Raw genomic sequence first — 72089 nt, 5'->3', positions numbered from 1 at the left:
AGGTTCCCATACACCTTCAAGGTGGTCAGTGGAGATGAGCGAACCTTGAGCATGCTCGAGATCATCCGAACCCGAACGTTCGGTATTTGATTAGCGGTGGCTGCTGAACTTGGATAAAGTTCTAAGGTTAACTGGAAAACATGGATACAGCCAATGACTATATCCATGTTTTCCACATAGCCTTAGGGCTTTATCCAACTTCAGCAGCCACCGCTAATCAAATGCTGAACATCAGGTTCGGGTGGACTTGAGCATGCTCCAGGTTCGCTCATCTCTAGTGGTCAGATATCTCTCCCGTCCATCTCCCGTCCTTCCCATACACAGGAACATTCGGCTTGGTCAAGTGTTCCTGGGTTCTCCATGGGGAGGGGTAACCTCCCAGAACAAAGGCATCTGGCAATGATTTTTCATCACGCCCCCAACCCCTAGCTCTACCGACATCATTTGTCAGTGGACGGTCAGGAGAGTCCTATACACCCGAGTAAAAGGTGTATGGGGACCTTACGACCAGATCTGTCATGGTCAAGGGCTTCTGTCTCATGAACCGTCAGTTTTCAGAGCAGCATCTAATCTTTTAAAAAAGCCAGCCTCAGAGATCGCTCCATGCCGACTATTAGTGGCGGCCCTCAGCTGTTAAAGGGGTTGTTCAACCCCAAAAAATTTCTGTCAAATCAACTGGTGCCATAAATTTGTAATTTATTTATATTATAACTATCCAGTGCTACAAAAAGGCCAGGTGCGGTTTGCAATTAAGCTCAATTCACTTCAATGGAACTGAGCAGTGAAACCCGCTCAAGCTGGAGACAAGAGTGGGGCTGTCTCTCAAGGAAAGTGGCCATGTTTTTGTAGCGCAGGATAACCCCTTTAAGTCTTCCAGTACTTATCAGCTGCTCTATTTCCTGCAGGAAGTGGTGTATCCTCTCCAGTCTGACACAGTGCTCTCTGCTGCCACCTCTGTCGGTGACAGGAACTGCCAGAGCAGTAGCAAATTCCCATAGAAAACCTCTCCTGCCAGTGGCGTAGCAACCATACAGGCAGGGTAGGCAGTTGCTATGGGGCCCCGTGCAGAAGGGGGGCCCCGGGGGAGAAGGTAAGAGTGTGTGTCCTTCTGCTTAACCCCTTATGTACTGCAGTTTGTAAGAGACCCAGTGTTTACTTACATGCTGCAACACAAAAAAAGGGTTAACAAGCAGAAGATAAGGAGATATGCTCTGATAACCCCTGACCTCTGTTCTCCAGCTGTGCCATCAAGTAGGAAAATAAGCAGAGTTCCCTGAAGAGGTCAGAGGTTATCAGTGCACAGGCAGTAAAGCAGATATAACCTTGTCTTCTGAACATTGGGTCACTTACACACTGCAGTACATAAGGTGTTAAGTAGAAGGCTTTCTTCTCTGCACCCATGTATTTAACCATAAGGGCACCTAATGGGCCCTTATAGGTAAAAACAGAGGGCTGTCATAACAAGCAGCCATTGGCTCTCTGCTCTGCCAGTCACTCTTGTGGCTGTAGCCAGGATTCTGCCACTGGCCACAAGAGATTTTATTTTTTGGCCACATCACAGAGCATATAATAGTGCTTTATGTTGTGTGTAAGGGAGAGGTGCACCTTAAATTTTTTTGCCCCGGGGGCCCCGTGGATCCTAGCTATGCCCCTGTCTCCTGCTCTCCAGACTGGAAAGAATACCACTTCATGCAGGACATACAGCAGCTGATAAGTACTGGACGACTTGAGATTTTTTTTTTTAAAGAGAGATAAATAAAAAAATCTCTGGCACCAGTTGATTTGAAAGAAAAATTACTCCTGAGGGTATAAACACACACGGCATATACGCTGCGTATTTACTGCTGCGATACGCAGCAGATTAGATCTAAATAACTGAACACAGTATCAAATCTGCTGTGTATCTGCTGTGTGTGTTCCTACCCTTACACTGTTGCTGGCCCCAAGAAGAGTATACTCTAGCTGGCATAGCATCAGGTGCCAGTGCTTTTGCAAAACTACAACTCCCAGCATGCCCGGACAGCCAACGGCTGTCCGGGCATGCTGGGAGTTGTAGTTTTGAAACAACTGAAGAGCGAAGAGTTGAAGTCCACTGCTTTATAGACTCGAGCACTTGTAAAACTCCGGTAAAAAGCAACTTTCATAAGTGATTCTTAATTCTGCCATTAGACGTCGGCTGCACAGTCCAGGTGAGACTCTTATCAACTTGTCACTCATTTTCCTGTCCTGCAGCAAGTGAATAAATATCTTGGGCTCCTCTGATGTGATTCAGTCAATAAGCCATTACCTTGCCGGGTAATCACAGGCTGCCAGCTGTCTCCATCATGGGCTGATAAAGGGACAGACCGCAGCGCAGGCTGACTGCCCAAATACCCGGGTCCAGGCTCACTTGTCAGACCAAGAACCACAGCTAACATATAGATTAACACTTAGCATTCCTATATACAGTATACAGTATCATATCTGGCCGAATGAAACCAATCCATCGGATCCTGGAGCATTCATCCTACAGCTATGGTATATACTACATGTTCATCCTGAGCCTGCTGGTGCACGCATCTAATTCTAGAGCTACAGTGTAGGGTCTGGGCTCATAAAGGAATCACGTGTAACAAACTCTCAGCTGTGGAAAGTAGTAGGTTTTATGCATCCGGCACATTGAAAAGAATGTCTCTATTAAAAGGGTTAGCAATTGAAACACAAAGGGGGAGATTTATCATAGATAGTGTAAAGTAAAACTGGCTCCGTTGCCCCTAACAACCAATCAGATTCCATCTTTCATTCCTCACAGACTCTTTGGAAAATGAAAGGTGGAATCTGATTGGTTGCCAGGGGCAACTGAGGCAGTTTCACTTTACACCATGGGAGAGAGTTATCAAACATGGTGTAAAGTGAAACTGGCTCAGTTGCCCCTAGCAACCAATCAGATTGACTGTTATCAGTCAAAAGCGTTCCTTGCTCTGGTATCTGCTCTGAAAATTCTGGAGACGGGTCCCTGGCGTGGACAAGGTATACCTCAGAGGACGGTTACCCCTCCTGAGGGTTTAGCACGGTATACAAGAGTACAACCTCTCTCATTACCAGAATCTGGAGCTTGGTTGTCTTAATTCCTCCACACCTCTACTGACAAGACCTCCCACCAGGAACTGACCACCCTTTTTATAGGGGAAACTAAGCTTTTCTGTGATTGGTGGGGAATACTAGTGATAGGAGAGAGACGAAAATTGAGGGAAAACACCTGCACCTATGATAGGACAATACAGTAACACATGACAACAGAACTGTTAAACCATTTCGCTCCTTAACCAGAACTCATACAAATGAAGATAAAATAATGGTCCTTTTACACAGGACGATTATCGTTTATTTTTGCACGATAACGGTCGAATTCAAACGATAATCGTACGTGTAAACGCTGCAAACGATCAAACGACGAGTGAGAAATCGTTCATTTTGATCTTTCAACATGTTCTTAAATCATCGTTGATCGTTCACAAAAAATTCGCAGATCGTTCAGTGTAAACATTCTTTCAACGATTTCCCCTATGTGTGAGATAGGCTTAAACGATCGCAAAACAATCGCATAGCGAATTTTCCGTACGATGTATCGTTCCGTCTAAACGCTGATCGTTATAAAAAAAACATTGTTCATTCAAAATCGTTAATCGTTCGATTGGGCGAATTATCGCACCGTGTAAAAGTACTATAATACAACAGAGAGTGACACCTAGTGGGGAACCACAAGTAAGCACCTTCATCCCCTTTAGTGTGATATCTGACAGAGGTACTTTACCCACGTGGTATGAGTGGACCACCCGTATCGGGAGACAACAAAAGTACAGGGAAAATCAGACACCAGACAGGCATTTCCTTCTACAGCGCCCACTACAGGGAAAATGTGTTATTGCATGACCTTCATTTCTATGAATGGTCATTCATCATGTGACATATGAGTGGCTCAAGTCTTCCAGGATGTCAGGCACTTCTTGTTGGCAGACCTCTGCCCTGTCTTGTATTTCGTGCAGGGGGGCAAATACTATAAAACAGTTTTTCTCAACCTACGGCTCTCCAGCTGTTGAAAAACTACAATGCTCAGACAACAGCTGGAGAGCCACAGGTTGAAAACACTGCTATAGACATAGTACAAGAAGACCTGCATAGTGTGAACAGTACCTACAGCCATTTTCTCTTTCCCTTCAGTAATTGACCTTCATACATATAAATAAACGTCAGCCCCCGCCACTGTTCCGAGCCGTGACAGAGAATTATTGAGGCCTCCCGTGCCTCGCGCCTATTTTTGGCGCCTTCGGATTCTACCTCGAAGATCAGCGTAGTAAGTAATTAGCTGGAGCGAGTCGGGCTGAAGCCTCGGCACTAATTTGCAGAGTTACATTGGCTCGTCCCTCCCGCCTTGATAAGTTATCCAAGCTTGCCGAGAAAAAGCCCGGCATTCAATGTTGATGAAAAAGGAAAAAACGCATTGAGTTTATTACTCAATGACAAACCCCAAGAGAGCAGACATTTCAGTGAATTAAAGCGAGAAATCCTCGCCGCTCACATCACACAATGTGCTCTGTATTATCCTTGCTAAATTATAAATCATGCATACAGGATATTGCTCAGGATGGTATGTGAAGTGCTGTTCCGGGATGAAGCAGAGGCACATTTGTCAGATGTAACAGAGACGAGTTTGTCACTTGAAATAGTAGGTAAACTAAAATAGAAAGTGCCACTAAATTCTAATCTACGTGCTGTGAAGCGTATTTCTAAATGCTGTTAAGGCGGCTCCAACAAGATGGCTGCCCCCGTAATAATGTACAAAAATTATAATTTTTTTTATATATATAAAATAGTTTCAGCACCTGGCCCTTATCTGTAAAAAAAAAAAATTTAGGCGACACATTCCCACTTCATTCTCAGCACTGGGGCTTAAACTAAGCTGAAACTTCTTGTGGTGTGTCTGTGGTGATAAGAGGAGTCTGCTGTAAAGGGATCTGTATAGCATTACAGCGTCATGTGACACCAGTAGATACAAGAGACAATAGCAGCTCCCTGTGGAATGACCTCTTCACGGGTCACAGAGAACACTCAGTAATGTTTCACATTCATCTCAAGGAGACAGACCTCTGTCAGAGACAGGAACTGTCCAGAGCAGCAGCAAATTCCCATAGAAAACATCTCCAGCTCTGGACAGTTCCTGTCTCGGACAGAGGTGGCAGCAGAGAGCACTGTGTCAGACTGGAAATAATACACCACTTTCTGCAAGACATACAGCAGCTGATAAGTATGGGAAGAGTTTTTTTTTAAATAGAAGTAATTTACAAATCTATAAAACTTTCTGACATCAGTTTATTTGAATGGTGCTTAGAACGGTTTACATGGAAGCGGGGGAGGATATCACTTTAACTCAGCTGCAAAACCCACACCCAAACTTTGAACAAGAGTGGTGCTGCCATAGGGTACAAACCCACTTGACGTATTTGCTGCGTGAATCAGTCTTAAAAATAAGCAGGCAAAACGCAGGTTGGCTTTATACGATTGTTCTGCGTTAAAATACGCAATTGCGTATTTTTGAAGCGTGAAGCTTGTTGTTAGCAAAGCATCAGTTGTTAACAACCTGTGCGAAAAATGCATGTAGCTTCATGCTTCAAAAATACGCAAATGCGTATTTTAACAACTGATGCTTTGCTAACAACAAGCTTCACGCTTCAAAAATACGCAATTGCGTATTTTAACGCAGAACAATCGTATAAAGCCAACCTGCGTTTTGCCTGCTTATTTTTAAGACTGATTCACGCAGCAAATACGTCAAGTGGGTTTGTACCCTAAGGGTATAAACCCACACACCGTATAAGCAGCGTATTTACTGCTGCGATACGCAGCAAATACGCAGCAAACACGCAGCAAAAACGCAGCAGATTATATCTAAATAACTGAACACAGCATCAAATCTGTACCAACAAATCTGCTGCGTATTTGTTGCGTATCTGCTGTGTATACGGTGTGTGGGTTTGTACCCTAAGGGTACAAACACACACTGCATATACGCTGCGTATTTACTGCTGCGATACGCAGCAGATACGCAGCAGATTAGATCTAAATAACTGAACACAGCATCAAATCTGCTGCGTATCTGCTGTGTGTGTTTGTACCCTAAGGGCACAAACACACGCAGCAGATACGCAGCAGATATGCAGCAGATTTGATACTGTGTTCAGTTATTTAGATCTAATCTGCTGCGTATCTGCTGCGTATCGCAGCAGTGAATACGCAGCGTATAAGCCGTGTGTGTTTGTACCATTAGGGTACAAACCCACACACCGTATACGCAGCAAATACGCAACAAATACGCAACAAATACGCAGCAAATACGCAGCAGTTTGATGGTGAAGATTTAATGCTGAGTTCAGTTATTTAGATCTAATCTGCTGCGTTTTTGTTGCGTATTTGTTGCGTTTTTGCTGCGTATTCGCTGCGTATCGCAGCAGTAAATACGCTGTGTATACGGTGTGTGGGTTTATACCCTTAGCCACTGCCTTCCAGAGACAGCACCACTCCAGTTCAGCTGTGGTTTGCAATTAAGCTTCAATCACTTCAATTGAACTGAGTTGCAAAACCTGCACCATGTGTGGTGCTGACTCTGGAAGGAAGTGGGCTTTTTTCTTTTTTTTTTTAACCCCTTTAAGAAACACATGGCTATTTCCTTGCAGAAACATCGCCTTCCCCACCCCCATAGGCCTTCTCTGGTATTGCAGTTCACCCCCTTGTTTTCCTAACCCTAAAGAGTTAACCACCAAGCTCATTGCCGCCACATCCCTATATGATAAATAACCGGATGCCTTATAATCCTTTTTTTTTTCTAAGATAGATGTTCACGCTGCCGGGTCACTTGGAAGGAACCTTATGTGAAATTGATAAATGCTTGAAGGAAGGAGGCAGCATAAGGATGTGTTTATCTTGAGGGGTCCTGTGCAGTGATTGCAGATTCCCGCTCTATCTGTGAATGACCCAGTTTTTCTTTATTCATCTTTTATTGCGCTGTTCCTAGACAGATGACAGAGCGCGCACAAAAGGTTTATCTTGTAGTCATGTGTAACACTCGGAAAACTAGGCCACATATGGATGGGAGATGCTATTCCGGAGCCACACAGCTGTTCCCAGCGCTCTTTTTTACCAGTCGCCGGCGTTAAAAAGCCGCTGGTTGACAAATACGCTGAATTAAACCCTCCATCCCGTAAGTCAGATGGACGCTATGTGATAAAACTACTACACAACTTTCATCTCGTCTCCGGAGAGATGCCGCTGTTCCCTGTGTTTTTTTTTTTTTTACATGGATAATCTTTATTACACGATTAAATATACAACTTACTCAATGGCATGGACTGGCGGGGGGAACCAGGCGGGTAACGTACGTGGCTTATAAACACAGCTTTAGAGGAAAGGACATAGTTCAACAATTCATCAGAGAGAAAGAGAAAGGGAGAAACTCAAGGAAGCCAGGAGCAAGCAAAGCGAGCATGGACGGGAGGCTGAGGGGATGGCTTTTGTACATGACAAGATGGTGAGGTTTATTTAGCTTCAATGTTGGAAAAATGGGGTGGTGTAATCTGTCCAATAGAGCGTTCACATTTAGGTTAGACCTTGGCCCTCCAACTGTTGCAAAACTACAATTCCCATCATGCCTGGACAGCCAAAGCTTTAGCTTTGGCTGTCCAGGCATGATGGGAGTTGTAGTTTTGCAACAGCTCGAGAGCCAATGTTCCTTATCCCTTGGTTAGACTTTATATTAGCAACCTAGTAAAATATATATGTATATATATATATATATATATATATATATATATATTAGAGAACAGTCACTGCATTACGAAAAAGCTGACCTCTTTGTGACCAATCGCATAGTACCACATGGTGACCATTTAAAGAGGTACTCTGGCGATAATCTTTTTCTTTCGAATCAACTGGTTTAAGAAAGTTATAAAGATTTGTAATTTACTTCTATTTAAAAATGTTCCCATACTTATCAGCTGCTGGATGTCCTCCAGGAAGTGGTGTATTCTTTCCAGTCTGCTGCCATCTCTGTCCATGTCAGGAACTGTCCAGAGCAGGAGAGGTTTTCTATGAGGATTTGCTACTGCTCCGGACAATTCCTGACATGGACAGAGGTGGCAGCAGAGAGCACTGTGTCAGACTGGAAAGAATACACCACGTTTTGCAGGACATACAGCAGCTGATAAGTACTGGAAGACTTGTGATTTTAAAATAGAAGTAAATTACAAATCTATATAACTTTTTGAAAAGGGTTGATTTGAAAGAAAAATATTTTTGCAGGAGTAAACCTTTAAGGATAGACTCCTAGATAATATGTCGATCTCCCTTCTGTAGGTGACATTTGCCAGCCCTGGGTAAACCTAGTGACTTTCTTTGACCCTGGACAGACTGTTCGGGCCAGAGATGTGGTGCCAGGATTTCTGAAATAGCTACACTTTCTGGCTTTTTCTAGTTCATGAGTGACCTAAGAAGTAAGGAACCATGTAATAGGGCCTTTTGTTGTTTTAGATGTACTAGAATGTTTGGGATGTACTGGAATGGGCTGTAAGTTCTGCTCCTACTATTTATAACAATATGCACCCACGAATAGAGCTGCAGCAGGCATTGGTTAAACTGCAAATAAAGGATGTTCACCACCTTGTGGACTCTGTTCCTCAAAATCTGCAGGCCATGACCACTGTAAAGGTGGACAATACCGTTATGAATAGGTGTTCATAATGCAGTGATTCTGTAGGGTCTTATTACAAGGGCCGATGGGGGCCCCGATGAATACTGGTAGATCCTCGCTCGTTTACTGGACCTATTACATGTCTTGATAATTGTTTAGCAAGGGCTGCACGGACATCGTTATCGATGTCCCTGCAGCCCTTGCTTAAACAGTAGACATTACCTATCCACGCTCCAGGGCTCCTCCCGTGAAGCGGGGATAGGTAATGTCTACTGTTTGTAGAATCGTCAGAATCGCTATAACACGCATCAATGGGTGGTCAGCGCCCAATGATTTTAGGTTTGGGCCTATGGCCCCGTTCACACTGAGAAAGAACGTTGGAATTCCTGCCATGCTCAGTGTGCTGCTTTGAGCGAATGAGATGGCGCGAGCTCCTCCGCTGCCGCCGCTCTCCTCTCCGGGGAGTGGCATGTCATTTCTTTGAGCGGAGAGTCGAGGAAGTGGACGCGCATGCACCCTCTCATTCGCTCAAAGCAGCACACTGAGCATGGCGGGATTCCGCGGCGGAGAGATGACTTTCTTGCTCAGTGTGAACGGGGCCTAAAGCAACAATCAGCCAGTGATCGTTTTATTGTCTGATAGTTGTATCTATTACACTGAGCGATAATTGGCCAAATCTGGCAGATTCGGCTGATTATTGCTCGTGTAATAGGGCCCTTAGTGTAAAGAGAGAGAGAAGGTAGATAGATAGATAGATAGATAGATAGATAGATAGATAGATAGATAGATAGATAGATAGATGGATAGGGGGAGATTTATCAAACGTGGTGTTCAGTGAAACTGGCTCAGTTGCCCCTAGCAACAAATCAGATTCCACCTTTCATTTTCCAAAGAGTCTGTGAGGAATGTAAAGTGGAATCTGATTGGTTGCTAGGGGCAACTGGGCCAATTTCACTTTACACCATGTTTGATAAATCTCCCCCATAATCTTTATTTAATTTAGATCTGGCCTATCCCACCTGGGCTTGCCTAGTACAGTAAATCTCAGGGGGTTCGGCCCTCCAGTCGATACCATTCTTGCATGTAGCTGAAATGGAATAAAATAATGAGGCCTGGAAATTCTCCAACGTCCGAGCACATGTAGAATTTTCCGCTTTCTGATCCCGTTGTCCACTCTTATATCTCCCCCGAACCCTAAATGTTTGTTCCGGAACATCCGCAAACATGTAAAATCCCAGAAGAAGATGCAGATCTCCTTGAGAACCTCCTTAGGATCCTTCCAAGAGCAGAGCTGAATATTTATCTTTTATTGCAAATCCAATACACCATGCTAAATGGCACTTGACCTTTCCATATTCTTGGAGCTTTCATGCTCTATCAAAATTCATAAATCACATTTCCAGAGCTGGCCTCTCTGTAAGTAAATGAGATGACACATTGATACCCGCACCATGTGCTCAGGACTGGGCTATGGACGGAGGGGGATGGGAAGGTTGGGGTGCTGCCTGAGAGAGTCCAATAGAGCGTTGAGCATAGTAATTGCACTAATATAACACAGATGAGAACAATCTGATCTCCAGTCATATTGAAGGAGCCTGTAATTTGGATTGGGGGGAGGGGGGGGCGGCTACTAAGAGGCTTATCAATTTGCAATTAGTGACACTTTAGAAATGAAGCGCCCTCTCTCTATAATTCAGGGGGCGAAATCTCCTGGGATTACTATAAAATATTCTACGATACGTGGAACACAAAGGAAGGTTGATATCTAGGTCATCATATATCACTGGCAGGATGGAAACGAAGATCTGAGTGGAACAGAGAAATAGGTTGCGTGCTCAATTAAAGGGACACTGTCATTATCACCTCTAGATGGAGATGTATATGGAGATATTCCCGTGGTATGGCTCCGCACATAAATTATTGAATTCATTCTAGTTCTATATAGTAAAAGAGTGTTCATTGTCAACACCGGCGACCTCAGGAGAGGGGGGGTTATTGCCTTCTTGTCTAATGCAACCTCCGCTAGTCAAGATTCTTCACCCTCTTTCCCCTTTCCCATCTATTCTACACTGTTTTATTGTTACAAATAAGACCACCATTTTTTATAAATTGGGGTCCCAGTAATTTATCCAATGATATAGCCTCAACTAATTTCCATTTTCATTGGCACAAAATGGTGCCATTGGATCCTCTTCCATTCAATAGGTGGTGACCAGAGGTGGGATGCTGATCTCTTAGAGATGTGTGCCATATCCAAAGTTACTGACTTTGGGGACCCCTATTGTTACTGAGAAGGGAGCTCGGAGGTATAACTTACTGTATATCCTACACTATTAGTCATTTTGCTTAGAAAAAAAATATCAGTCCCTGGAGTTGGGCTAAAGATTAAGTTTTTTGTCATAGCCCAACATTTACACAGTCCCAGCCGCCACCATGCTTCTGTTGTCTATTACATTTTCCAGTCCTGGCCCATAGGGTGCCTTCCAATCCAAACTCAATAGCACCTATTTAGGCCAGTTCCACCCATTCCCTACACTGCCAAATCGATTGGTACAGGGGTCATCCCAAGACCATAGTTTTTCAGAGAGATCCCAGAGATGTAAAGGCCACCCAACCCATTAACCACACACACACATTGTTATGTCTCTGCCAGGTCAGAACTGCCTGTAAAGTACGACCAAAACAGCACTTTTGGCCATGATTCTGTGTGATTCTTTTCTACCAGTCTGAACTGTGTCTCCTTTTTGTCAATCTCTGTTCTGTGTGGTCTGGATGTCAGAAGACCAGTCCAATCATACCCTGGACAAGGATTTAAACATCTCATAAGAAGTCCACTTGTGTTCTTGGACATTGCTTATGATAGTCTCTTGTAGCTTGAACTGGTGTTTCATATTGGATTGGAGTACTTGGTATTCTGACCTGTTTGCCTGTCCTTCTGACTTCTGTTTTTGCCTGCTGTTGTTGTACCATTCTGCTATCATTAAAGGGTACGTAGCCCAGTTGTTGCCGACCACCTAGGGTTGGGCTGGCAAGTAAGCAGGGACAGTCTTGAAGGCGGGGGGCAAGCACTGGGGCTTACACTGTTTGTCTGTCCCTGTCTTCCTCCTGGGTTCCCTTACACACATATTATTCTTGGTACAAGTGAAGATCACAGGATCCCCCTCTTTTTCCTAAAATTTTGGGGCCCTGGGGATAGGCCATCCACCAGACACTTATAGCATATTTAACCTTGTGCTAGATCCCCATTTTCCAGCGATGGAACCCCAAACTATAGCACAGTTTATGCATCCGTTCTGATGGTTCATATCACATTTGTCAAACGTAAAAAGTCAGCTCTAGAGCCATTGCCTTTAATTCAATATCAACCGTTCCCCCCGGTTGCTGCCGAACGCTAAGGCACCACCATTGTGAGACATTGAATTCTGCTCTTTCTGAATGCGTTAAACAAATAGGATTCAGATTTTATGAATACAAATTGCAAGTATTGACTCTATTAATATTCCTTGCAAAACACAAATGTGACATGCGGTAGGTTTCTTCGGCACAATAAGGTTTGCGAGAAAGTGTCCCTGCAGGGGGTGTCCCTCTTGCTGGGAAGCAATCTTTCACTGAATCCCACCCCACCGGCAGAAAACTGGCACCTCTACGCAACCACAACCTGTGATCCAGGCTCCGCTCGCGCGCTGCCAAACAATCAGAATAATGAGTCATTATTTTAATAAATAACATCATTTGTCAGGCTCTAAGAATCAGCTCTACATGCCGCACTAATCCCAAATGGAATTTCTATGTAAAAATGTTGATTAATTGGCCTCTGTAAACCTGTCTGTTGTTCTGACTCTCTTGTAATGCCGCCTGTCTCTTTCTGTTGCTCTCTCTCATGCGAGACATGAAAACCAAGAGAGAAAGCAACAGAGGGAACACAAAGCTGATCATCTGGGGAACACAATGGCTATTGTGCTTCCTGTGGCCATTTCTGTAATGTGTGTAGCTACCCAGGGGCCCAGGCAGTAACAGGGCTCGGAGTTTTCCTACTGTCTGTAAGGGCCCTATTACACGGGACGATTATCGCGTGAAAAATTGTTATATCGTTCGAATTAAAATGATAATTGTTCTGTGTAATTGCAGGCAACGATCGAAAAATTGTTTGTATGTTGTTGATCGTTGATTAAGGGGCCTATTTCACGGAGCAATAATCAGCTGAATCAGAGCGATAATCGGCCCAATACGGCCGATCATCACTCCATGGAAAAGAGAGAACGATCAGCCAATGATCGTGTCATCGGCTGATTGTTCATTTAGGTTCAAACCTAAAATCATCGTTCGCCAGCAGCGCATCGCTACAGTGGAATACCAGTGCGTGGCGGCAACCGACGATTTAAAAAGATCATACACTACCTGTCCAGGCTTCAGGTCTTCTTTTTCAGGTCCCGCGCCGCAACAGGTTCGGAGCGGGGCTGTCTGAACTTACAGACCGCTCAGCCAATCACTGGCCGGTACCGCTGCGGCCAGTGATTGGCTGAGCGGTCTGTCAGTTCAGACAGCCCAGCTCCGAAGGTGCTGCGGTGCGGGACCGAGAGAAGAAGACCTGCAGCCTGGACAGGTAATGTATGAAACAAGGGCTGCAAGGACATCGATAACGACGTCCCTGCAGCCCTTGCTAACGATCATCAGGGCCGTGAAATAGGCCCAGTAAACGAGCGCCAATCTAGCAGATCGGCGCTCGTTTACATAGTTGATCGGGCCCTGCTGGGCCCGTGGAATAGTACCCTAAGACCCTTAGATCTGAACCTAAAATTATTGTTAATCGTTCGCTAATCGTTCGCTGTAATTCCACATTCGTTCGCTCAAGTTCCGCATTTGTTCACTACTCGTTCAGTGCAATTGCACATTGTTCGTTTGCAATCATTTATCACTAGTTGATCATTAATCGCTAAAAAAACAGAAGCCGCAATATTGTGCTGGATCTGTCATGCAATAGACGCCAGTGGCATACCAATCTGGAAAGATCAATTTCGTGACAGATATCCTTTAAAGTGCAGGACTGATCTAATGAATTTCATGGCTCACAATTACTGGTGAATGGTGTTGAGTGGAGATGTGGAACTGTTTGGTTTTGGCAACATTCTCTGAACCCAAAGGCTCATCATTTGCCTTCCTATCTTCCTAACTGCATTCTTTAGGCCAGTGCTTCTCAAACTGTGAGGTGGGCCTCACCAGTGAGGCGCCCCCTAGTTGTTGGTGAGGCCCAGCTGGGGAGCCAGTTTTCACAAAAGTAACTGTGATATGCTTAGTCCTTTTGCTGTTAACAAAAATCTCCATTTTAGCAACATTATTAATTTATTTTGTAGTTTCTTTATTAGTATATAGAGCTTAAAGGTAGCTCTAGCATTATTTTCAGCTTTTAAATGAGGGGTGAGGCTCCAGTACAAAAAGTCTGAGAAGTACTGCTTTAGGCTCTGTTCACAAAACGTCAAAAAAGGAGCCTGTTTTTCTATTTAACCCCTAGACTACCCAGTACGTACAGTTACGTCATGGAAGTCTGTCCCCGGACGACCCTGGACGTAACTGTACGTCCTGGGTGTTTCTCCCGTAGCAGGTGGGGGCCGGCTGCAATCAGCAGCCGGCACCTCACCGTTCATGACACGCTGCAGCGATCGCGCTGCAGCGTGTCATTAACTCCTTAAACGCCGCAATCGCGGCGGGGCCGCAGTGTTTAAGTGTAAGTGACAGGGGGAGTCCCCTGTCACTTACCGATCGGGACCCCCGCAGTGTGACTGCAGGGGTCCCGATCGTTGAAACAGACCGCCGGAGGTCTCTTACCTTCCTCCGTGCGGTCCGATCTGCTTCACTAAGCCTGCACAGGCAGGCTCAATGAGCAGATCGCCGATAACACTGATCAATGGTATGCCTATGGCAATGGCCAGTGTAGAAATCACACTAATGTATGTAAAAGTCCCCCAAAGGGACTTCAAATGTGTAAAAAAAAAGTTAAAAACACTATTACACTACCCCAAAACCCCTCCCCCAATAGAAGTTTAAATCACCCGCCTTTCCCATTATATAAATAAAACATATAAAAATAAATAAATAAATAAACATATAATATACCGTAGCGTGCATAATTGTCCGATCTATTAAAATATAACAAGCGTCATTGTGAACGGCGAACGGCGTACACGAAAAGAGGGAAAAAATACGCGGATTACCGATTTAATGTTACATTATATATAAAAAAAATAAAATAAAAAGTGATAAAAACGTCCGATCTTCACAAATATGGTATTAATAAAAACTAGAGATCATGGCGGAAAAAATGACACCCCATACAGCCCCATAGGTGAAAAAATAAAACCGTTATAAGCATCACAATAGGCCCATTTTATTAATAATTAATTGCAAAAAAAAGGATTTCATTAAGAAAAAAATATAAAACATTAGAGAATCTGTGTAACCTGCATATGGTTGTGTTCGGACTGACCTATAGAGTAATGGTATCATGTCGCTGTTACCATATACTGCATTATGTAGACACAGGAACCCCCCAAACGTTACCATATTGCATTCTTTTTTACGATTTCACCTATTTATATCTTCATAAATAATATATTTGGGATTCCATCATACATGTTATGGTAAAATGAAAGACGCCATTACAAAGTACAACTATTCCTGTAACAAATAAGCCATTACATGGCTTGTAGATAGAAAACTGAGAGTGCTAGAGCTCTTAGAAGGGGAGGAGGGGAAAACGAAAACACTAAGATCAAAATTTGTGCGGTCCACTGGGTCATTTTGAGCCTGGTCCTCAAAGGGTTAAAAAGACGTCCATTATTGCCTTAATGTAATTGAATTGGGAAAGAATGATGGACATCCAATGTACATAGGAGGAGATTTATCAAACATGGTGTAAAGTGAAACTGGCTCAGTTGCCCCTAGCAACCAATCAGATTCCACCTTTCATTTTCCAAAGAGTCTGCGAGGAATGAAAGGTGGAATCTGATTGGTTGCTAGGGGCAACTGAGCCAGTTTCACTTTGCACCCTGTTTGATAAATCTCCCCCATAGTGTATAAAATAACGGACCTTGTCTGCGCAGACATAAAAATAATGATCATGACAATTATTTTTAGAAGTCTATTGCAAACAACAGGAGTTATTTTTATGTTTTTCACACACAGTTTTACTTTTTTCAAAATTTTTTCACCGTTTTTACTATAAAATTCAATGGACTTTTCAATTAAAGACACACCCAAATGAGTCCACCTGAACTAAGATAATGTACCAACAGCCATCACTGCACTGACAGCTTAAGGCTGCATTCACACGTTGAGTGATTTTCCCGCTCCGTGATTGTGGTCCAGCAGCTACCTCCGTGATCCGTGCAAAACAGTCCGTTTTGCATCCGTTTTGTTTCCGTGTTCGTTTTCTTCACAGATCTGTCTTACAGCATTTTAAATGACATTGATTACATCACATTCGTGTTTTTCACGGATGAACACGGATGTCACATCCGTGTACATCCGTGAAAAACATGGATCTCCTTTCCGTGCATCCGTTCCGAGTAATGACATGTCCTATTTTTCAACGGAACGGATCATGGATCCGTGAAATCACGGAACATCTGAATAGCCCCATAGAAAGCAATGGGCTGTAAAATTGTCAGTGCGCACGGATCCGTGAGCACGAACAACTTCCCGGAACGTGTGAATACAGCCTAATGGCGTCCATCATTTTAGACTCAAAATGACAGCTGTTATTTTAAAAGGAGCTGCAAAAACGTTGTGTGAACATAGCCTTTAACTGTAAATACCTATATTTAAAACCGTCCGTTAACTTGTACCTATCTTGTAAGATCTCACGAGAGATCGATTCCCTGATAACAAATATGTGTTTCACTATAAGAATGCCTTGTTTCATCCATATGTTATAATCCTCAATTTTATTTACTTCCTCTAGTTTTGTGTTCCGCCATAGGGGTGTATAATCAAAACCCCTGTAATTTTTCTCATACGTGTCCAGGTCCTATTCAGGAGTCTCAGAGTAGGTGTGGCCTCCTCCCGCGCCTCATTTCTCATGATTTACGACTGCTCACAGGCGTAAATCATGATCAAAATCTACACCTGCTGGAAGCAGGTGTAGATTTCGTACACCGGGCACAGATTTGGGCGGCCGGCCGGATTCACTAAGAGTCGTGCACTCTGAATCCTGCCGGGTGTATGCCGGTCTTCGTAAATCCCCCCTAACTCTTTTTCTTCCCCATATAAGCTGGTTAATAACCATCTCAATTTCCTTAAAATATTTGTCCTCTATCCAAATTGGAGAGGCTCTAAGATAATACAGGATATGGGGAAGAACCGTCATTTTGGTTAGAGTTTTTCTGTCCTTTTTCCTCTACAGCTGGTCCAAGATTAAGTGTAACATAGTCCCTTACTTGTCCTGATATTTTAAGGCCCAAATATTCCACACTTACCTTACTATTTATAACTCTTTAGTTGTCACCCAGGGAGACCTGTCCCTAATCAAGAAGGAGACAAGTGGATTTCTGCCAGTTAATCCTAAATCCAGAAATATTCCCAAACAGTTCTATAGTCATAAACCCATACAGTCCCAACTTTACTCCTCTCCTGGGGGCACAGCCCATGTTACAAAACAACTACAAGGTTTTCATATAATAATCTAGGTGCAATATACAGAGTCATTAAAAATGGAAAAATAGTATATCTGACAACCAGAAAGGGGTACAGAGAAACCACGCAGTGGGACATGGCAAAGTTACTATTATAAGGCTAGGGGCAGATAAGGGGACTCCATTGACAATAGGTGATGAGTACAGCTCAGCTTCTCCTTCCTCTTTCTGCTCCAAGCACAGTGGTTACTGATACGCATGACACACAGCATGCTCACAACACTCTCTATTAGACGTCAATAGGTAATCTTCTGCCTTGCTGTAGTTTTCTTATGTACGAATGCCTACTTAAAGGGCAAAAAAACAATTCTTTCAAATCAACTGGTGTGAAAAAGTGCCAGAGATTTGTAATTTACTTCTATTAAAAAAATTCAAGTCTTCCAGTACTTATCAGCTGCTGTATGTCCTAGACATAGATATAGACATGTAGGACATACAGCAGCTAATAAGCACTGGAAGACTTGAGATTGTTAATAGAAGTAAACTACAAATCTCTATCCCTTTCTGACACCAATTAATCTGAACGGAATAAAAAAAAAAATAATTCACTGGAGTACCCCTTTAAATAAAATATGTGCAATAGTAAAGCAACAACTCAAGCAAGATGACTGCCCCCCGTAAAGAAAAGACAATAAAATGAGAAGAATACAATCAGAATATAAGTATGTATGCCTTTAAATTGATCTTGATAGTTGATCTCTTCTTTTAGCTGAAATTTAGGATCACTGGATTCACTGAAATAGGGGATATCATTCATGTCAATGGTCACCGTGTAATACTTTCTTTCTCCTGAAGGGGCACTGCAGCAAAACTTGACATTTACATCCCAGCTTGTAAAAGATGATTACATAGCTGCCATTGGCTTTACCCTGTGGATGTTTTAATACACGGATCCATTAGCATTAAGGCTTTGTGTCTATTGCATACGGCTTATTACAAACCATTGCGCATAATAGAATAAAATATGCATTGTGTAGTACCGCGTGAGCTCACTATAATACACATCTGCTTCTATAGCCCTTCTACATAATTCATTCTGTTATCCTATAGAAAGTCTTTCTTTTTTTTCGGCAGCTATATATAATGCATTAGTAACAATCCTATAGAGAATCCACCGGTGTTCTATAAATACCCCTCTAGTACATTTGCTATAAATGCAGCTTCAGCACTTCTCCCAACTATACTTAGTGTCAGCCCTATGGCCAGTGCTGCCCCAGTAATGTTAGATCCGCTCTGCCTCTCCTGCAGACAGTGCCGCTTTATACAGTAATGGAGGAATTAAACACGTTTCATTGAAGCAACATTTTAATTGCTGTCATCCTGGATGACTGGTTGAATAATGACGGTCCTATTAGATCCTGATGAGTCCGGGCTCGGTACCTGTAAGTGGGGGATAACAAGCATTGCATGAAGAATAGAGGAAAAGTTTGTATTGTGTCTTAAAGGGGTTATTAAGCGCTACAAAAACATGGCCACTGTTTCCCCTTTCTTGTCTCCAGATTGGGTGGGGTTTGGAACTTAGTTCTATTGAAGTAAATGGAGCTTAATTGCAAACCACACCTGACCTGGAGACAAGAGAGTGGGGAAAAATGGCCATGTTTTTGTAGCGCTGGATAACCCCTTTAAACAATCATCCAGGTAAACTTGTAAAGGGGATAGCCTTCATTATAGCACTTTCTGCTCTTGTTACTGCCTCCCCTTGCAGCTCCTTGCTCTATTGTAGAAAATGGTCAGTGAGTTAAAGTATATAGTCGTGCCTTCATGCCCTGTCATTGTCACTGTGCAGAATGAGGACTCCAATATCAGCATGTAGGGATGAATGCTTAAGTAAGGGCAGGGACCAATGGGAGATAGAAGGATGTGACCATGTGTAGTTTTGAAGAAACAAGGCTCATTGCTTGAGTTGAGCATTTTTCAATGTTTCAGTGCTCGACATTGAAAACAATGGAAGACTAAAGTATTTAACCAGGTGCCTTCTGCTTGGCAGAATGGAGGGCACCTGGGTAACTTAAAGGGAATTTGTCAGCACCTGGACCGGAACTCAGGTGCTGACAGTGTAGTGTATGATACCTTTCTTGAAGCGATCCGTACAGTAGATTTGCCACATTCTTGTCCCACACCTTCGAACTAAGTGTCAAAGAGGAGCAGTAGCTTGGTTTTGTGCCGCACACCCGCGAACCACTACTTTCTCCTCACTAATTCTGCTGCACATTTACCAGTGTCCGGCCTCCCGCTCCACACTGGCGTCACCTTTTTCCACGCACTGGCAAGGGTTGTGCGCTGACTTCCCAGTTCAGGTTTGAGCCGCCAAGCTCTCTGTTGTGTCTTCCCGATCCGAGTTTGCGCATGCTCCAGAGGAGCGGTGAATGCACGCCGAGAGCGTCAAGCCAATGCCCTCAGTTGGGATGCACAAGCGATCCGTACAGTAGATTTGCCACATTCTTGTCCCACACCTTCGAACTAAGTGTCAAAGAGGAGCAGTAGCTTGGTTTTGTGCCGCACACCCGCGAACCACTACTTTCTCCTCACTAATTCTGCTGCACATTTACCAGTGTCCGGCCTCCCGCTCCACACTGGCGTCACCTTTTTCCACGCACTGGCAAGGGTTGTGCGCTGACTTCCCAGTTCAGGTTTGAGCCGCCAAGCTCTCTGTTGTGTCTTCCCGATCCGAGTTTGCGCATGCTCCAGAGGAGCGGTGAATGCACGCCGAGAGCGTCAAGCCAATGCCCTCAGTTGGGATGCACAATGCGCGTGCGATGCTCTTCCCACGTGTGCGCAATTGCGGTTATCAGGAGCGCACGACTAAAAGATCAACGGCGCTGACACGAACTGGCAAGCTGGCGTGTGCTGCGCTCGGCAGCAACGGCACATGTGCGGAAGAAGGTGACGCCAGGGTGAAACAGAAGGCCGGACACCGGTAAATATGCAAAAGAATTTGGAAGGAGCAAGTAGTGGTGAGGCATGCCAAAGTGCGGCCCAAAACCAAGCCACTACTCCTCTTTGACTCTTGGTTTGATGGTGTGGGACAAGAATGTGGCAAATCTACTGAACGGATCGCTTCAAGAAAGATATCATACACACCGACACTTAGTGTTGGACTGGCCGACCAGAGGACCGGAGAATCCTCCGGTGGGCCCCCAGTTTTAGAACCTGCACTAACACTGACTGACATGTAGTTTCCCACTGGTTCTTCATTGGTGGGCCCCCAGGATCATTTCCTCTGGTGGGCCCCAGCCCAACACTGCCTACACTACACTGTCAGCACCTTGGTTCCAGTCCAGATGCTGACAGATTCCCTTTTAGGTGTCACTGTGGTTATAACTTTTAAAACCTAAATCAGCAATAGATGTGATATAAGGCAAGTTTGCAATATACATTCATAATTTTTAGGGTTTTTTTTATCATGGAGAACACAGCACTTCCTGTTTTCTGACTCTTTGTTTTTCAAAGAGTCCAAACACAGAAAGTCACATGTTTCCCAGGTCATCTGAGCGCTCACAAAAAGAAGGCAGTCATGTGACTGATGGACACATTGAGCTGGGACTCTCTGTACTGGCCGGAATTTCATGTGTTTAGTCTGTTTTTTTTTCAACCAGCACAAGACTAAAAAGCTTCAGGAGACTGGACTTGGATTTGTGGTAAGTTCAGCTTTGTTTTACAGCATGATAACAAAAACAACGCGCAAACTTGCTTTACATCACATCAATTGTTCATTTAGATTTTCAAAGTTATAACGACAGTGACACTTTAAACTCACAGTTCCCTAGGGATTAAATTAACCCCTCCTCAGCCGTGGATTGCTTTTTGTAACCCGAGCAGCACAAGGTACTTGGTCGAGCCTCATACCCAATGGCCGATCCGGCACCATGCTTGTTCTAGTATTTTTCTATGTATTGCTATGAATATTTGCAGAGCAATGTGCCTAATCTGCATTACACTGACACCTAAGGGTTTAAACGTAATATGGCAGAGCATTAACTGATAAGGGGTTATACTGCACTATATAGTCATGTATGCTCAGCCACCATTGCCTTCTCTAGCCGAGAGGAGGATTTCTTTCCTGGAGAAAAGGGGGTCACCAGTAGTGCAGAGAAAATTAGCAGCGATGGCACGGCCTTTATTCAGAGATCAGTGGCTCAAAAAGGAAGAATTCCAGCGGTTGTATTCATCCTGCTGTGTATCATAGTTAGATGTAGAAGAGCTAAAATTGAGTTCTGAAAGTATGTAGCGCCCCGGCATGAAAAGCCACTATGATAGTGATTCCATTTAGACTGAGCAGCCCTGTAAGGGAACCTGCCATCACTTTGATGCAGCCCAAACCACAAGTGATTGTGGCGATTCCCAGTGGTTCTGCCCATCCCATCAGCCTTGACTGGTAGATGTCTTCCTACCGCCAAACAGGGAGAGAAGCTACTGTGGTGATGCCCCGCTGTGAGATGCGACTGGTCACTTGCCAGATGGTTAGATGTAACACCACTCCTGTGGTGGTTGGTCGAGGCACAGCTCAGCCAGGTGTTATGTTGTCGTGATGCCAGTGCCGGTCGTGCACACAGGTATGTTGGCACACCTGCTTTTATTTTGAGTGGGTTGGCTATACCTTTTCCCCTGTGGACAGTGGCCTGCTGGGCTACTTGTGGGTCCCTTGGGCAATTGTCACGGTGGTCCAGAGTGGAGTAGCGACCCACCCGGACTATTAGCACTGCCACCCACAGAAAGGGGAGATAACCCAAGGAAAGTGTGATTACTGTGTCGGTGCTTGGTGAAGAACCACAGAGTCCCGTTAAAATAAATATACTCTTGTTTACTGTAAAGATACTTGATACAGAGAACATATAATACACTTTCGCCTTGATAAGTTGCTCTATACTTTAGAGTCTAGAACTGTACCGATATGAGTGAAAAAGTTACACAGCCATGCTAAATGGGTTGTGTGCTGAGAGATAGAAGAGGTTCAAAAGAGTAGAGAGAAGGATGTCATAAGAGTCCCAACCCAAGTAGTATTGTGCTCTGCTGGAACTTTGGAGGAGAATAAGTATAATACTTGTGCCCATGTTTTGACTCTTTGGTCTTTGCACCACCTATTGCCCACCAGTGTCAGGTGACCCATCCTAGTGGGTGACACAAGCCCCAGACCCTGGGATAAGGGCAGCATGGTGGCTCAGTTGTTAGCACTGTAGCCTTGCAGCTCTGGAGTCCTGGGTTCAAATACGACCAAGGACAACATCTGCAAAAAGTTTGTATGTTCTCTCCGTGTTTGCGTGGGTTTCCTCCGGGTACTCCGGTTTCCTCCCACACCCAAAAACATACAGATAGGTGAAGCGCTGCGGAATCTGTGTGCGCTATACAAATAATAATAATAATAATAAGCAGAGTGGTCAGAGTTCTCTGATTACACCCGCGCTGCTAGATAGAGTGCTTAGGCTTCTCTTTGCTCTATCCAGATCAGTTCCTTTACTTCTTGTGGATACTGTCCTGCACTGTGTTACGATGTCCACGGCGTGGGTTGAGAGGATCCCTGACTTGCTCTCTCTAGTAGTGACTTAACACTGCATAGTGTTTAATAGGGTTGCTTGACAGAAAACTGTGTCTAGGTCTCGCATATACATGTGCTCTGCTCAGACTCTAGACTACACACTTTTTTGGCACTGGGGACCTGGCAGAAGCCAAGGCCCAACTTGAATGTTGTAGGGATCATCCTATCTTGCGTCCTTCCCCTACAGAATCCAAGACCTCACACTTCCTCTACCCATGTGACTTCCTTCCTACAGGCTGTGTAAACTGTGCTATGTGTGGGTGAGGAGTGTGTGTGTAAGATGTAAAGAGAACGGTGATAGGTTACAAGAAGAAAGAACTCTTATTGATGTACAGATCCATGTGGTACATAATAAAAACAATAACCCTTTAGTTCCTACAGCTGTGCAATATCTAGACACAAATACTTGTAACAACGACATCTAGTGGTAAAGCTTTGGTACTGCTACATTACCACTTACACTTTTAAGTACAGACTTTTGCGAAGGGTGTAACCAATAGCAACACCCGTGGTGGGACACCACACCACCATGGACCATACCAATGATTTGTGGTACAGGCTACATGAAAGTGATGACACTTAGGGTCCTATTACACTGGCCAACTACAGCCCGATCATTTTAGTAAACTAGCGCCAATCTGCTAGATCAGCACTCGTTTACTGGATCTATTAGATGGCCCAATAATCGGGCAGTAAGGGCTGCATGGACATTGTTAGTGATGTCCATGCAGCCCTTACCCAAATACCTGATACATTACCTTTCTTCGCTCCCAACCTTTTCTCCTGTGCTCCACGAAGACCGGGAGTGGGGAAAGGCAAGGTATCAGCTGTTAAACGTAGCGATGCGTGGTCAGCGCCCTACAATTTTAGGTCCAAACCTAAACTATCGATCAGCTGATGTTTGTTTCATTGGCTGATCATTGTCTCGATTACACGGAGCGATAATCAGCCGAATCGGCCCGATTCAGCCCATTATGGCTTCGTGTAGAAGTGCCCATTATGGACAGAGCCACTGGATATTGGATATGGAAGTGCAAGCCCACAAATTTGCTAAAGTCTCAATCATCTTTCTATGACACTTTGATAATTTTTGGGTGGATTTCCCCTTTAATAGCACTACAGTATGCGGGTAGGTAATAAACAGTCTTTCTTATGCCATCTTAACTACATGACTTGCATCCTCCTTGGTCTTTTTAATACATTTTCTAAACTGCAAAATACTTCTCCGCAATCTAAGCTTAATAAAGTCTCTGCAGCAATATTATAGTGACTCTGGAAGTCGACCTCATCCTCCCTTGTTCTTCGCACTCTAATTTCATGGCATAATGATGATTGTATGGTAGACATAAGCAGGAATTGATTTTATTCAATTTCATTTAAAAATTCATATGCCCTTTAAAGCCGTTCATTCACGTCGCACATCAATAGACCTGTTGTTCTGCTTCTACTAGCAAAGCCATGCTTTAATCAACATAGTTAATATAGATCAGAGATGTCCAGCCGGTGGGTCACACACCGGACGAGGCTTCCCAGCGTGCTTTGATGGCCTCGTCTTTCATATAATTCTTCAAAGCGAGATCTTGAGATTTTGAACAATATTAAAGATATACAGTACTGTACTATACAGTGTATTTTTTAAGGCAAGAATGGCCCTTGTTGGCGATTAAAACGACGGCCGTTCTTACCTTAAAATAATGCACTGCATAAAAGCCTATAGGGAACAACAGTCGTTGTTCACACACTTTATTAAACAATGGCCGTTGTTCAAATGCGGCTGTGGAAATAATTGACATGTTAATTATTCCAGCCGCTAGAGTGTGAACAACGGCCCCAATGCAAAATTAGTAACTGGTCACCTACCTTGCATACACCATCTAGTATCTTCTTACCCAGTGGTACCCTTCATGGACATGCATTGGTTGTAGTAATACAATAGTAGTGAAACTATACAGTAGATGTAGTAAAGAGTATCTGTCATGAAAAGTAACACATCAAAAGTTATTGAGACCCACTGTGATCAGGAGATATCGCACAGCAGCAGTGCCATCCATTCCTCGGATATATCTCAGTAACAGATAGTTCTAACAATGGAAGTCTATGAGACTACACTGACAGAATTAGTGGCCGGCCTGGGAGTGGATTGCACTGCTGCTGCCCTCTCCTGGCTATATCTCCTGATCACAGCAGGTCTCAGCAGTGAAACCCGATGTGATCAATAATTTTTGACATGTCATTAGGCATTATTTTTCATGCAATAGATGAACGAGTCCAGCTCCCAGCAAGGTGAGATCATATGTGTTTATTGGAAACCTCCGTCACCGTACACACAAAGTGGCATGCCCCCAACAGAAAGCCTACGCATTTCAGCTGCTAAACTGCAGCCTTAATCATGGCCACTTTGTGTGTACGGTGACGGAGGTTTCCAATAAACGCATATGATCTCACCTTGCTGGGAGCTGGACTCGTTCATCTATTGCATCCTGTCTACAGAATGGGAAATGCTTACCTGATCGATGGGGGTCCAACTGCTGAGATTCTCACCAATCCAGAGAAAAAAAGAACAATTGTTTTCTGAACTATTGGAACAGCAGCGTATAAGCAAGGTCAAAGCTCTGTCCACTCTCTATGGGGCTTCAGAAGACTGCTGAATACTGTGCCCCATTCATGCGGATGTCACGTTTGTTCTTCATTCTCGGTAGGAGTCTCAGCTGTTGGACACCTATTGATCAGCTAGTTATCCTCTATTCTTGGGATAACCCATTAACTCCTTAACGACCACAGGTGTACACTTATGTCCCCACTGCCTGTGCCTTAACGCAGGAGGGCGTAAATGTACGCCCTGCCGGGGGCCCGGGCTATGAAGCGGGCTCATGGGTTCCGTCATTCATTCTATGGCAGATTGAAAGATGCCATTACAAAGTACATCTGTTCCTGAAAAAAAAAAGCCCTCATGTAGCCCTGTAGGTGGAAAAATGAAAGAGTTATGGGTCTTACAAGGCGGGGAGGAAAAAACGAAACCGCAAAAGTGACAATTGGCCCGGGCCTTAAGGGGTTAAAGCAATCCCCTGTACATCGGAACTAAGGACCAGACACTTAAAGGGGTGTTCCTAGGACATAGGACATACCATAAGTGTCCCCTAGATGTGGGTCCCACCAATTGGACCTGTATTTATCGTCAGACCAAGGGTTCCCTGCCCCCTCTGGCCTGTGTTGGCCGCTAGAGGTGATGAGGAGATCAGAAACAGACAACTGTGGCAAGAAACCTGAGTGGAGGATCTCCATCCTTATAATGTCTTATTCTCGCACAGTATTTGAAAATGTGTTTTCTAAACCAGACAATCCCTTTAAGACTAAGTGATATTTCCTTTGCTGCTTTGTTTTCAGTCTTCTGCATTTACCGTGGAGCCTTGGCTATTTCCATGTCAGCTATATTAATTACCCCCAAAGGATACATAGAGGTCATGGACCCGAATACAGCTTGTCAGGTACAATATACCGTCCAGTCACATAATATGTAGGAACCTTCAAGGAATACTGTTAAGTATTGATGATAAGCAGCTAAAACCCTATAAACCCTAAAGTCAACAATAATGAACTTCACGATGCTACAAGCTACTGCCGAAAAACCTCATTTATAAAACATAGAGAAGAAAGCAGACAAGATGGAAGAATGGGCAATATTCCCGTTGTCATATTGTTCATTGAGCTTCACAGCATCTTTTACTGCTATTATAACATCACTGGAGGCCTAAGGTCAAAGGCGTGAAAAATTAATTCAACCTATGGAAAAGATATTTTTTTCCACACGTCAACAATAATATGAGCCTGGCCTCATGAGACCCCCAGGAATATAGGCCCCCTCCTGTGCGTATGATGTTCATCTAAGCCATTTACTTTCCTTAGATGTCCATATGAGTCGTATACCCTTACGTCTTTCCAGCTAAACCTCTTTGCGTGTTCCAGCCCACGTAATAACTTGTTATTTTTCACTTGACTCCAGCAAAAGAAGCAAATCAACCAAAAATCCCAATTTTCCATCATCACCATTGAGCACAATACCGCAACAAAGCCAAATGTATAACCCAACCTGACTCTTCTGCGCCATCGTTGGCTCCCAAACCTGGATTTTTCCGAACAATATATGTACATGTTCTATTATCCAGTTGTCTGTTCTTCTTCTTCTTTATTAAATGGATAGTCCCCTGGTTGGTCAGCACAGCCCTTATATTCACGGTATAGAGCATGTACAGCTATGAGCTACGCACCAGATCACTCACCTGGGAATGGTGGATTGTAGTACTAAGAAGGATTAAAGCATTAGCAAAATTGAGGGCATTTCGTTTGGGAACAAGATGACTTAAGTGTGACCTAATTTTTAATTGAAAGCCCAAGATTCTGCTTTTCTTTTACCAAAAAACGTGTGCTCTCACATGTCGCTTATTGCACACCGTCTCCAAGAGGATTACTCTCTTCAACCTATTCCCCTCCTCCTCTCCACCGCCATGTGCTCTACTATCTTCCTGTAGGGTGTGCACAGGCTTCCTGATGTTTAAAGGGCCAGTGCACACACACACTCTAATCCTTCCTTTTCAATCATACTCTTGTTTCCTTGACTTGACCCTTGACTTTATTCTTGCTAATACTTTTTTAGACCTAGTGTGTATGACCTCAGCATGATTTGATACACTCTCGTGCTGTCTGCCTTGATCCGCCTGCCATTTCAAACTATTAGAGATGAGTGCAACTCGAGTATGCTCAAGTCCGATGGTTCAGCATTTGATTACTAGTGTCTGTAGAGGTTAGATGCAGCCCTAGGGAGTATCCATGTTTTCCCAGACTCCCTAGGGCTGCATCCAACTTATTCAACCACCGGTATTCAAATCATCGGACTCAAGCATGCTCCGGTTGCGCTCATCTCTATAGGCCATACATATACAGTATACTACCAGCTCAAGACCTTGAGCTCGTCTCTACTTGCCACCTTTGTGCCTTACAGTAGCATTTCCTTATGCTTCCTATAATGGGATCACTCCCAGAGTTAACAACCTTGTGGTCAGCTGCACCAAAGCCCAGGTTCTTATAAGAAGTGGTTAAAGAGTGAAAACTAGGGGACTCTTACTAGTGATGAGCGAACATCCGGATGTTCGGTTTGGATTCCTAACAAGGACATAAAAAAATTATCCTGATCGCGATCGGGTCGTGTTTGCCAATAATTCTAAGTACAGTAGAAGCCTACGTTTCAGTTCATACAGGTTATCAGGTGCAAAGCGTGAAAAATACGTAATAGTGGAGGAATTACAAGGGGCGTAGCATTAGCGTATCCTTTATTTGCCCTTGCCTATATACACAATGACGTGCATACATGTATCGAACAATACGCGCGAGGAATGCTACGACACAGCGTGCAGTCAGCTCAGCAAGTCAAGACCCTTCCCTTTTTTCCTTGGAGAACTAAAAAAATACATTGAGAAGATAATGGACAGGATGGACTTTGATAGACGCCTGGTCACTACAGGGTTAAGAAATGAATTCTTATAGCGCTTAAACGCTGGATTCTGTCACCCTTCCTACACTGACAATTTTACAACGTTCTAAGCCCTACTCGGTCAGCTCTCCCTCCCTACACTGACTAACTTCCACTGTGAATATTGCTGCCTAACTAAATTCAGATGCTGTCCCTGCTCGTGTCACTCTCCCTACTGAACAGCACATGAATCAGAAAAAAACTTTCAGGAAATTCACCTCAGCGTTGCGTTTTTATAGCATGTGCGTAACATACGTAATGCCGCTAATTGTACAGCCAATCACAGTAATGCTAGTAGGGAACATGGCTACTACATTACCCGATGTGCCCTTCCTCCCCCACACGTTCATTGGCTCTTTTAAATTGGTGGGAGGAAACTTCCGTAGCTGTGTACATCGCAAGATAAACGTTTGAAGATTCTGATAAGTTATCCACAGGAAAACAAGTGCAAACACCAGTCCCCCCCCCCTTCCCAATTAGCTGTTTGGCACCTGCTTTAGTGTATGGGGCCAGATGCAGTTGTCTCTATTCCCTGTGTAGTAGTGACGGCAAGTAACTGGTGCTCAGATCCTGCTCAGGTGAATGCCAGCTGATCCAGAGCAATTACAGCGAATGAAGACAACTACTTTCAGCCCCAATGACTGTGTAGTGCAGGCGCTGAACAGCTGATTGCCAGGTGTCACCAGCCCATCGATCAGTGACTGATATCCTACGAACAGCTCATCAGAATGTTTTGCCCAGAAAACCCCTTTAAAACATGGAGATAACATTGCACTCCTACCATTACCATGATTTACTGTGGCGTCATATACGATGCACAAATGACACTAACAACCAACATTTAGTACACTTGTTTTATTGCATTGTGTTTTATACCTGGTAGTAATTTGTATTCATTATATATTGGGTAATAGTTTCGCTTATCTTCATGGTACAGTTTTTGCTGGACACATTTTTTGCATCTTGTAAAAAAAAAAAAAAAAAAAAAAAGGTTTCAACAACGTAGAAGACTCTTTATCGTTAAAAGCAATTACGGAGCTCACAGCCACCTGGTGATAACCAATGTGTTAAATTCATTTAGAAGAAATTTGCACCATGACATAACAGACATAATATTATGCTGTATGAGATGGTTTGAAATGAGTTATTGATCCGGGAATTTATTCTGCCTCATTCTGAATAAAAAAAAAATAAAATAAAATGAAGCCCCCTCCCCCTCCCAACCTAAGGTCAATTGACTATTCTTTTAAAGAGTTTTTTTTCTTCTTCTGGATCAACACCGCAGGAGTATAGGTCGAATTATATTTGCTTTGTGTCTTCTACAAACTGAGTAAACTGAGTCAAATGTTTCTCTTGGAAAATCATGGCTTTGTATAGAGTATATTTACACTATGATGCGTCTCCTGTACATATTGTACGTGCTAATATAAGTGCTAATAAGTGTAAGTGCTATTATAAAAAATTATAATGATAATAATGGTTATATATATATATATTCGGTGATACAGCCTATCTTGGAACCAATGGTTGTGTTAAGAAAGGCAGAGCTGCTCAAGCCCAGGTCCGGCACAGTTACATATTGCTAGCGATATTAAGCCTCCTCAAATGTCTATCCTAATGTATATTAGCATTAGAATAGACACTACACTTGGGGAAGCTGTATGGGTTGAGAGCCCTGAAACATGGCCACTTTTGCCCCACTCTTGTCCCCAGATTGGGTGGGGTTTGAAACTCAGTTCCATTGAAGTAAATGGAGCTTAATTGCAAACCACACCTGAACTGGAGACAAGAGTAAGAAAAAAGTGGTCATGTTTTTGTAGCGCTGGATAACCCCTTTAACACATACAGCTTCCCTAAGTGTAATGTCTATTCTAATGCTAACATACATAAGAATAGACATCAGAGAAGGCAGCACTGCTAGCAATAAATAACTGTGTTGAGATCAGGGCTTGAGCAGCCCTGCAGTTCCCAACCCAGGTATTGGTAGCAGCATAGAGCAGTGTCACCCCTTACTGCTGCCACTGAATGTAAGAAATTTAAGCAACGTTAAATGTAAATTTTACCCACCAGAATACCCCTTTAATGTTACTATTTCTATAGACACTGATAGTAGCACATTGCTACTCTTCAGGGCGTTCATAATAAAAGGACGATCATCCAAGCCAAGTATTGATTGACATCGATATCGGTTCCTTTTTTGCTTCATATTTTACGTTTATTTTCAGTTTTTTTTTTATTATTATGACTATAAAGTTTATTTTATTATCTCGGCATCCAGGGACATGACCCCCTCCCCCGCCTAGGTTGAGAGTAGGAACCTCAGCACATTGTCAATGTTGAAACCACAGCCATAAATCCTGAGCTTGTCAGACAGGCGCAGCCCGGTCTATATCTATTACAGATTATTTGTAGAATCCTTATCAGAGCTTGAAATGGAATAAGTGCCTAACACTAGGGATTGAGCAAATCTGAGAAAGAGCAATAGTTTATCTTTCCCCTCAGTACGCTGCTGCGCTATCTCAAGGAAAATACCGCTTATGTAACTTGCATTTAAGTGGTCAAAAACACATTAAATTGATTGAAATCGGGGAGACTTTTGCCATTTTGCTTTTCCATGTGCTCAGCAAAAGTATGAAAACAAAGTAATATAGAGATTTTATAACGGTATAGGTGGTAGTTAAAGGGGAAGTTCTATGAAAGTGGAAAATACAGGAAAATTTCAGGAAAATTATAAAAAATGTTAACTTACCTATCCTTGTGCCCCATAGCACATTCACAGCCCATTCACAGCCGTCTGTGACCTGCAGCTCTCCTAGTTGTAACGTCACATAGCCAGCTGAGTGACTACCTGCACAGCCAATCAGTGCCTGGCACAGGACACCGCCCCTGTCACTGTTTGGTTGAGCGGGCAATTGCTTAGGTAGTCTGTAGATAGCAATCCCATACAGCAAACTATAGAAGGGAAACTAAGCAAAATGTTTGATAAAGACTAATTAAAAAAAGAAAAATAAAGACTATGAAAATGTTTTGCACCCTAAGTACAAAGCAAGAACTAAAAAAATGGTTTCCAATAGTGTCCATAGCCTTTTACTGTAACATTTAAAATACTGTGCCACGTTTCCACAGTTCCACAGACCAGAAATGACCCATGGATATAAAGCTGTTCTCTCTTTCTTTCTTTTTTTTTCTTTTTTTTTTACATGTGGTCACCTCTTCATTCATCCTCTGTCTGGATGCATTGCCTATTGTTAACAAGATTTAGCGGTAGGATCAACAATCATCAGATCATATATCACAGGTCTCCATCCTGTGGCTCGCTAGGTGATTGGAAATTATTATTCTCATTATTATTCTGCGTAACCACAGGTTGGAATCTATTGTACTGTATGCTTAATGCTGTTCATGCTATTTAAATACAATAGTGATCCAGCCACCAAATAACACCAGTATATAAAAATCTAATTCTACATATTACCATCATACTGTTACTGCACAAATCCTGCATACCAAAACTAATATTACCAATAATACCAATATACTAGGGGCAACTATTTCCACCACATCATGACCACTAGTATCACCACCATACTGTTACTGACCAACCCTGGTAGACTAAGACCAACAGTACCAGCTTACAAGGGACAAGTATTAACACCACATAATTACTAATACCACATACTAATGCCACCACTGCTACAGAATAAAATCCACAGTACAAACACTAATATCAGCTCATACAGTGAGGTAGATCCAGCTCTACACCGGCTCTGCACACCATGTAAGTGACTACAGTGCAGTTACATCCAGTGACTCACAGAGGCGTCTTCTCAGAGTAAATTACAGGGGCATCTTCTCTTATTGGAGTAGTTCACTTTTTTTCTTTGCCGTCTACCTTGGCAATCATGAGGACTTCAATGCCAGACAAATATTTTAGGTTATTAACGCATGTACCATCGTCATCTGCATTCCCCCTTCTGTCCCCCACCCCTTATAGTAGTTAAGCCTTTCTCTGTATCTATATTATAGTTATGCCTCTCTGTATAGGTAGGCCCCTAGTATGTAGTAACCTCCATGTAGCTAATATACCCCCCAGCCTGGTATACTCCCTGGAAACTAGCTGTAGAAACCCCCTATGTATGTAGTATTCCCCATGTAGTCATCCACCTGTTAGCACTAATTTACATACACACACCCAACCACCACCTTATAGTTATCTCCCTGTAACCCCCCTGGTAGTTTGTGCCCTACATGTATGTAGTATCCCCCAATGTTATAGGCATCCCACTGTAGGTAGTCCCCCTGTTAGTCCTCTTCCCAGTAGATAGTATCTGTTGGGCATCACCGCTAGTATACCCCCTTTCCCCCATAGATCGTGCCCCTCATGGCAGGTATCTTCTTTAGTATCCCAGCCAGTAGATAGTCTCCCCCATGATAGGCATCTCCCCCAGTATTCACCCCCCCCCCCACCTCCAGTAGACAGTGTCCCCCATGGTGGGCATCTCCCCTAGTAATCCCCCCCCTTCAGTAGATAGTGTGCCCCATGGTGGGAATCTCCCCTAGTAACCCCCCCCCCCCCCCAGTAGATAGTTTCCCCTAAAGTAGACATCTCCCCTAATAGAGGAAGGCAACAGACAGGCAGGTCGGGGAACAAGTGGCTCCTCATACTGTCATCACAGCGCCACATTTAACTGCAATCGCTCGCCAGGAGTGCTTGCAGTTAAGGGGACATTTGCAGCACCTGGAAGACCCACTGGGCTGCCAGGTGCTGCAAATGGTGTTGGCTCCAGGGGTCCAGTCCTTTCCTGGAGCGCACCAGCCAGCCCTGTAGCAGCTATAGGGGTGGTAGCTACACCTCTGCTTTCATCTGCCAACGTCCTTTATATTACCATTTTCGATTACATTTTTTGAGTTTCTGTACAGATAACATTGGATTGATTCATTTTTGAACCCACCATGTGGCTCCATTTGAAATTCCATAGACATTCCCCTAACCACTCCTCCCCTCACACGGATCATAATACACTGTGCAGAGGAATAGAAAGAGGAATGTTATGGTGCGCAAAAAACCCCCAATCTGCTGCCGCTTGAACTCTACTATAATTGGGAATAATATATTTTAACATAGTCTTCGCATCAGAATGGGGCCGTAAATGCTAATTTATTACGCATGCCTCGGCTTGAGCTCGCTTACAACCTCTGATCACGCAGCCGGCTGTGTCATCAGATAAGTGTCACTTCTCGCTCGCACGGAATTGCTACATGTCAGCGATCCATTCTGCGGATGAGGCGGCACGCACAATGTGCACCGACGATCAAACTGTTCGCAAAACAAAGCAGGAATCCTAATAAGTCGACTTATCGCCGGCTTCAGTTGCGAAAATATAATAATTCTATTTCATGCTCAGATCATTCTTCAAAGACACGCAGAGAATGAGATATTAAAGGCTTCACAAAATAGGCAGGCAGTAATCCACACATAAGCCAAGACACAAATAAGAAGGTGAAGCCTGGCCTCCGACTTCCACTTTGGAGGTGGAAAATTGTAATTTGTCCAGAAAAGCGTCACCTTGCTCGAGAAGGGAGATCATCTGGTGATCTCAAAGAAACCCCGAGCATCATTGATGTCGCGCACACTGAATAAAGATAGGCATGGACACACAACAGGCCGGATCTGCATTGAATAACAACACTGCGTCCTACCAGCAGCAATAGGCCAGGAGGGATTGCTGCAGTCTGTGACCTATTCCAGTTGCTGATATAGCAAAAGACAGAGTCCCTGATCTATGGAGCTCTCCACGTGCCCCTCCTCCATCCCTTCCTGAAGACACCACATCGACTGCATCAATGGAGAATTAGTTAATTTCCAATGCTGGGTCTCTGATGGGTCCTTAATCAGCTACCGCAAGGCTTCTCAATCCTCCTAAGTTTTCAATGTCTGCAATTAGACTCCAACAACACATTATTCTCTATCTAAATGTAAGGCTTGTACAACAAGGTACGGAGCTGAAAGCCAAACAGCAGAGCTAGGAGAAGAAAAGAACCTTGTTGTTAACCAGTTCAGGTCCAGGGTGTTTTAGTCACTCAGGACCAGACATGTTTTAGGGGCCGTTGACATATAGATATACAGTACTGGGCAAAATGTTTTAAGCTGGTATGTGAAACAATGGCACAAAATAAGGGGAAATTAATATGCAAAAGAAGAGCTCGTGGAGCCACATTGAAGAGTCTCAACACTGGACTAGCCAGATATCCATCCAGGAAGGACCCAGCCAAGGGGTGGCTCCTGTGAGGAAACCACCAAATCCCCCATATTAAGTGGCCCTATAAGTCAAAGGAATGACGAGGGAAAAACAAAGGCCAGGTATCCATCCACAGACATCTGTTTCGGGGTGTTGCCCCTCATCAGTGTGGAGCAGGATTCTAGCTAGGTGGGGGCAATTATGGAACACGTAAATGCCCCCTAAGAATAGTCAGAAATGGCAGTGCTAATAGTTTATTTTTATCAATGAACAGAATGCAAAGAAAATGAAGGAAAGAGAAATTTCCGCACCTGCTTAAAACTTTTGCACTTTTACGCCAGTATACGTGTTATTGTGTATATTACATGAGTAGTGATGAGCGAACTTGTTCGTAAATATTCGTACGAAGATGATGCTAATTGTTCGTGTTTGCCGATTAGGAATAATTTGATTGATCATCGGAATGGTTATAACGATCATTGTTGGACATAATCGAACATGTGAATGTTTATCTTGCGATGTGCGCAACTGTGAAATTTACGCTTTGCACCTGTTAATCTGTACGCATGTCCATAGACCAAAATGTACGCTACTACTGTACGTTCGTAAATGTTCGGCGAACAAGAATTTTTTTTTTTATGATCCGAACCAAACTTCGGGATCTTCGCTCATCACTAGTGAACAACACCTTAGCTGTTTTTAGTACATCTGCACATCTGCAGATTCCTTTTTTATCGTCTTTTACACATTGACAGACATATATCAAGACAGGTGTAACTATAGCTGCCGCAGTCCCAGTGATCTTCCAGTGTAGATTTACACTACACAACAGGTGTAAATTGTAGTAAGTTCAGTTCAGAGGAGGGCATGCCGTCTTTAAGGTTGCCGTACATGTTGCATTGATGTAGGTTTTCACACATTTTAGTCAACTTTGGCCACTACCATGTCTATACCTTCAATAACTGTTGGCCAAATGATCATTGGTGATGGTAAACTCTCCTGTACTTCCCATACATGAAGCTTTTGAATGGCCAAACATTTACGTGTTCCCTAGGAGAGGGAAAATTCATGGCCAGACTGCTCTGAGAACAATGGGGTCATGCAGTAGAAATCCATCAGACCAGTCAGGAGGTCGCTATACACATTATATTTCTGTGGTAGGTTTGGCAGACATCTTTATAAAGCATATGGATGTCCTTCCAGTTGTCCAGACTGGCCATACATGATCAATGACACCCGGTAAAGGGCTATCTTTCTGGGAATGTTCTCAGAATTTTCTTTCCTTAAGATCATTCATGGTCAAAAAAATCCTTCATCCGATTAACACCAAAAAATTTCCATCAGCGCCATCTTATTTTTAGAAGAATTTCACCTGATGTTCAGTTGTTTTGATTGGAATCGTCCATTTTCATCAGCTCTAATTTAAGTGTTTGGCTACTTTTAGGAGTCATTTACACATTCTGTTCAAATGTGCTACGGAACGGACTTTGGAATTCCTGACATCATCATTTATGAGTCAGTACAGTAAAATGAAGATTTAAAGGGGAACTATCAGCAGGTTAGAAGACTCCCCTATTGTGCACTGAGGATGAAGGTATGTCTCTTACCTTCCTCCTCGGCGCTGTTCTAATCCAGTTAGCAATGTAATCCTCAGTCCGGAGCACTGTTAGGAGCACTGCCTGCCCCCAAAGTGCCGATCCAGCTTACCCGCTCCATTGATTATTATTAGAAGGAATAGGCCGGCTCAGCACTATGGGGGCAGGGCAGTGCTCCTAACAGTGCTGCTGGCCATGGATTATACTGCTAACAGCACAGGAACAGCACTGAGGAGAAAGGTAAGATACATACCTTTCTCCTCTGCGCCCTGTTCGCAATATGGCGCTATCAGCAGGTTAGATTTGTCTGATCTGTTGATAGTTCCCCTTTAAATAGTTTCAGAGCTTGATGCAGTTCCAAATTCCAGTTTGTATCACATTGTCAGTACATGGAACGTCCCCTAATAGTATTAATAAGTACTAGAACTATGTGTTTTACATTCTAGTTAATTCATTGTTTAATTATATGTACAGTATATGGGTCAAGATTTATCAATCTGTGTGCAGTTTGCCCATGGCAACCGATAGTTAGACTGAGCTGTGATTGGTTGCTATGGGCAAATTATACCAGTTTTTGTTTTACAGAGATTGATAAATCTCGGCCATTGTATTACTGTAAAATAGACTTGTTTTATTTGTGTTACTTATGTATTGCAGTGCATTATAATTGGCGGTGTAATGCTGACAGGCATTCACTACGGGAACACCGGGGGACCATTGTTAGGCCTTTGGCTGCCATAGCAACCCATTTCAATCAGCAGCGGAGTCCCCTAAAGCTCCTTAAATACTATGGTCGCTATAGGGTTACCGAGGGATAAACAATTGGAATCACAGCAACCAGGTGTTTATGATGGCACAGGCACCACTTCTTACTGCCATATTACATTAACGCACAGGAGTTTTGTAGTTCCCACAGCATTTTATTACAGCACAAGGCGGGTAGAGGGTTAAGTAGCTTGAGTTAAAGAGGCTCCCGACCCCCCACTAGAGCCCCCTATACTTACCTGATAGCGCCTGGTCCCACTTCTTGATCCGGTCCGGTGGCAGAGATTTCAGCGCCTGAAGCCCGGGGTGCGCGCTCCTGAGATGAGTCCGATGCCCATAGAGAATGAATGGTGAGTCCGAGGCTCCATTTATTCTCTATGAGCATCGGACTCATCTCAGGAGCTCGCACGCCGGGCTTCGGGCGCTGAAATTTCCGTCACCGGACCGGATCAAGAAGCGGGACCCGGCGCTATCAGGTAAGTATAGGGGGCTCTAGTGGCGGGTTGGGAACCTGTCACCCCGCCACGGGGGGTGACAGGTTCCCTTTCAGTTTTCTTATTAGGTTTCATTTGCAGTTTTTCTTATGTCCAATTACCAAAGGGTCTCGGAGCCGCTAGTGGACGTAGGTTTTGAACCTCTGCTCTTATGCCCTAATGGTTAGTGTGCCCTCACTAACAATAATGGTCTTTAAAGGGGTTGGGGAATCCATTCTTATTCACAGGATTCTTTGATTAATTGGATTACAAATATGTCCAACTTAAAGAGGTAACTAGAGGAGGACCAGTCAGGTCAACGCTCACTTCCTCCTCATTCCCTGCGCTATTACATGCTCAGACAGCGAGCGAGAGGAGCGGGGGGCTGCCCAGACGATCCGGTTGAGAGCGGTGGTCTGTTGCTATCGTGGACGAGATTTTTCAACCTGTTGAAAGACAATGATCAGCCGATAATCTCTTTGTGAAATAGGGCCTTTAGACGCTGCTCCCAGGTACGGCTTACGCCATCACTAGCAGCAGTACAGTGGATCCAGGACTCCAGTCGTTACAGTTAGTGATTGGTAATGGGGCCTAGGTAGAGAGAGCTGGGATGCAATTGCTAATTTCGGGTGTTTGCAAACAGTTCTTAGAGCACCTTCAACTTTTCTTCCATCTCTGATTAGGAGGTGCGTCTGGAGGAAAGCAGACATTATCTACATATTATAATATGTCACTTCTGTGTATAAACAACCGTAAGGGAATGGAGAGTCCATTAAGCAGAATTAGATACTAAGCAGCCGGCAGAATGTGATTACAGCTCTAACACAAATGAGTTAAAGGAGAAGTCCGGCCAAAATTAATTTTTGATATGTTGTTACTTATGAAAAGTTATACAAATTTCTAATGTACATTAATTATGGGAAATGCACATATAGAGCTATTTCCCTTAATTTAGTAGATCAGGAAGTGTTAGAAATATCTCTGAAGAAGTGACGTCACGACCCAGGGTGTAATTCCTATGGAGTGTCCAGCAGGGGGCGCTCTCTATATAGAAGTCTATGGGACTTTATTGTTTCTATGGGTTTCTATGTAATGTAATGTAATGTAGTGTACAGTGCTTTATTGAATGAATACATCTATGGAATACTTTGGGGAGCAAGTGTCCTTGCTCCCCAAAGTATTGCATAAATGTATTCATTCAATACATTCAATACACAGTAAGCCCGCCGATCCGCCGCATTTCCGCCGAATTTCCGCCGCATTCCCGCCGATCCGCCACACGCTGATCCGCCGCATTCCCGCCGATCCGGACCATATACATTGAACTACAGCTCCCATCATCTGCTTCTAGTATGAACAGGTGATGGGAGCTGTAGTTGGGTAGTGGATATGACATGCCGCCGGGCGCAGGGGGGAGCCGCTCAGTACACAGGAGCTCTCCCCCCTCCTCCTCCTCCTCCTTCCGGGATAACTTCCGCCTATACCAATGCTGAGTCCCTGCCTGGCCGCCGCTCTCCGCTCACATATACCGGCTCCCGGCATCAGCGCGGACACCAGGATGCATCGGGAGCCGGTATGTATGGGGGGGAGAGCGGAGAGCGGCGGCCAGGCAGGGACTCAGCATTGGTATAGGCGGAAGTTATCCCGGAAGGAGGAGGAGGGGGGAGCGCTCCTGTGTACTGAGCGGCTCCCCCCTGCGCCCGGCGGCATGTCATATCCACTACCCAACTACAGCTCCCATCACCTGTTCATACTAGAAGCAGATGATGGGAGCTGTAGTTCAATGTATATGGTCCGGATCGGCGGGAATGCGGCGGATCAGCGTGTGGCGGATCGGCGGGAATGCGGCGGAAATTCGGCGGAAATGCGGCGGATCGGCGGGCTTACTGTGTATTGAATGTATTGAATGAATACATTTATGCAATACTTTGGGGAGCAAGGACACTTGCTCCCCAAAGTATTCCATAGATGTATTCATTCAATAAAGCACTGTACACTACATTACATTACATTACATAGAAACCCATAGAAACAATAAAGTCCCATAGACTTCTATATAGAGAGCGCCCCCTGCTGGACACTCCATAGGAATTACACCCTGGGTCGTGACGTCACTTCTTCAGAGATATTTCTAACACTTCCTGATCTACTAAATTAAGGGAAATAGCTCTATATGTGCATTTCCCATAATTAATGTACATTAGAAATTTGTATAACTTTTCATAAGTAACAACATATCAAAAATTAATTTTGGCCGGACTTCTCCTTTAATGCAAATTAACAGCTCCCTCTGCTGAGCGAGTCTCTGAGTGATCCAGCAGACGCTGCTCCGAGCACCCTCATATAGAGCTGCACCTTGTCCCCGGACACCTTCTGTCCACCCGCCCAGTGCCATGTCCTTCAGAAGACACTATATACCAGCGCTTCTCAAACTTTTTCTACTGGAGCCTCACCCAACAGACAAAATGATGCCTGGGCCTCACCAGACTGACCAGGAGTATGCTGGGGCCTCACCATCTATGATAGAACTGCAAATATAGAAACTATTGCTCAGTTTACCCTCCATTTGTCTCCTTATCTCTGTATAACATAAAAAAAAGTACAAACTATGTCAATAATGTTCCTAAAGCAGAAATTGATGCAGTCAGGGAAAGGACTGTGCAACTCATAGTCACTTTTGTGAGAACTGCCTCCCAAGCTGGGCCTCACCAGCAACTAGGGGGCACCTCACAGTTTGAGAAGCACTGCTATATACACATGATGAGCATGAAGAATAATTACTTTTCCATGCGGTGACCTATGTGGGCGGCCCAGAACGAGCATTCACCTTCATCCTGGAACAAATTATCTGGGTGGTTGGACAGGACTTCTAAAGGATTCTAAGGGGTGGATTATAACTAATGGAAGATGCACGTCCCTTTCTATTATCTTGATCATGATATGTGGACGGCCCAGTGCCCCATCTATATTATTGTAGGACATTGATTTCCAACCTGCAACTCATTAGCTGTTGCAAAACTTTAACTGCCATGATGTCCTGACTAGAGATGAACAGTAGTGAAATATTCAATAATTCCAAATCCAATTCGAATAGCTCCCGATATTCGCATATTCAAACAAATATCCAATCCCATAATATTCTATGGGTGAAAAATACTCAGGACCTGGAAATCAATTTTCGACCACTAGCAGGTCACCAAGTCCACAATGACACCTCAAGAAATGATGCCAACACCTCTAGAATGCATATGGGACAGCAGGGGAGGCATGGCTGGCTGCATCTAACACTAGTGATGAACGTAAAGTAGAAGCGTACGTTTCAGTCTAGCGGTACGCACTTGCAAAATTTTAGCATATATATTATATATATAATATATAATATATTAAAATTAAAGAGCTGTTCAACTCCTTTACAAGATGCAGACTGCGCAAATCAGTAGTAGCAAGATAACAGGTATTATCCCGCACTCACAGTATACAGCCGTCTACATCATCAGTAGATGTCTGAACACACTGCCTGTCTCACAACAGCTTTTAAATATATGGTTTTTATACTTTTAGCCCTAACAAGGGCTTTTGGGGATCCCTCCCTACCTAACGTCACCTAAAGGCTTTCTCTCCCTGCTTTACAGACTGTCCCTCTCTAGCTCCAACCAGCAAGTGACACGAATCTGAAATTACTATTCTATTACTATTTTGTTTTTTTTAAGTTCTGCCTATTCCCTCCCCCTGCATGTTTATTGGCTGGAAAAAAGCGCCAGGGGATGTGGGAGGGTGAATCGAATTTTTACTGCGTTATAATTCGAATATTCGAACACAACCGAATAGCACGGATAGCATACTATTCGATCAAATACTATTCGCTCATCACTAGTCCTGACAGCCGATCAACAACCTGTGACTCACTTTAAGAATATTTAATCACCTTGTGTTAAAGGGGTACTCCAGCAAAAAAAAAAATTATATTTCAAATCAACTGGTTTCAGAAAGTTATATAGATCTACAAACGACAAGGTGCTCTCTGCTGCCACCTGTGTCTGTGTCAGGAACTGTCCAGAGCAATAGCAAATCCCCATAGAAAATTTCTCTTACTTTGGACAGTTACTTGCATGGACAGAGGTGGCAGCAGAGAGCACTGTGTCAGACTGGAAAGAATATACTACTTCCTGCAGGACATACAGCAGCTGAAAGACTGGAAGAATTGAGAGTTTTAAATAGAAGTAAATTTCAAATCTGTATTACTTTGACTCTGATTTGAAAGAAAACAAAAATTTGCAGGAGTACCTCTTTAATTTAAGGAGAAGTCCTGCCACCAGCTGATCCCTTCAGGATTCTCGCCAAGCTAGATGCTGTAGGCTGTTATTAAAGGAGAAGTCCAGCGAAATTTTTTATTGAAATATTGTTTTGTCCCCTAAAAGTTATACAAATCCCCAATATACACTTATTACGGGAAATGCTTATAAAGAGCTTTTTTTCCCTGCACTTACTACTGCATCAAGGCTTCACTTCCTGGACAACATGGTGATGTCACTACCTGGATAACATGGTGATGTCACTTCCTGGATAACATGGTGATGTCACTACCTGGATAACATGGTGATGTCACTTCCTGGATAACATGGTGATGTCACTTCCTGGATAACATGGTGATGTCACGACCCATCTCCCAGGGCTGTGTGGGCTGTGACTGCTGGAGAGGATGATGGCAGGGGGACACAGGACACTGGAGGGACACTGAGCATCCCTCTGCCATCATCCTCTCCAACAGCCACAGCCCGCACAGCTCTGGGAGTCGGGGCGTGACATCACCATGTTATCCAGGAAGTGACATCGCCATGTTATCCAGGAAGTGACATTACCATGTTATCCAGGAAGTGACATCACCATGTTATCCAGGAAGTGACATCACCACGTTATCCAGGAAGTGACATCACCCTGTTATCCAGGAAGTGAAGCCTTGATGCAGTAGTAAGTGCAGGGAAAAAAAGCACTTTATGTGCATTTCCTGTAATAAGTGTATATTGGTAGTTTGTATAACTTTTGGGGGGCAAAACAATATTTTAATAAAAACATTTTGCCAGACTTCTCCTTTAATGTAGGAAATCTGGGTATAGGGCTTGCACTGGTTCTTCAAGGTGACATGTCAATCTTGCTGGATAGGTAAGGGCAATGGAACTAACGTGATGCTCCAAATATTTATTAGTCTATGTTCACACAATGATTTTATTTGATACTCGAAACCACAGCCGTTATTTAACATACTTTGGTGGCCGTCATTACAATGAAAGCCATTGGTACATTATTCTTGTTCAGATGGTAGTAAAGGTGGGGCTAATTTTAAAAGGTCCATTGAATTTAATTTAAAAGAAAGCAGGGAAAAAATAATCAACGTGTGAACAATATAAAATAACGTCAACGGCCACAAATTAAAAATAATTAATGTCTTTAAAATAAACTGGATTTTATATATGTCGGCAGTGTGTGTATAAAAAAAACGACATAATCAAAATGAAAGCATTTTTAATGAAACCCATTTTTGGCAATGTTACAATTTTTCAAAGTATAAAATGACATTGTGCCTGTTAACAAACTTAGCTCTGCTACATTGACAAACTCAGCTATATTAAACCAGTAAGGAAGAAAGAACAAAAAAAGAGAAAAAAAACAATATTGTTCTATAAAGTCCCGGAAAGCACCAAGCAAGCCCAGCAGTTGAGCGAGCGCCAAGAGTTGTGTTAGCAGAAGAATTCTAAGCGAGGGACTATAAAAGTGCTCGTCTGTAGCCATACACGTGAGATGCTTACCAATAGACAAATCATGTGAGATGTATCCGCTGTGCGTGATGCTGCCATTCCGGAGTCAGAGAAGCTGGGTGATAGACAACAAAACTGTGTACTGACCAATCTACAAGTTCTCCATTAGAATATTCTAAATGAATAGTGGGGCCCCTGTTACTCAGAATAGAGTTAATAGTTTTTGTTTCGTTGGTGGACTCAATACATATGTAAATTTAAAACATTGCAATGCCTCATTTACCCTGTAGGGGCACTAATGGGATATTGAACACTTGCTCACGGCTTCCCCCACAGATTACAGATAATCCCCAGGGGGTCCCACCTCTTAAGCCTATTTAAAGATTTAACTATAAAACATGACAGTCAGCATCACAATCCACATAGTTTTACCAAGATATAAAAGAAAATCTCCTATTGATTCCAACCACAGGAAAAAAAATAAGTGGCATGTTACTTTTTCTGCGCAGCCCTGAAATCAATAGGAGCTTCGTGATGTGATCCCGCGGCAGAGACTGCAGGTGGGAGATGAACGCAGCGTCAGCCATGTGCACGAGACCGAAGGACAACTCAGATTTATCAGAGTGACTCAGGCTTTGATTTTCTGTATTTTTTGTCACTTTATGCCACCTATTGGCTTAAACAGTGCCAGAATTGTGACCAAATTTGTAAGCTACACCCCCTTCTAGCTAAGCCACACCCCCTTGTCTGACAATAAGGTGCAAAAATATGTAATGCAATTTCAGACATATGCCATACCCTTTAAAATATACATCATGTCCTATACCTAATGAACTATAACTCAAGACTATGTTGGCCACAGTGTATGCCCACAACAGTGACAGGCAAAGTGCCTCCATAACAGTAACCTCCACAGTACATCTTAAATTTCGATATATTCTGCTGGTGCCATAAAAAAAGGGGGAGGGGGCTAAACCTACCCCCCTTTCACTGATCATCCCTCTGCAGTTCTCCTTTGCTTCTTTTGGTCCTCCACCGCTCTTCTCTTCTGCCTGCATCTGCAACGAGAGGTCACAGCAGGACCCGCCCACTCAGTGACTGGCCATAGCAGTGTCCCATTTTGATTGGCTGAGCGGGCAGCTCCTGCTCCGAGCTCCGGCCTCAGAGGAGAACAGAAGACAGGAGCACCAGAGGGTGTAAAGGAGTCTAACAGGATCTGTGGGGTACATGGCTTAGGTTTTTACATTTTTTATGGAACCAAACAATATATGGTTTTTCTTTCAAATGCCGGAATACCCCTTTAACACAACCAATTGCATTTATAAAGGTGACAGCCACAGTATCTCCAAACATAATGACTGCCATAGTGTCCCCATAAGAGTGCCAGCCAAAGTGCTTTCATAACAATGACATCCAAACTACTCCCACAACCATGACAGCTCCAGTGCTGCTCATGCTAATCACAGCCATGGTGCCCCTATTGGAATGCCAGCCACCATGATGATACAGTCCTCTATTGATGAGACGATCTTACCCAGGTGGTCATAAGTGACCAGCATTTGTTCCTACTGCCCGCACAGCAACATGCTAATACTATTAGGCCTCATTCACACAATCCGTCGCGGCAGGGATCCCGCAATAGAAGTGCAATTGTCTGTGGTCGTGGATCCACAACCATGGACTATTTTACGTATCTTTTCGTACAAGTACGGACGTTGTTGAAATCGTCAACAACGGCCAAACTTTTTGCGAAAAGATACATTGCCTATTCCTCTATGGGATCCCAGCCGGAGTGTATACAATGGTATATGCTCCGGCCGGGATCTCTTGCGGCGCCACAAACAACTGACATGTCAATTTTCTGCACCCGCTATTCAGTGAATAGCGGCAGCAGAAAACCCTGTCAGTGCACACTGTGGAGCGAGCGGATCGACCGCTCACTCAATAGTGTGCCGTGGAGTGTTCTAATGTGGGCGCGCACGGATGCGCCCGCATCAGAACTCTGCGGCCCGAAAGGGATGATCTTTTCATAAACCGTCCGTTCCATGACCTGCCGGGTCACGGAATGGCAGATCTCTTACGCTGTGGGAACATAGCCTTAGTGTATGTAGGTTCAAATCCGCGGCGGAACTCTCCGCTGTGGAATTACGCCTGCCTCAGTGTCATATCATCTCAATTGGAGAGCGTGCACTCCTCCACAGTTGCCGCTTTCCGCTCAAAGAAGTGACATGAGCGGTGGAGCACGTGCCCTCTAATTTACTCACAGCGGGACACTGAGCACAGCGTGATTCCGCGGCGGAGAGCTCCGACGCGGAATTCTGCTGCATTTGCTCAGTGTGAACATACCTTTAAACTCTGTGCAGCCTTATGGTGCTGTGCAGGCTACTGTGTAAGCAGATGCCGTACCCTGTAGCCATCACTGAGCCCCCAATAAACAAGGGGGGAGCTTACCCTGATGGAAACCCAATAGTCTCCTCTTTTCCCAGCAAGACTAATCCTGAATTTAGAAAAATTATAGTTGAGGACGATGCATAACAACCTCCTCTCTCTGTAGTCATACAAATGGGATGCACCAAAAAAAAAAAAAAAAAATCCATCAATTTTGCCTTTGCCTTTGTCAGCAAAAAATAGCAGGTCCTGTCAATGACACCTAGACGTATATTAGACGGTGCAGCGGAGAACACACTTCTGATCCTCTGTATATCTCTTATGTAAATGGATTTCATTTGTCATGTACCTTGTGAACATGCAATTTGTACAAGCGCATTAAAAATGTAGAGGGCCCATGCAGACCATCACTGTCGACATCCATAGGATGCTCCAGGCTTTCTGTGCCTTAAGTGCAATTAGATTTTTCACAAGTCGGACTTGTCTGTGTTCTCTAATTATCCAATCTCCAGTCAGGGCTCCGCGTCCTGCAGAGAGCATTACAAATTGCATCTTCTTAGCTCTGTCTCCTCTGTGCGATGGCGGAGTACAGCGGCACAACCCCCCTCCCCTTCCCCCCAGGCCGGGAGAAAATACTTGTGTGGAGCAGCCTCTTCTCCTGATGATCATGTATTTTATACAATCCACCGTATGAATGTACAATTAGTAAAACGTTAATGGAAAACAGTTCTTGAATCATTCTTTATAAGAACTTGACCTCATTTCGTGTCCGGGCAGTAATGCAGAGCTGGTGAATAATAAATCACATGTGGGATCGGAGTGCCCTGTAACAACTGTTCTTATCGGGGACTGGGAGACATTACATTCTGTAAACAACAACTCATTCAGATCGGAGAGGCTCAATGTCAAGAAGCCGGCGGAAAGCTGTAGCTTTTATGTAATGGAATCATTTCAGCCAAATATCGCTAAATAAAAATGAAGGTATTGTTGGTGTTCTGGACTACAACATTATACAAGTACTCGGCCAACATTTCTGATGGAACGGCAGATAATGCAAACTCACTGAAGAGGTTGAGAGCAGAAACACGTGGTGTGTAAACTTCCTATCCATGATCAGCAACATATTGCTTATTTCTTCTAAAGGGAAGGAAAGAAGAGATGATTTGCATATTTTTTTCCAAGGGAACATTGCCTCCCTACTTCTGCTGGATGTCCAGGAGTGTAGCTAGAGATTCATGCGAACCCAACGTAAAAGCTAGCCTCCCCCCCCCCTTATGAATATGCTAATTCCAAAATATATAGCCCCTCACTCCAGCTACATATAAATCTGGTGTGGGCAGAGGGCACAGGGAGAACGTGTCCCAGCAGTGTGAAGTCAACAACACAATGACAGCCACCGGTCTTCGTTTTTTTTTTTTCTCGCCTCCTATATTATCACTTTCTGGCAGGAGGTAGCCGCTTGGCCAGTCAATGACATTGAAATGGCCTTTTTCAGCCTGGACGTGACATTGTAGGAGCAGAAGGTGGAGGAGGCCGGTGGGAGGCCGGGAGCGGCACTGTTGCATGAGGGCAGGTAAGTATAGATTCTTGAATATGTTTCCCCCATCCCCTGCCAACATCGGATTTATACATGGGGCCTGAAGTTCTCCTTTTAAAACTATTTATTTTTAGCACTCATTATTGGCTAGCATAGGCAGATACCATATGTGGTGGCCACATATAGTGTCCTGAAAAATGAGAGAAAAGGGAGAAGAGGGTTAACACTTAAAGGGGTACTCCGGGCTGGGGTCATCTTTATTGTACGGTCGGGGAGGGGGTGGATTTAGAAGCCGCCTGTCACTTACCTCCCCGGTTCCCTTTCCCGGGTCCCGGATTGCGCCGCCCCGTTCTCCCATCCGGCTGCCGCTTCCTGGTCTGAGCTGCGGCTTGAGACGTGACGTCTCAAGGCAGCTCAGCCATTTAGCGGTCGTAGTGGAGTTCCGCCTCGGCCGCTAAATGGCTGAGCAGCCTTGAGACGTCACGTCTCAAGCCGCAGCTCAGACCAGGAAGCGGCGGCCAGATGGGAGAATGGGGCGGCGCGACCCGGACCTGGAACTGGGGAGGTAAGTGACTGGCGCCTTCTATATCTACCCCCTCCCGGCCGTACAATAAAAAAGACCCCAGCCCAGAGTACCCCTTTAATATGGTGAGAGGCCTCTGACCCCCCCCCCCCCAATTAATTGGCCTGGTCCCAGCTGTGACCCTTGCAACTGTTAAGCTACACCATTGTGGATGCCCACAAGGTGAACTAGTACCTTCCAATATATCGACAGTGACCTAGCATTTTCGAGAAACAATGGATATCTTCAAGGTGATGAACTTTGATATACATAGCTCAAGCAAGGATGCCATTTGAAGTGAAGGCCTGCAGACTACTGTAGATGATGGAACCATGGAGACCCCAATGGGCACAGGTCCATTGGTGAATACATTCATAGTGCTTGTAAATGATGGAGTTTGATGATAACCGGGCCTTATAAAGATAAGAACAGCTTCTGCTAAAGTGAAATATTCCCTGCATGAGGAACAGGACCAAGTAAGAGCCTGATGGCCTGTGATGCAGTCCTGACATTTACAAGAAGGCCTCAAAGTGATGGTCAGTGATTGTGGGATTTGTGGTGCAACCTGCATAAAAAGGTGATTGAACTTAAAGTGTCACTGTCGTTATAACTTTTAAAATCTAAATCAACAGTATATGTGATATAAAGTAAGTTTGCAATATACATTCATTTTTTGTTGTTGTTATCATGTCGTAATACAAAACTGAACGTACCAGAAATCCAGGTCCAGTCCCCTGAAGGCAGATTTTCTGACTTGTGTCGGTTAAAAAAAAAAATGACTAAACCCAGGAATTCCGGCCAGTACAGAGAGTCACGGCTCAATAAGTCCATCAGTCACATGACTGCCTTCTCTCTGTGAGCGCTCAGATGGCCTGGGACACACAGGACTTCCTGTTTTCTGACTGTTTCCTGTTCTTTGAGAAAAAAAACGTCAGAAAACAGGAAGTGCCTTGTTTTCCATGATAACTAAAAAAAAATAACGAATGTAAATTGCAAACTTGCTTTATATCACATCTATTGTTGTTTAAGATTTTGAAAGTTATAACGACAGCAACACTTTAAGCGTGGGGGGTGTGGCTTCCTCCTGTTGGCTTGCACTCCACCCATGTCCCAAGGCTGCTATAAAAGAGATCATTTGGCTCGTATCTGCCCAGTTGTAGGCTTATTCAGCCCAGGAGAGGCCATTGCTAGTGTGAAAATGCTAGAGTAGGGACCGTGTCTCTGAGGACGCCTTAATGTGGCTACATGGTACACTCTGTTTGATCAAATAGTTTGCTAAGGTCCTTATTTTTCTAAAAAAAAATAATTATATTTTAATTTTTAATATCTACAGAGCAGGTGTTTACTATGTGTACGCTGGAAGGAGTATATACGGTAAGCCCTTGCACCTGTGGGTTGCTGTTGCACCTTTGTTTTTTGTCTGTACTTAAGCCACAAGCAGCGTGCAACCTGCAGTGTGAACAGAGTCATAGATGTGCTGCCAAAATTTCCCTTTTTTTCTGTTGAATGTGGGGGGTGTGACTACCTCCTGTTGGCTTGCACTCCACCCATGTCCCAAGGCTGCTATAAAAGAGATCATTTGGCTCCTATCTGCCCAGTTGTAGGCTTATTCAGCCCAGGAGAGGCCATTGCTAGTGTGAAAATGCTAGAGTAGGGACTGTGTCTCTGAGGACGCCTTAACGTGGCGACATGGTACACTCTGTTTGATCAAATAGTTTGCTAAGATCCTCACTTTTCTAAAAAAAAAATTGATATTTTAATTTTTAATATCTACAGAGCAGGTGTTTACCATGTGTACACTGGGAGGAGTATATACGGTAAGCCCTTGCACCTGTGGGTTGCTGTTGCCCCTTTTGTTTTTTGTCAGTAACACTTTAAGCATCATCCTGCGACTTTTACCATTTCAGTAGACATCACTGTGAATGAAATATGGCCTCAGTGATATTGTAATTTTAATTTTCAGAGTTAGATTTCTTAAGCCCACCAGGGGAATTGATCATGAAGGCCAATCCTCTATCTATACAGTACATATAAACTTGCATACAACTTTGTTGTTATCATTGCATATATATATTTAAGATTTAATAGGTGATTTGTAAATAACCTATGCCTGATGATGGTCCCTGAGAGGATCGAAACGCGTTGTGTATTTGATTTTAATAAATAAAAAAAAACCTTGGAGGATTGGTCATTAGCATGATTACCTCCACGTAGGTTTGCAGTCTATGGCTTGAGTGCGCCAAACTATACCGGTTATTTCTCTACAAACAGTCTGGTCCTGCCTGTTGGATTAGGGTACTATTACACGGACCGACAACAGGCCGATCGTTTAAGTAAACGAGTGCTGATCTGCTAGATCGGCACTTGTTTACTGGACCTATTATACAGCCCGACAATCTGGCAGTAAGGGCTGCGTAGACATCGTCAATGATGTCCATGCAGCCCTTGCCCAAACAATGGGCCTGGGCCCATTGGAAATCCTGTGTGCAATCCTAAAATGTTCAAAGTTACACCCTGGTGCCAAGAACCTCCATCTTGCTTGGACCTTATAACAAGAGTTTTCGACACCCCAGCAGCCAAGATAACTTTCCAAGAAGCCTATTAAGCATCCATTTCCAGTCTGGAGGTGTTTCTAATAGAACTAAGAGCATTAGCAGAAAGAGGAAGGTACAAGAGCGACGGTGTTTCCAATGAATCTTCATATCTGACTAGTCACACATCTCCAGACACAGCCCAGAAATGGGAACACGTTATGTGAATCTATCAGTCTTTATTCGGCTCCAGGAAAGTCATAGCCAAGTGGTAGACATTCATTTAGTTTTATCTCCCTTCGGTTGCTGCATAACAAATCTTTACACATTTACAGAAGCTATGAAGTATAATGACATCAGAACTTTGCTGCCTGAAGCTTAGAAATTTGGAACCATATTGAATTATTTTCGAACTTCCGTTTCTATGGTAACTTGTTGCAGATTTTCCAATGTATTCCATGCGTACTTTGATGTCGAGTAAATTAGGTGATTTCATACAAACCTCCAAATAGGAAAGGAACGATTCATTGCACAGGCATTAAACACAAATATAACGGAAGAAGAATAGGTAATTACATCAGATGGATCTGTCTGTAAAACGGTTTCCTTGTCTCATTTTATAAATCCACCCCCCCCCAACCCCCGCACCCCCGACACATGATAGAGAATCCGGGAAGGAGTCAATCAATTATTGATGACGGTATGCAAAGAATGGAATGATTACAGGGGAAGGGAACGGGAACGTAAACTAAGAAAAGGAGGCATATGGCACAAGACGGATAAGGAGAGGGGTCTGCCCGACTAGAGGCAAGATGGAATTAGTAGCTGATTATTATGCAGAGTCAGATTCATCAATCTCCTCTGAAGTGCAGCCTACGCTCCCGAGCGCTAAACCCTAAATAACTTCTCCATCTAATACAGAGCCATGACGGCAACTCTCGTTACATTTGGCATCTTAATTTCCCCACCAGGATGCCCCACAGCAGCGAGATGTCAGGTTAGTGGAAAGGTGAACTGCTTGACACCTTTAGCGTCTATCGATAGCCAACACGAGCACAGTGTAGCCAACACGAGCTACATCTCCGCTTAGGTGTTGACCTATGTTGCGGAATTTTTTTTTATAAATCTGTCACACCATACATCAATGCCATTAATTTTCAGGGTCAATATTTTGATGACACCAGGGTCTCTGTGGAGTAGACACAGAACTTTTTTTTTTTACTATCATTATGCGAGAGGGGCAGGATATGTTGTAAAACTGCCCCAGGTATGCTGTGCCTTCTCATGCGGGCAGAATATACTGCAATATATCCTGCCACACTCACAGAATGATAGGTACTGTACCCTTTAAGTGTGATAAAAAAAAGGGGTTCAAGGGGTTCCCATAGCCATAGGCTGTATCCCAGTTTTCAAGGCGGTCCTCTCGCTGTATCCGCCAGCTGCACGGAGCGGGCAGACAGCGGGAATCCGATGCCTCGGCGGGTTCGGACCATCCCTACTCACTTGTACCGGTCACTTGTACCAACAGGCAGGGGTAAGCCACTTACCTCTGTTCTGTCGGATCAGCGCTCTGTAGATAAAGTCTGCTCTGAGGCAGGCTGTATGCACAGATCGATGATAATAGTGATGAATAACATGCTAGCATTCATAGCATTCATCAGTATATGCAAAAAAAAAATTACAACTATTTCAGAAAATATAAAATAAACATATTACATATTGTAGCGTGCGGAATTATCCGATCTATTAAAATCTAACATTATTGTTCCTGCACAATGAACAGCGTTAATGAAAAGTTAAAAAAAAAACACAGGATTGTTGATTTTTTTTTTAATTATATATATAAGAAAAAAAATCTATATTAAAATCAAGTTTTTTTCTCTTACACGACTATGATACCAATAAAACCTAGAGATCATGGCGCAAAAAATGACACCCCAACCAGCCCTGTAGGCGAAAAATTAAAAGTGTTATGGCTCACTGCTTCAACTGGACCTGGACATTCATGCAACAATGAACTTCGGTCATGAAGGGGTTATTAATGACTATGATTAGAGATGAGCAAAGTGAATTTGTAAAGAAAAAAATGGCGGCCGCACATGCTGTCTGCTGTCCCCAGCGCCCGTCCAATCAGCTGCAGGGCCCTGTGTGATGTCAGCCCCTCCCCCTCTATATAAGGAGGTTCAGTAACCTCCTTATATAGAGGGAGGTGGCCAGTCGGCTGTGTGTGGAGGAGAGAGCAGGATGGCAGCAGGCAGTTACAGCAGAGCAGGGAGAGACTAACAGAGAGATATAGGGACAGAGAGGATACGAATGGCAGAAATTGGATTTTTTTTAAATTGTGATTTTCCAATTTTTGACACTTTTACAGCAACATGCTCTGACAATTTGTCCTTCTGTAATAGTCCCAGTATTGTAGCTACTCTAGTTTGGCTGCTTTGCTCATCTCTAACCATGATCATTACAGCTGTTATTTTTCGACGTTGTGGGAACATTGGACATTGTCATAGTTGATAGTAATACACTTTTTTGATAAAGGGAATTGTAAGGTAAATTTGTTCATATATTTATAGTTTGTTACTTCCAAATTCTTTTACGGAGTCACAGAAGTATAATTAGCATTAGGCTACAGTCACACAGTGCATATAAAGTGCATGGTGGATTGAGCCCGGCTTTCAGTATTGATTATGGTGGACATTTTTGCTATAGATTTTACTAAATTGCTTTGAAATCTGCTGTGAAAATCTGCAATGTTTTTTTTTTCCTGCTGTAATTGTAGTGGTTTGAAGTACATATATTATACTGCACCTTTCTGCAGCACCAATACAAATTGTGAAAATCCACCTGTAGAAAATCCCCCCAAATCATTCAGATTTTCAAAAAATTAGCAATTTATTAAAAATTCACAGGTTTGAACGTTCTCCAAACTCTGGGTATTTTACTCCCGGTGGCTGCAGAAGTTGAATGCCGCCCTAGGGCTGCCAGGAAAACATGGATACATCCTTTGGCTTTATCCATGTTTTCCAGGACTCTCTTGGGCAACATCCAACTTCTCCAGCCTCCCGGAGTCAAATACCCAGAATTAGGAGAACGTTGCTGAATCTGAAAAGTTCGGCAAGTTCGCTAAAGACTGAGAGCGTGTTCACATTGAGGAATTTGCGCAGAGAACATTCCACGGATTCCGCCGCTCGCCCCTGCTAGCACCTACGCGTATCTCCGCCCGTGCCATAGAGTTCATTGTATGCACAGGCGGATTCTGCCGTCTGCCCAAAGAATTGACTTGTGAATAGAATGGAGTCTATGGCAGGGGTGGAAATGCACACAGAGCGGGGAGCGGGGAGCGAGCATTGTAATGCGCGACGGGTTAGCCGCTGGGATTACGTAGTGTCAACGCACCCAAATAGGGATTCCTTTATTAAGGCGAATGACTTAGTGTATGCAAAAGAACACTGAAGAGACACTATCACAACTCAACATCAGTGAACTAGCCAGACCTTCCTCCAGGAAGGAACAACCAAGCCAAGGAATGTCTCCAATCAAGGAAACCAGCCAAGCAAGGTATCCATCCACAGACAGTTGTTTCGGGGCATTTGCCCCCCATCAGTGTGGAGTAGAAATCTGGCTAGTGGGAGCAATTCCTAGTAAGTGATCAACCAGTGTCCTTTTGCATGAACTTACTAGGCATGGTTGTTCTTTCCCGGAGGAAGTTCTGGCTAGTTCACTGATGTCGAGACATGTGATGGTGTCTCTGCAGTGTTCTTTTGCATATTTGATTTCCCACGGGGCAATGTTCTAGAATATACTAACGTCGAGACACATGATGGTGTCTCTGCGGTGTTTTGGTTGAACTCCCTGAGGTCAACCAGTGTCCTTTTGCATGACTTAGTGTAGACTTTAATTTCTGCACAGATTTATTTTGCGATGGCTGAATGACATTTGCTACTGGATGGAAATTCCGTATGGGAGATGCCAGTGCTGAGTGTATAGCATCTATGTACCACCCTATTCCCCTTTAAGAGCAGACCTATGCTTTTAACATCCAGAGATGGTCACACAATGCCTTTTTCATTATAGGATCAGGTAGCCATTGTTGAATATTGTTCGACATGATGGCATTATATGATTTGTACCGGGTGCAGATGATGATACCGTTGCAGATGTAACGCTGCGCATGAAGCTTATTAACATTCCACCTCGCTCAGATAACAGCCGGCCATTATCACTGACACCGCCATAGAATAACAATTAGCTGATGGGAGAACGCTGCCCTCATATCTTCCAATCGATACCTAGACATAGACGTTAATGGCAGCGCAATATAAATGCTCGTACCAACCTGCTATTGATTAACTCTCAATGTATACAGACAGGGCCAAAAGGCTGCCGGCAAAACCGTGCAAATTGAACAATAATGGTGGAGGAAATCGTTATTATATGTTACCATTAGACTGGAGTTCACATTAGGGATTTTTCTTCCATGTTAATGCAGGGGCCCAAGGGGAGTGTTGCAAGGGCTGAGCCATACAGTCAGGTTGCCACAAGGACTTTCATAGGATTCTCCCATGCTTCGTGGGTGGCTGCAGAGACAGGAGGGGGCACAATAGGTCTCTGGTCTCTGTTCGGTCAGATTAGGGCTGATAAGGGTTAATATAGGTGCCGTCGATATCCATCTAGGCTTCATAAAGGTCCAGCGGACATGCATGCACCTGAAATGGTGAGTGATCCCGAAGGTATACCGGGGGGGGGGGGGCACGCCGGCAAATTGGCATCCTGCGAAAGGAAAAGATGGGTCGGGAGTGAATGGTGGTCTTTCCTTTTTGGAAAGCACTGACTAAAGATCCTGTAAATCTGAGCTCTGGAGAGGCAGAGGTATGTTGTACAGTTAGTGGGGCACTTGCACAGTAGAGATGAGGAAACTTCAGGCATGCTTGGGTTCATCCGAACCTGAGCTTTCAGCATTTGATTACCAATGGCTGAAGGAGTTAGATGCAGCCCTTAGGCTGCCTGGAAAACATTGATACAGCTATAAGCCATAGTTTTTCAGGACTCCCTAGGGCTGCATCCAGTTTCTTCAGCTTTCCTTGTGCCCTGTAAATTCGAAATAGTTCATGAAATTCCAGTTGGAGCTTCGGCGGTGCTCATCCTGCAGGGTGTAAATAAGCCAAGAGCTAGATATGGCTAGTCATCATGATTCCAGGCATACCTTTTTTATCAACATAGTCCTTACCAGCATCAAGATATAAACCTCTTTGGTAATATGCAAATAAGGCTCACGGGGTGTTCCCCAGTATGGCAAAAGTCCAGGTAAGTCATGGAGTGGAGTCATTTTTATCAAGTGCTTTTCAGTCAAACATGGTAGGCAGATGCAAGCAGGCCATGGGACAGTGATATACAGTGGGGAAAAAAAGTATTTAATCAGTCACCAATAATGCAAGTTCTCCCACTTGAAAAGATGAGAGAGGCATCTGTAATTTACATCATAGGTAGACCTCAACTATGAGAGACAAAATGAGAAAACAAATCCCGAAAATCACATTGTCTGATTTTGTAAGAATTTATTTGCAAATTATGGTGGAAAATAAGTATTTAGTCACCTACAAACAATCAAGATTTCTGGCTCTCACAGACCTGTAACTTCTTCTTTAAGAGTCTCCTCTTTCCTCCACCCATTACCTGTAGTAATGGAACCTGTTTAAACTTGTTATCAGTATATAAAGACACCTGTGCACACCCTCAAACAGTCAGACTCCAAACTCTACTATGGTGAAGACCAAAGAGCTGTCAAAGGACACCAGAAACAAAATTGTAGCCCTGCACCAGGCTGGGAAGACTGAATCTGCAATAGGCAACCAGCTTGGAGTGAAGAAATCAACTGTGGGAGCAATAATTAGAAAATGGAAGACATACAAGACCACTGATAATCTCCCTCGATCTGGGGCTCCACGCAAAATCTCACCCCGTGGGGTCAAAGTGATCACAAGAACGGTGAGCAAAAATCCCAGAACCACGTGGGGGGACCTAGTGAATGAACTGCAGAGAGCTGGGACCAATGTAACAAAGCCTACCATCAGTAACACACTACGCCACCAGGGACTCAGATCCTGCAGTGCCAGACGTGTCCCACTGCTTAAGCCAGTACATGTCCGGGCCAGTCTGAAGTTTGCTAGAGAGCATTTGGATGATCCAGAAGAGTATTGGGAGAATTTCCTATGGTCTGATGAAACCAAAGAGGAACTGTTTGGTAGAAACACAACTTGTCGTGTTTGGAGGGAAAAGAATACTGAGTTGCATCCATCAAACACCATACCTACTGTAAAGCATGGGGGTGGAAACATCATGCTTTGGGGCTGTTTCTCTGCAAAGAGGCCAGGACGACTGATCCGGGTACATGAAAGAATTAATGGGGCCATGTATCGTGAGATTTTGAGTCAAACCTCCTTCCATCAGCAAGGGCATTGAAGATGAAGCATGGCTGGGTTTTTCAACATGACAATGTTTCAAAGCACACCGTCAGGGCAACGAGGGAGTGGCTTCGTAAGAAGCATTTCAAGGTCCTGGAGTGGCCTAGCCAGTCTCCAGATCTCAACCCTATAGAAAACCTTTGGAGGGAGTTGAAAGTCCATGTTGCCAAGCAACAGCCCCATATCATCACTGCTCTAGAGGAGATCTGCATGGAGGAATGGGCCAACATACCAACAACAGTGTGTGCCAACCTTGTGAAAACTCACAGAAAACATTTGACCTCTGTCATTGCCAACAAAGGATATATACAAAGTATTGAGATGAAATTTTGTTACTGACCAAATACTTATTTTCCACCATAATTTGCAAATAAATTCTTACAAAATCAGACAATGTGATTCTCTGCATTTGTTTTCTCATTTTGTCTCCCATAGTTGAGGTCTACCTATGATGTAAATTACAGATGCCTCTCATCTTTTTAAGTGGTGGAACTTGCACTATTGGTGACTGACTAAATACTATTTTTCCCCACTGTAGATCCGTATAGTAGCGGTGCTCGAGGTAGGATGTCCCAGATAAGTAGAATCAGAAGAATCCCGGCACTCACCAAATAAAGTAATGCTTATTTATTCAGTGCAAACATCACACCGGTAGATGGAGGACGCATTTTGGCTCATATAGCCTTCATCCACTGATAAAGTGGATCCTCCATGTACCCGTGTGACATTTGCACGGAATAAAAAAGCATTACTTTATCTGGTGTGTGCCGGGATTCTTCTGATTCTACATATAAAGATCCCATGGGTTGGACTTTCTGTGCTGGGGAACACCCTCCTGGGTACCTAAGCCTCAACTTGAGTTTTATTTGCAAATTACCAAAAAAGCTGAAACTACGGAGACTACAAAGATTTTTTTTTAAAGTTATGCCTGGAATCCAGATGACTTACCCTATTTAGTCATAGGCCTATTTACACCCCTGTGTGCTTGTTGAAAGGTCCACTTTAATAATGCTGTTAACCTTTGGTGGTCTAGTAGCACTTTGGTGGTCTAGAGCAGATGTGGTACAGTTTCTGGTGTGGTGGCCCGGTGGGAGCACAATAGGGGACCCCATGAGATGGCTACGCACAGTATCGGTCATGGTCAAGTTTGCACAAGGACTTCTACAGAATTCTCCCATACTCCATTGGCAGACACAGTGATGGGGGTGCACAGTAGGTGTAGAGGCATATTATTCCCTGGGACACCCCTGATGTAGTGATGAATGCCAAGGTGTGTGCATGTGTGGGGTGTAATGGGGTGTAGTAAAATAGTAAATCAATGTCTGCACCTTTTTCAACACTAAAGTAATGAATCCTGGTAAAAGCCATAGCCTCCACACTACTTCTCTTTCATCAGTGAGCAATAATACTAAATTTTTCATTACTTGTTTATTTGCATGACTATCAGGGCCGACTGCATTACCAGTAGGTGTGATGAGAATGTCCGCCGCCTGATACCATAAAACACATGGCATAGGTAGGAACTCAAGAATCCCACTGTGCGAAGGAGAAAATGATGGCTATAGACGGTCATTAGGTCTGTCACATATTAAATTCAGATTGCGGTGTCCCCTAAATCCTCCAGGAGTCCCCTCAGCGTATCCTGACATAGAGGGGGCCTCTCTGAGAACAGCCCTCAGGTTGATAGATTCCAGAAGTCGCAATGTGCCTCTAATCGTATGTTAATTTGTAGAGCGGCAGCTCCTGTGGTGACAGGTAATACGTTATGATTTGGAGGGAATGAGCCTTTTAACATTCAGTTCAGCGGTGATCACACTCTGCGGGTCTCAATATTTGCATTTTTATGTCCCAGCTCCTGGTTTTTAATTCTGTTTTTCATTTCCCCGCGTGCCAGGATACAGCCGTTCCAGCTAGGCAGGTAGGTCTCCGTCTGGCAAATTGTCCTTCAATGTCCAACTTTGTTTGTACTAGGCTGAGCCTGCGAGGAAAAATATTCGGAAGTGTTGGAAAGATTTTTACTTATTTTAACTTTTTAATTCGTTTAAGTCGTTTCAGGGTCTGGTATCAAGTCGAACAAGGATCAAGGAGTCCATTTGCCTCCTGAAGATAAGTGCCACCAGATATGCCCGGCGACCACCTATCTTACCAATTTCTGCTATAGTCTTATAGTGCTATAGTCATCTATTTGTTATACGGAAAAATTGGGAACATTTCAGTTCTTTTACTGACTGTACAGAAGAACTATGTCGACTTTTTAGTAGAAATTGAGTAGCACTTGTATGCTCCATGGATATTTAGGGACTAGTGTGGAGCAAGCATGCTTGACCAAACATAGTGCTTGATCACAATAGAAGATATGATGAAGGCGGCACACACCAGTGTCGGTTAAAAGATGCTTTTTTTGGACAGTAAGGGCATCGGCAATAGGTGCTTTCCAGAAAATTACAGAGTGATGGCCATTTCAACTGTGTAAAACGCTTCTTCTCGACTGGAGCCAAGGAGAAGCATTTAACACGTGAAACGGTCCCGGGCTGCATATAACACCTGGGATCACGGCGGTTAAGACTGGGGTTGCTGCACGGCCCCCCTCTGAACTTCCCTAGCGGTGCTTAGTCGGTCCTGAGTCGTCTAGGGGTTAAAGTTTAAAGGGAGACTGTCATCTCTACTATCGCACCTTACGTGTCCTAACCAAGGTCCGGTTGCCGTGTGTCAGGGGGTGGGTGTTACCACTCCTGGCCACCAAGACAAGTAGCCCTGAAAGAACTAGAACCCACCAGCAGGACCAACATGAATTCCAGCAACCCAGTGAACTGGAGTAGGAGTAAATTGGTTTACTTGGTCTGATGCACTAGCACTTTATATAAGGTTGTCTGGAAAACATGGATACAGCCAATGACTATATCCATGATTTCCACATAGCCTTAGGGCTTTATCCAAGTTCAGCAGCCACCGCTAATCAAATGCCGAAAGTTCGGGTTCGGATCGACTCGAGCATGCTCCAGGTTTGCTGATCTCTTTTCATCATTCATCAAAATAAAGCCACTAAAAAATGTCAGAAATACGTGATCTGAAAATGAACCGTGCTATTAAAAAGTATAACTTGTACCACAAAAAACAAGCTCTCCTTTGACTACATCAAAAAAAAAGCAATGATAAAAATAAATACCATCACCAAAAAAATCTACAATGGGAATGTACTACTTTCATTATCCAGAATTTAAAGGAGAAGTGCAGGCAGACCTCTTTTTTTCAGGTCCGCTTAGCCAGTCAGCAGGCTCCTGCCTCGAATGGACCTGAGATGTCACAACCCGGGCCCCAAACTCACAGCAGAAAGCGGCTAGGGACCCGGAGTCGGATTGGCGGTATGCGGCCACCAGTGCATATTATTTCTTTTATCCTCAACCTCCCCGGGACTTGGAAAAAAAAAGACGTCTACCCAGACATCTCATTTCAACACAATTTGTTCAATGATTTGAAAACCAGTAACAAATAAGCAACAAATCACCAAATTGTGCACATTATGGCAGCATAGAAAGCCCCCCGCTGCGTGTGGTGCAGTAGGCGCGGGATTCACGATAATCACTGAGATGTGGGCTCAGCGCACGGCTCCTTGTCGGCTGCACACAGTCCTGATTGTTGTATTGTTGCAGTCATTGGAGTATTGTTATAATATCTTACTATTTACTCCACAAGGACCTGGAATTGTTCAGATGTGTTTCTAAGCCTGTAATGTTCCGGAGCAGGTAATTGCGCCGTGTAATTCTCAGGAAGATCTCTAATTTCCAGATTGCAGCTGTGATTGTGCGGAAATGAGCTTGGTTGTGTAGCATAATGTAAAGTGCAGATTGTTGATCTGAGAGACAGAAGAGTAATGAATCGTTCGCTCAACGTCTAGACACCAGCTACAAAAGAATAAAACAAAGAGCCGGTGTTGTCTAATAGAAAGGACCAAGCAATTAGGGCTCTGCGTAATCTTCTGTATCTTTGTCTTGTCTGCAGGTTGGTGCAGGGTGCATTGTGTAATGGTCCTATTACACGGAGCGATTTTTAACGACTAACGATAAATGATCACAAACAAGATTGTTTATCGTTAACCTAAAATCGTTCACCATATTACACAGAACGATGGTCGTTAGATACAATCCTTTCACTCCTTCTGATCCCAGCAAAACAATGGACAATGTGCAATTACACTGAACGATTAGTGAAAAATTGCGGAACTTGAGCGAACGAATGTGGAATTACAGCAAACGATTAACGAACGATTAACGATAATTTTAGGTTCAGGTGTAAAGCAACGATATACAAATTTATTTTTCGATTGTTGCCAGCAATTACACAGAACGATTATCATTTAAATTCAAACAATATAACGATTTTTCGCACGTCAATCGTCCCGTGTAATAGGGCCTTAAGTTTAAGGGGAGCAATGTACAGTAACAACATAGATTCATGCAGAAGAATAGGGGCATAGAGCCAAATACCGCTCTACCATATAAGAAGACAGAGGTATCAGAAATAGCACAAGCTCTGCTATAGTTTTTAAGTGAGAAAAATGCACAGGAGGGAAGAGGACTGTGGGAGTAGGGAGAGGTGACTACTTACAGTACATGTCTGGTTAGTGATAAGGGGTGTGGGGGTCTGGTCTGTTTTTCTTCCTATGGGCTCTGTATTTCATTAGGGTATCTGCAGTCTGTATGTTTTGAGAAGGTCTACGTTAAGGTCTGCTTTAGCTTTGAGACTGTATCTTTATAAGGGTTTGGTCTGAGGTCCATATTTTTTAGGGTTGACTGATATCTACATTTTAATGGGCTTTGAATTCAGTGCGGGGTCTTTTCTAGGGTTTGTATCTCTTAAGGAGGTCTGGGATCAGTTTTCTTTAGGGGGTCTGGTCTTGGGTCTGTGTTTCTTTAAATGGATACTGTCCCTTTGAAAAATGTTTTATATATCTTTCTTTTAGGTGGATATCTATTTACTCAGGAGGTCTAGTCAGGGGTCTTCGATTAGGGGCCTTTATTTATTTATGGTACTCTGTTCTGGGGTCTTTGGGAGTTCTTATGTGGGACCCTGTTCTTTATAAGGGCCAGGTCTGGTTTTGGTATTTCGGTATCTGGTCTGTTGTCTTTATGTCCTTATAGAAATTCTAGGATCTGTAGTAGTGTTGAGGGAGCATTGGGTTACTTGATCAAGCTCAATGCTCGACCAAGTAACTTGTGGTGTTTGGGTAAAGTTGTCCATACACCTTCAATAACTGATTGTTCGGCCATCAGTTATATATCCCGTTGTATACAGTAACCTATTGCCTTCCCTTGAAGGAATGTGTAAATGAAGTATACAAAAATTAGAATGAAAAAAAGCGATAGGTTACTGAAAGACACAGTAGAACTCCGGTAATTGTGTGTTGCAGAAACTCATTGCATTTTTTAATTCTAATTATTTTAATATTTAACTTACACATCCCTTCAAGAAAGAAAATATACAAAAATTAGAACAAAAAAGGCAATTGGTTAGAACGATAAAATATAACAGGTTAACCAGGCACCTTCTGCTCTGCCCAGCAGGGGGCCACCTGGTTAAAGGGGTTATCAAGCGCTACAAAAACATGGCCACATTCCTCCAGAGACAGCCTCACTCTTGTCTCCAGCTTGGGTGCAGGTTTTGCTGCACAGTTCCATTGAAGTGAATGGAGCTTAATTGCAAACTGCACCTGAACTGGAGACAAGAGTTGTGTTTTTTCTGAAAGAAAGTGGCCATGTTTTTGTAGCACTGGATAACCCCTTTAAATATTCGAGTCTCCCATTGAGAAGGGTTTGAGCACTCAAGCATTGAAAAGTGCTTGAGTCGAGTAAAGAGCACCTGAGCATTTTAGTGCTCACTCAACACTAATGTTTAGATCTCTTAGGAGGATTGGTCTGGAGTCTTATTTCTTTATGAGAATACAAGCAAGCGACCTCCAAACACCAACACGGGTTTCCGGGCGCAGGCCCGACTCAAAGTGACTCAAATGGTGAGTATAAAATGATATAAGAAATTTATTGATAAGACCCAAAGCGTTTCGGAACCGTACCGGACCGGATTTCGGATTTCTTCGGATTTCATAGTTTAAAGCATCTATATGATACAGGGGTAGTGTATTTGGTTGAATTTAGGGCTCTACCAGTAACATCATTTTCTTTTCAATATCTTAAAGTTAATTTTTTTTTTTAGACTTCAATATTCACCATTACAGGGTCTATGCAGGAAACTCACCATTACAGGTCTATGCAGGAAACTCACTTTTGCAGGGTCTATGCAGGAAATTCACCATTACAGGGTCTATGCAGGAAATTCACCATTATAGGGTCTATGCAGGAAACTCACCATTACAGGGTCTATGCAGGAAATTCACCATTACAGGGTCTATGCAGGAAAAAGGTCACAATAGTCATTTGAGGCCAGTACAGGAGCAGCAGTAGTCATTGGAGGCCAGTGGAGGTCCGGCAATAGTCATTTGAGGCCAGTACAGGAGCAGCAGTAGTGAACCTGGAGGCTGCTCCTCTTAAAGCTATACCAACGTGACACAGGGGGTGGGCTAGTGCAACATCCCTGCTGGTTGGAAGTGTTCCGGGCATCATGGGAAGGCGCTTTTCCTGCCCGGAACACTTCCTGCTTTCTAAAATGGCGGCTGCCATTTTAAAAAAGCAAGAAAAAAACTAATAATTCGGAGAGGACTTCCAAAAATTCAAATCTGACAGGACTCGGACTTTTGGGAAAATCCGACCCGGATCCCATACCGGCCGAACCGGTTCGCTCATCTCTAGGGGAGATCTGGGGTTGGAATTTCTTTTTTAAGGTCTGGGATCTCTATGTCTTGAAAGGGGCTGATCTGTGGTCTTTATTTCTTTATTATTTCTATTTACTATTTCTTTAGAGAAGATGATGGGGTCTGTATTTCTTTATGGAGGTCTGGTCTGGAGTCTGTATTTCTTTAGTGGTCTATACTCCTTTAAGAGGTCTGGTCTGGAGTCTGTATTTCTTAAGAGGGTCTGATCCCTAGATATTTAGCTTGTCTATAGTTATTTAGATCTAGCCTATCTTAAATGAAGAAGTCTTATCTGTGATGGGAGTCATACATATTATTTCTGATTCAAACGCCATAGATTTGGACATGTCCCTTAAAAACCATTGGAAAAGAAGGGAAAAAAAATTGTGCCGCTTGCCACATGCTTCATTCTTATTTTTTAGAATAAGGCTATGTTCATACAACATTTTTTTCGGTCTGTTTTTTTTTTCCTTAAAAGCATGTTAGTCATTTTAAATACCAAATGACATCCGCTATTTCACGTTTTGGGTGCCCTGTCATTACAATTATTCTAGTTTAGGACCTTTTTGGTGTGGTTCTTTTTTTTGGAGGTCCGTTAAATTTAGTAGTAAAGACAGTGAAGAAATTGTGGGGAAAAAATGTGTGTGAATGTCCGTTATTTGCAAAAAAACCTTTGCAAATAATTGTCATGAAGATTAATTTATTGTCTACGCAAACAATGTTCATTATTTAATACACTATGCGAATTGGGCGGACATCATTCCATTGACTTAAATTATAATTTGGTAATAACGGTTGTTATTGTTTAAAAAAAAAAAAAAAAAAGTGGATGCCTTTTCTTTCTTTTTTTTTTTAACACAGCGTGAACATAGCCTTACTCTGATTTAGAAAAATATGGATATTTTCGAAAAATTCACAACTCGATTTGTAGCTATGTTGGTTGTCACTTTAAATTAGTGTTAACACGGTCATGTCCAATATACTCTACTTTAAACTACTGAAAAAGAATAACAACCCTTAAGGGCATGTTCACACACTGTAGATCTGTTGCAGATTTGCTCCAGATTTTGACTTCCTTCGAAGTTCATTAAGAAAATTTTCCTCAAATCCACCACCTGTGAACATATCCTAAAGGAGTATTTTTTTTTAATTACACCTTATGCCTTTTCATTGATCTATAAAAACATTTTAGTTGAAACTATTTCCTAATTTGCCTTCTGTCGCTCTGAGACGGAGATAACATTGTAGGTAATGTGTGGCCTCGGGAGCACGCCCATCACTGACATAGAGGATCCTCTAATTGCCGGGGACAGTAAACACATTGTGTAATCAAGCACAATATTCACCCTCCACTCGTCTTGTCACTTTCCATATCCTGCCCAGCGATGACAATCATGCCTCACAGCCGGCACTCAGGACTTGACGTGATATTCTCTTGCATTATAAAAACATCCTGGACATGTTAATAGGCCTGTCATTAAGCAATGTGTGACTATGAACAAAGATCTTTACCTAAAGCAAACGCGTCAGAATATCCGTGGACCGTCACATTATACAGTGCAATTCCATTAATTCAACATGAATTCATCCAAAACCATGTTTTACACTTTTATAGCGCTAGGTAATAGTCTTTATTTCATTGCACACACCATTTTACAGTTACACAACATAAATCCGGCACAGATTTCCCAAGTTAGGTGTAAAAGAAGCTCCTATTCTAATAACTGGGATTGAAGAAACCTCTGATCCCGGCCATTCAACCAGTAGTGCCTGCAATATCTTGGTAGTTTACTAGCACTGTTGTGGAAACCAAGGGCAGCCAGATAGTGTTAGCCAGACCAGGTGGTAGCATACCTTCTAAGTTCGTCACAGAGTAGAAGTACCTGCATTTTGCCTAATCCTGTCTGTAGGCACTGAGTGACACAGATCCAGGAACACAGGCCCCACCTAGTGATTAGAGCTAGTAGTCAGCTCCCCTCAGGAAACCCAGTGTGTTGCAGCAGAGTTCTCGGCTTTACTTGCTTTTACCTAACTACTGTCCTGAATCCTGTCAAGTTATCAGGATGAGAAGAGAAGATAGTTCCCAGTGTGCACAGGTTTCCCATTTTCCAAGCCTAAAACAGCCTTACTGCAAGATACACTAGCCTGACATCCAGAAGGCAAGATAAATAAGATTTAAAGTCAACATTTTTTAAACTATTACTATAGAATTTTAGAGGTCACGTCCCCCGTTAAGGAAAATTTTGGCTACGATTCTGCTGCAATAGCTCCTGCAGAGGAAGGCAGGGGTAATGTAATATCCTCAATAGTCCTTCCATAACATTATATTAGGGAATAGCATTTTATGCAGTGCTCTAATATAATCTTTAGAGCGGCTTTCCTTAAATGCAGCATCTGGAAATTCTGATTTTTCTCCCGCTTGGCTTGTTGTAACTGGATTAGCGCTCAGTCTGTTCCATTGCTCCTATATCTCTTTTGCTTGCACTGTGTGAGCCCGACATTCGGAAGAACAGTGGCTCAGGGGAGCAGTAATTCCTCATTGTAAGATCCGGCAACCTCTGTCACAACACGGAGACATTAGGCTGTCAGTAAGTAAGAGGAAGCGTTAGTATATTTAACATGCAGAGCTGGCACTTTGTCTTAAGTGGACCGGTTCAGTGTAGGGACAATCGGCTATCTATTGCTTCAAAGATAGGAACTAGCCCTGAGAGAGTCACTAGTTTTCCAAAGGCGAGAACCTGCCCTTCACGGTGAGCCTTTAATTCTCCAAAGACGGAGACCGGTCCTCCAGACAGTCTTTAGTTCTCGAAAGACTGGCGGAAGAACCAAATACGCTCGCAGCATACTAAAATCTGTAAGACCGAATGATAGAAAAATAAAAATCCTTTATATATGGAGAACCATGACACTAAATACCCTTTAACCCTTTAAGGGAGGGATATGGAACTTGTGGTCCTCCAGCTGTTGCAAAACTACTGTACAATTCCTATCATGCCTGGAAAGCTTCGGCTGTCCAGGCATGATAGGAATTGTAGTTTTGCAACAGCTGGAGGACCACAAGTTCCACAATCCTTCCCTTAAAGGGTTAAAGGGTATTTAGTGGCATGGTTCTCCAGGACACGTTATTTTAAGTTTTTTTAGTTTTTTCTATATTTCTATCATACATTTTTTCCAATCAACATTAGGATTTTTTTTTTGCGGTAAGATTTGTACTTTTATGCTCTCTTTATTTTACCGCATAATATATGAAGAACCAAGAGAAAAATACGTGAGATGGATTAAAAATAATTCCATTACTTTAAGGGCCCTATTCCACCGGACGATTATCGTTCGCATAATCGTTAACAATTAACAATCTCAAACGACCGCTATTGCGAAAGACCTGAAAACGTTCACTCATTTCCATGGAATAATAATCGTTACTTATGATCGTATTTGCGATCATTTTTTTCTTCACTATTTCTTCGCTATTGCGTTTGTATCTACTGCGAACGACCGAACGATGTCTTATTCAATGCGAACGATTTGCGAACATTTTGCAAACGAGCAACGATAAAAATAGGTCCAGGTTTTATAAAGTGATCAACGATTTCTTTGTTCGATCGTTAATCGTTAACTGCATTTCAACCGAACGATTATTGTTTAGATTCGAACGATTTAACGATAATCTGAACGATAATCGTCCGGTGCAATAGGGCCCTAAATGGAAACTATCAGAAGGTTGAGGGTAAAGTTGAGTCTCCTCTTTTCATCCTAAGCACTGTTCCAGTGCAGTTTGTAGTGTAATCCAGTGGGACTACCACCCCCAGAGCACCAATGCTGGTCGCTGTGTCCAACCCCCTCCCCTTCTACCATTTCGCTCCACTAATATGCATTAGAAGAGGGGCAGATCGGCACTCTGGGGGCGGTAGCTCCACCCCCAATCCTCCACACAGCCTTACCAGATGCAGCATCTAACCTGCTGATACGTCCTTAGAGCACACAGGACGCTACGGATGTAGGTCATTTTCCTACCTTGCTCCTCAGTGCTATTTTATGGGACTTTGTAGTTTTTAGATATGCAAATTACCATATTTTCCAGCGTATAAGACAACTTTTTAAATCTTAGAAGTCGGGGGTCGTCTTATATGCCGGGTTTGGTCGCCCCATATGATGGGGGAGCTCAAAAATGTCTGAAGTTCATACCGTATGGGGCGACCACTATAGAGAAAACAAACATTTCTACTCTCCTGTAACCCCTTCCCGACATCCGCGCGTCACCTGTCCCATTCCCGGCGCAGGCAGTGGGACGTTCGGTACACTGCCTGTGCCGGAGATCCCCAAAGCTCTCCTGGGCAGCCAAGCATCTCATCGGAGAAGCTCAGAAACGCTCGGCTGCCGGGAGAGCTTCGGGAGAATGACAATGGCTTCGGGGACTTCTGGGAACAGGACAGGAGACGTCCGGCTGCCAGGAATATGTCACAGGTGAGTTTATTACTGTTTTTTTGTTTGTTTTTCATTAGCTGCAGTTAACCCATGCCTGACGGCAGCAGGGCTCCAGCTAGTAAAGCCTGCTGCGGTCAGGCAGGGGTTAACATTTTCCGGCGTATAAGGCAAACCCCTGGCAATCTTCTTAAAAGTCAGGGGTTGTCTTATATGCCCAGTCGCCTTATACACTGGAAAATACGGTAGGTGTTTTTGGTGCACTGAGAGCCAATTTACCACCCTTAGTGCACCAATCCGCCCTGGCCATGTCACTCTGCCGCTCATCAGAGCCCCACATGAATATTCATTAGGAAAACCGATCCGCTGGGGCAGAACAGTGCACTATTGTGGAAGTCCCGCCCCCAGTGCGCCAAACCACTCCATTTACATATTTAATAAACTACATAGTTCCCAAAAAAGGCGCTGATAATCAAGGTAAGAAACTTACCCTAATCCTCAGCGCCCCATGGGCTATCGAGATATAACAGCAGGTTAGATGCTTTTAACCTGCTGATAGTTTCCTTTTAAGAGGATTTCTTTTTTAAGCCATTTAATCTGCAATAAAAATGACATGGTAAATTTATTCTGCAGATTACTGCAATTATAGCTATACCGAATTTATATAGTTTTACTACTTTTAAGAAAATGAAAAACTTAAAAAAAAAAATGACTTTGCATCGCCACATCCTGATGTCTATAACTTATCATTTTTTAATCTGCGGAGCTGTGTGGGGCTTGTTTTTGTTCCCGTAGTTTTTTTCAGGACCATTTTGGGAGACTCGTCGCTGTTACAGAATTAAATTTCCCAATCTCCACAAGGACTTCACAACAACAACTTGGCACGATGACCAGAAAACAGCGCTTCTTGCTTTAGGTATGTTTTTTTCTTTGACGACTTTCACGGTGTGGGATGAATATTATCTTTTAATTGTTCAGACATTTCCGAACACAGCGATAGCAATTATGTTTTTCATACAAAAAACAGGAAACTAGTGGTTATTATGTTTTTTTTTTTTACATATCAGGCTTATTAACCATTTATTTTTTTAAATTACACTTACCTAAGGGACTTAAAGGGGTTATCCCTTTTCTTTCAAATCCACTGGTTTAAGAAAGTTATATAGATTGGTAATTTACTTCTATTTAAAAATCTCAAGTCTTCCCAAGTGGTGTATTATTTCCAGTCTGACACAGTGCTCTCTGGTGCCACCTCTGTCTATGTCAGGAACTGTCCAGAGCAGAACAGGTTTTCTATGGGAATTTGCTACTGCTCTGGACAGTTCCTGTCTCAGCCAGAGATGGCAGCAGAGAGCACTGTGTCAGACTGGAAAAAAACATTTCCTGCAGGGCATACATCAGCTAAGAATGGGAAAATTTGAGATTTTTTTTAATAGAAGTAAATTACAAATCTAAATGACTTTCTAAAAGTTGATTTGAAAGAAAAAGATTTTTGCTGGATAACCTCTTTAAACATGCGATCACTTGATCTCCTGTACAGTATACTGCAATACTAATGTATTGCAGTAAGCTGTCAATTTTTCTAATCAACAAACCATATGATGTCACAGTTTGTATTACCTAGTGCATCCAGTGAGATACATGGCTGGAATATGAGTTATTTCCATTCACGGCCAATAATACAGTTGGGGTCAAGAGCAGACTTCCTTCCCGACATTATGATGTTGTTGTATGTCAAATGTCTAAAGGGGATTAAAAAAAATCCCCTAGAATGTCAGGCTACAGATATTGTGCTGGGAATATAATACTTAGGTGACATATATGTTGAGCTCATGACTTGTAGCAAAATGGACAAGGTCCTATCAAATCGTAGCTTCACCACTTGGGGTTGTCCAGGAAGAACTCTTTTTACCTGTATGCCTAGGGAAGGGTGAATCAAATGAATGACATGTACCTTCCTGGCTCCTATGCAGTTTAGGGTATAGTGCTGCCCCGGAATCCATTGTGCAAAGTCCGGGATAAGGAACATGACATAGCAAAGAGAGCCCAAAAGGAGCAGCCCTGCTCAGAGAGTCTCCAGTTCTAAAAACACAGAAACTTTTATGGAAGACAGAGATTAGCCCTCTATAGGGTCTTGATTCCTTTCAAACTAGGGACTATTCCCACTGCAGATCCTGTACGTAGGAACGGACCCTAAAAGAGAATTTCTAGTTATCCAAAAAATCGGGACCTGCCTTAAAAATGGTCAGCAGCACTCCTTGAAAGGTCAGAACCTCCAAACGGAAACTTCAGTTCTACATAAAGGACCAACAGCCCTTCAGAGAGTCTCCAGTTCTTAAAGCAAATGTACCACTTCCATTAGTAAAACAACAACTTTTGCTATTCTTTCTGTATGCAAATGAGGTGGCTCTGTGCACTGGAGGTGGGCCCATTTCATGCAGTGGGGGGAGCTGGGCCCGCCTCTAGTGCACAGAGCAACCTCATTCACATATAGAATAATCGGAGCAAATCACCGAAATGGCACAACCACAGTATGGTGCCGACCAGGTCATATGAAAATATTTTTTTACTAATGGAAGTTGTAAATTTGTTTTAAATAACAATAAAATGCCCTTTATAGAGAGTCTCCATTTCTCAAAAGAAAAGGACTCACCTTCCATTTAGAGTTTGCTACAAGGACAGAAACCAGATTTCCACAAAGAGTTTCTATCACTTTAAGCTCTCTATACTAGCTCTCTAGTTTGTTCATGAAAAACTGCAACCAGACTCTACCCCTTGAAATACAAGGACTTAGCCCTCCACAGAGACGTCTAACCTCTCATATGACAAGAACTAACTCACTACAGAGAGTATTTAAGGCTTCAACCATATGGATTTTTAGAAAAGAGAATTTTTCCAAAAACAAGAACCAAAATTTAATGTTTGAATAAAGGTACTCACCCTGTAAAGAGTCTCTAGGTATGGAAAGGCGAGTCCTCCACAGAGAATCCATTGTTTGTTAAAAAAAAAAAAACAATGGGGATAGCCATTCAGGAGGATTGTCCCCACTTACAAGGACATGCCGTAGACCTCTGCAATGAACTTGTGATACTACCCCCCAGCGACAAAACCCATACATGGTAGTGATTCAAAAACACAAAGTTTAGATTTTATACCACCTATAGCAGACACGGGGAACCTTTGGCCCTCCAGCGGTTGCAAAACTACAATTCCCATTGTACCTGGACAGCCAAAGTTTATAAGGAGAATTCAAGGCAGTGAAATTTTTTTCAAAACTGCACTTATCTCCCTGGCTCCAGTACTGGTGTCCGCTGTCCTTCGCTCTGGTCCCTGGTCCCCGCCTGCTTCTAGCTCTAAGTGGGGACCTGGGACATGGCCTGCTCAGACAGTGAGAGGCAAAGGCGGGACACTGCTGCAGCCAGTGACTGGCTGAGCGGGCTCGGAAAGTCTCCTCCCAATTGCCCTTTCTAGACCAGGAAGCAACAGGGGACCAAGGACCGGACAAGAGGACAGCGGCACCAGCTCAGGAGCCATGAAATGAGGGCATGTTGTTTTTTTCACGCACCCCTCCCCAGCAGTTTTGACAAAAATGTCCCTACCCGGATTTCTCCATTAAGGCACGATGGGCATACTTTTGCACCAGTTGTAGGGCCGATGGTTCCCGACCCTGACTGTCTTCGACATCCATTACCAGGCACCTTGCACACAACAAACATCCAATGCCAAAGAAACAGTCCAATAGACCCCCCATATCGTACACCAGGTAAACCATCCACTCAAGTGATTTCACCAGTTTTGATTTATTACTAAAATATATTTAAAAAATCAGTTGATGACTTATTTTGCAAATGATAAAAATATTATTTGATTAAAAAAAAAAAAGAAAACAGGTGACAGGTGCATCTCTCGGTTATTCATAGCAAGCAGAGGGGAGGCGGAGGAACGGGGAAGAGAATTTTGGGAGATTTGCTTCTCACTAATTGTAACTCGGTGAACGAGTTAAGTGCGATCAGAGGAATTGGAAGGCATCAAATTTAATCTAAATTGGGTAATTTTGCCCAGCGCTCAAGCATCTCACACTGTAACAGGTTAATCAAT

Source organism: Dendropsophus ebraccatus, chromosome 10 (assembly GCF_027789765.1).
Source record: "Dendropsophus ebraccatus isolate aDenEbr1 chromosome 10, aDenEbr1.pat, whole genome shotgun sequence".
Taxonomy (NCBI): Eukaryota; Metazoa; Chordata; class Amphibia; order Anura; family Hylidae; genus Dendropsophus; species Dendropsophus ebraccatus.
This window is presented reverse-complemented; position numbering follows the sequence as displayed.